The 72,089-nt window shown below is 42.3% G+C and overlaps 2 protein-coding genes and 1 pseudogene across 2 annotated transcripts; all 3 read left to right on the top strand.

Moving 5' to 3' along the window:
- The first annotated feature begins 24,707 nt into the window (after window positions 1–24,707).
- LOC127752460 (cytochrome P450 87A3-like) lies at window positions 24,708–33,521 on the top strand (annotated as a pseudogene).
- Window positions 33,522–44,960: 11,439 nt separating this feature from the next.
- Window positions 44,961–51,405, top strand: LOC127752459 (wall-associated receptor kinase 3-like). The gene is made up of 4 exons (XM_052277838.1): window positions 44,961–45,752; window positions 49,191–49,709; window positions 49,926–49,950; window positions 50,154–51,405. The coding sequence occupies exons 1-4, from the start codon at window positions 45,077–45,079 to the stop codon at window positions 51,403–51,405; spliced, it is 2,472 nt and encodes an 823-aa protein (XP_052133798.1). The 5' UTR covers window positions 44,961–45,076.
- Window positions 51,406–70,046: 18,641 nt separating this feature from the next.
- LOC127786256 (uncharacterized) lies at window positions 70,047–71,025 on the top strand. The gene has a single exon (XM_052313593.1). It carries the CDS (start codon window positions 70,179–70,181, stop codon window positions 70,584–70,586), a length of 408 nt encoding a protein of 135 aa, XP_052169553.1. The 5' UTR covers window positions 70,047–70,178; the 3' UTR covers window positions 70,587–71,025.
- Window positions 71,026–72,089: the final 1,064 nt, after the last annotated feature.

Below are 72,089 nucleotides of genomic sequence, written 5' to 3'. Positions count from 1 at the left end.
ACTCGACACTTCTCTTCATCCCGATCATGAGGAATCTGGGCATACATAGAGGCAGTCCCAAATCCTATGGCAAAGGACATCGTACGCAACTCCTGGACAAATCCCTCAACACCAAACAAGTACTCAGGCTTGTAGCGCGGCATCTAAAGACAAGTGAAAGGAGGGAGTTAAGACATTTGTCCAATTAATAGCACAAGTTTTTGGATTAATTTGAATAAAGTTAGAAAATCCAAGTAAAAGGTAAGTAAGTAAACCAAGCTTGCAAGATAAGTTGAAACAGTTGGAAACAAGATCACAAATTTTGCACTTTTGAACGACAGGTTTCAAATAAAATAAAAGAAAAGTTATAAAATCAATATGCTAAATTTATTGCAGCAAGATTAAATAAAACAATGTTCTAAAATTTTTGCTGGCCAATGAGCCATTAGTACAGTAATAGATGTACGGTACTAATAACACAGGAATAATAAATAAATTTTTAAATGAGAACAATTAAAGGAATTATAAACTGCATGTGCCATTTGTTTGGTTTAATTAAAAGAGAAAGAGAGGAGAACAGTTCTATTTTTCCAATATTTTTAGAGGGCTTCTATGGGTAACCATTGGGCATAACCTAAGGTCAAGGAGGCTCTGATACCAACTTGTCACGCCCGGAATTTCTATCCAAAATTCCAAACGCTTACATGTGTGTGAACCCTCGTCCAGGAATCAGCCGAGGCACACAATAACAAATTGATAATAGAGTACAATTATTACTCTAATTAATAAGCGAATAAAACGTCATTACAGAGGTAGATAGTTCCTCTCAATCAATAAAGATCTAAGCAGCGGAAAAAAAATAAGATAAACGGCGCAGACGACTCCACTCCACAGGCAGCTTGACCAGGGCTACACCTAATCCTCCACACCATCAGCATCACTGTAGAACTCCTCCTCTGATGAATGATTGCAAGGTGAGTATATGACATACTCAGCAAGCCACGCAGCAAATATGCAAATGCACAGGATAACAAAGGATGGCATAATACGGTTTCATTTGCATAAACAGCATTTAATAAATATTTCAGAATTTAATAAAACAGTTAAGTAATAATTAAACAATATTAATCCAACGCTATACAACATACCCTGTTGCATAGGCCTAACCATTCTGAACAACCAATCCCCGCTGCACAGTTCTATCTCCAAACCAGGAATATACCATTCCAAACCAGGAGCTAATCAAATTATTACCAGTTATAGCATCTTTCATTATGATGAGAGGTGTGAGACTAATCACGAAAGACATTGTTAGACCCGTCCATAACCGCGGGCACGGCTATTCGAATAGTTTTACTCTGACCAGAGGTGTACCACTGTTCCCACAAGACACAGCCCCATGACATGTCACCATGCGCCTTGATACCACCACGGTACCTCAGAAAGGAGCTGTGACAGTACCCCTCGCACAACACAATCCACCACAGCGCACCGTTCCTGGATCACAATCACCCCCATATAAACAAGGCATGGACTCCCCAGCGACCCCCGTGGGCTTATCTCCGCCACTTCTCAGTCTGGTGCCCCGCAACGAACCATGCTATACAAAAGGTAAAGCCGTTGCCCACGCTGGCTTGTGGTTGGCACGGTTAATGTTTCACAACCGAAACTCGTGAACCGGTCCTTAATTGTCATGAGCACGACCAACAAAACCATGTGCTCACAACCCACCATTATCAGGTTTTAGTTGGCAAATTAATTAATTAACCAATCATGATTAACCATCATGAGTTACCATTAAGCCATCATTAAATAATAGTGAGTCATAAGTTATCCCAATAGTGTGCTAATGTTTCTAAGCATGGCTAAGCAATCATATCTAATATCTAGCTAAACCAATATATAAAGCCCAACTAGTCAAGTTATAATAACCCAAGGTATCAAGGAATAAAGTAATCAAGAACAAAGGAGTTATAACAAACAATAGGTTAATTCCACCCAATGACATTCGAAAATAAATACAATAGTTGAATAGAAACAATAGCTTTAAACGGGATCAACATGCTCAAAGGGTTGTTTGGGATCTGTGTGACTTGCCTTGCTGGCCTCGGAACTCCTCAAATTCTTCTCCTGCGAAAACGGACTCTCCGGAAACGTCGGAATCTAAACAGAAAAGAGCAAAAACACCAAAACAGCACATAAACAAGCATGAACAGTACATGTGGATATTTTTAACATGTAGATCTCAATTTTAGAAAAATTTAGAGACTTGAACCAACTAAATCCGAGCTAAGATGAATTAGTTATGAATTTTTAAAGATTAAATCGGATTAAAACACTTATATGGATTTTAATTGAATTATGACGCAATAATGAATTATTTTTGAAAAGGAAAAGAGGATTTATTGCGTCAGTGGCTAGGGTTTGCGGTGGACCGGGTGCACGGCGACGGTTCACGAGATTGGACGGCCGAGATCGACCCATCCAAAACGAATGGTCGAGATCGACCGGTCCACGGCCGGACCACGGCGGACGGCATCGATGACGTCGGCGATGACGTCATCTCCGGCGGCGACCGAACCGCGCGAGCTCGCCGGCGAACGACGGCGCGGCGGCACGAACGGAGAGCACCTACGGGTAGCGGACGGCACGGCGAACTCACCGGTGACCAAAGAAGCGGCGGAAGAACAACGGACAGCGACAGCGGCGAAGAAGAAGCGGCGGCGACCTCCGGCTTGACGACGGCGACGGTGTTCCGGCGGTCGACAGCGACGGCGGAGGGGCGGACGAGGACGGCGACGCGACGGCGACCACGACGGCGGCCTTCCCGAGCGACGGCGACGACCGGAGCGACGGCGGCGCACGACTGGAGCGACGGCGGCGACGGCGGCGCTAAGCTACACGGTGCTAGAGCTCTACCGGCGACGAGAGGCGAAGGCGAGGGTGGCGACGGGTAGCGGAGACACCGGGGATCCTTTTAAAGGGGCAAGGACACGGCGGCGAAGTCCCACGGCGGCCGGCGACGAGAAGGAAAGTCTAGGGTTCGGAGGAGAGAGACCGATCCGATTCGACCTCGAATCCATGAATTTCCAAACTATTTTAGCCGATGATTCCAAAAGAGAAAAGATAGAGGAGATCGAGAAGATCATTTCCCCTCTATCGATTTCATCGGAAACGGAAAGGATCGGCCGGATTTGGAAGGAGACGGCGGCGGCGCGGCGCTAGGGTTTCGGGCGGCGGTGGCGCGAGGAAGACGAAGACCTGACAGGTGGGCCCCACCTGTCAGCGGGCGGACGCGCGCGCGAGCGGCGACTGCGGCTGCGGACTGGGCCAACTTGGGCCGAGGAGGAGAGAGAGAGGGTTTTGGGCCGACTTTCGGCCCAAAGCCAAAAGAGACTTTTTAAAACTTTTTCCAATTTAAATTATTCATGAAATGCAATTCCATTTATTAAAAATACTTCCTTAGCTCAAATAAATCCCAGAAAAATCTAGGAATTATAGAATTAAGCAAAGTATTTAATGAAATTTTATCTGGCCCCATTTTATATTGGAATTTATTATTTAAAATTAGATCTTCTCTTCAAGGCTTTTAAAAACAATTCTAATAATTCCAATTTAGACAACAATTTATATATTTGGGATTTTTAGGGTGTGACATTTTGCTCACTTTCTTGGGTGGCTCAGCTGTGGTAGGAGGGCTGGGCGTGTGCTCGACCATCTCGAGGCTCCGCTTGTTGCATTGCACTGCCAGCTTAGCATTCCCTTGAATAATGATTGTTCCTTTCGGTACCGGCATCTTGAGCACTTGATCTGCGTAGTGAGATGCGGCCATGAACTTCGCGAGTGAAGTTCTCCCAATAATGGCATTGTATGCTGTATCGAATTCAGCGACATCAAAGGTGATATGCTCCGTTCGGAAGTTATTTGCTTGGCCGAAAGTCACAGGCAACGTAATTTTGCCCAATGGTTTGGACGATGACTGAGGAGTGATTCCATGGAAGGGTTGATCGGTAGGAGTCAACTCGCTTCGTGGAATCACCATCGCGTCCAAGGTGCTGGCGAAGAGAAGGTTGATTGAGCTGCCGCCGTCGATCAGAGCTCGCGCGACCTTGATATTCCGAATAGTGGGTTCGACCATGATCGGATATCGCCTTGGGATGATAGCGGTCTTGGGGTGGTCCTCTTCAGAGAATTTTATCTTCTGCTCAGACCACTTCATCTTGGGCGCAGCTCCCTGCCACATCGAATAGACTTCACGTTCCACTTTCTTGTATTCTCGTTTTGAGGAGTATGCCGTGGAACCCCCGAAGATGTGCGAGTCATGGAGATCGGAGTCTGGGTATGCTGAGTCCGATTCCTGAGTAGCCGCCTCAGCGTCCTTCTCGACCACGAGTACTCGCTTGCCTTTTTCCAATGCCATGTGTTTTGCGAGCGACTTTTTGAAAACAAGGCAATCTTCTAGGGAGTGTCTGTCCGACTTGTGTATAGGGCACCATGTTTTCTTCGCGTCGCTACCTTGTGGGTCTGGGCGCTTCGAAGGGTCCGCGTATTCTGTTGCGAGAACTTCCGCTTGAGCTTTCCTTTTCCCACTCTTGCGATTTTTCTTCTTGCTTGACTCAGGTGCGTCCTTTGCTGGTTTCTTCTCTCCTCCGGTCTTCGGTTTGTCGTTCTTGCGTCTCAGTGTGTCGTCCGCATGAGCGCATCGATCGACAATTTCGAATAATCTCCGAGTAGTCGTGACGCACCTCGTTGCCAACTCCTAGGTAGTATAGCGATCTCTGACACCGGACTTGAAAGCGCGGATTACAGAAGCGTCGGTGATTTCGGGGATTGTTTTTCTGCACTCATTAAAGCGCCAAACATAATCCCTCAAGGACTCACCCGGGTTCTGTGTCAACGCATGTAGGTCGTCTACGATCGCGGGGCGCTTGTAGGTTCCTTGGAAGTTGGCGACGAACTGCTGCCACAGGTTTGCCCACGAAGAAATCGAGTAGGGCGGGAGATGCATCAGCCATGAACGCGCAGAGCCTTTCAATGCAGTTGGCAAATAATTCGCCAACGCGTTGTCGTCCACTTTGGCAGCGTAGAATACTGTGGAGTAAACCTGAAGGAATTCTTCTGGGTCGGTACTCCCATCGTACTTCTCTATTGCTCCTAGTCGAAATCTCTCAGGCCATCGGACATCACGCAGTGAATGACTGAAAGCTCTACACCCAGCGCTGGGGGCGGTGGGTTGTCGGCGATCGTACGTCCTTCGTGGATGTCTATCTGTGAGGAGGATGACGACGATGACGATGGGTCACTTGATTCTGGTGTACGATTACGAGGACGTCGGCCGAGTTCTCAAGAATCCTGTCGTCGTCTCCCGTTGTTGTCCCGGCGCCGATCTCCATCGTCGCCGTCATTATGGCAGCGTCCTCGACCAGTATCGCCCAGCATCCGCCGTTCGCGATCGTCGTGATCGTGGCGGTCGTGGCGGTTATCACGGTCTCGGTCTTCGCTCGAACGGCCTCCTTGTTCTTCGTCATCGTTACGTCATGAAGAGACGTGATGTCGGGAACGGTTCTCGTTGTCTCGCGTGCGTCGCGCCTCTCGGCGGCCATTCAGGTGATCGCGGAGATCGTCGGTGCCACGAGGCGGAGGGGTGGCTCGACGAGGCGATTCCTGCTGTTCAGGGTTTTCGCCATTAGCACCGCCAGTTGGTGGCTGTTCCGGGTGCGCTGCAGCAGCGGCCTCTTCGAACGCGTTGCTGAGGTTGGTCACTGATTCCCGTAGTCGTTCTGTCCACCGTGCGAGGTCGTCGTTCAGAATGGGATCGTAAGGGGTTTCCCTCAGTATTGTGTTGACGGCCCTGATGTGTTGGGCTGGTGTAGTCACTTTATTTTCGGCTTCCGCATTCGCGCGCACTGACGTGCCGATCCCGTCGATAGCCTCGCGTGGCGTACTCGTTGACGATGAGCCATAATCTTCAAGCAGGAGTAGGACTGACGGTTCGTGGGGATCGATGTCGATTACCCCAACGAATCGATCTGAGGTCAGCGTCGCTCCTTGTTCCTTGTCCTCATCCCTGATGGGGATATGTGACTGCTGGACCTTAGGAGGTGACGTCTTCATGGCGCTGAGAAAGACCTTGCAACTTGAGAGGTCATGATTCTTTGTCTTGTGAATAAGACAATAGACATCACGAGTTGAAGAAGTACGCTGAATTTCACGCTCTTCGTAGGCACGAATTTCAGTGTGGACGTTGAGAAAAACCTAGCAGGCTTGCAAGGTGTGTTTTCTAGTTTTGTGGATAGGACACCAGGACCTTGTCACCTCGGAAGTCATCCTAGTTGGCTCGTTATTCTTGTCGGAAAGACAAGGTTTGGCCACACTAGGATCCTTCTCGGGCTCGGATGTCGTCAACGTTCCGTTCTCCGCTTCGGCGGAAGGAACCTTCGACATGGAGTCGTCCTGGGCTATAGCCACTGCATTCTCGCTTCCGATCATCGATGGACCAGCCGAGATTGGCACCGTGGTGTAAACCAGGAAGACGATTTCGCCGACTTAAGTCCTGTTAACAGTGAAATTTGGTAAGCCCAAAGTTACCATTGGTTTAGAGTCAGTATCGGCTTCAAAGTTCTAGAATCAGCCGATGGGAGTCAAGTCGCCACGATGTCGTGTTCTTGGTGGAGTCGGATCAATCAAAGGAAGCTTATCTAGAAGAGTTCGAGTTCAAGAAGGATGCGACATGACAGTTATCTATTAATTAGGCATAGTTTGTTAGTTTCCTTTTATCTTTAGGAAAGTGTGTTTAGTGTCCGATAATGACTTTATCTTTTCCTTTTTAGTTTCTTTCTTGTCCGACAAGGACTAGTATCTCCCTATGGGTATAAATATGTACACCCAGGGTCATTGTAATCTATCAATCTATCGATCAATAATACTCTCGGCGCATCGCCACCCTCTTCCCTGAGGTTTTTACTTATCTTCCGGTGGAACTTGGGCACCTGACGCAGGGCTGCATCGGCTTTCGATCTCCAGCGAAGGGGTAAGTCCTACGTTCTGTCGGGCCCTGGTGAATCTGTCGGCTACGTTGGTGTTGTTCAAGGCTGCATCGATTCGATCTCTTGGATCGCTCTGGTTCGGTTGATATATTTGACTACCTGATATCTCAATTCTATCTCTAATTGCATTGTGTTTACAGACGCATCGGTTTAGTTGGGACTGTATCGATTACGTCTGATCTCCTGCCTTAGCCGATATATCTGTACAATCATAATGCTGTTCTAAATAGATTTGTTATATCCATCACATTAGACAGATCTATCGGCTCATCGAGTATTAGATTATCATATACAATCTCGTGCTGCATCGGTTAGGTTCGATCTACTAGATTGCTGTTGATAATATAAGTCTTGTTAAGCCGATAGGTTCATGCTAATGTTTTATCGGAGTGCTAGCCGATAAGTTATCTGGACGTTGCATCGGCTTGTAGGGATTGCATATACATATAAGTTGGATTTAGCCGATGGCAACAAAGGTTTCACTGTTTAATCTAATCTTGTGGATCTTATGACATCGGACCTCCAGCCGATGTGTGCTTTAACCTTCGGATCAATATTTGTTCTACTATTTCATATTGTTAGCCGATTGGTTTCTACTGGATTATATTGCTATATTATATTATCATCAGCCGATTGCCTTTATATCATTATCTACATTGGACATATAGCCGATTGCTTAAACCCTATCGCTATCGGCTGGTATCGGCATCGGCTATTATCGACTATCGGCTGGAACTACTCCATTGGCTTGTCAATCGGCTGTTTGATCTATTATTTGCAAATCTTGTCTATTGCAGGATTAAACTGACTGGCACGCCCGCATCTCATTAATCTTTGGACCTGCACAGGAGCTAAGCAGATCTCCCAGGCCGGTGTGTTCAATTTTTTCGTCAACAAGTCCACACCAGCATTGTTGAAGTAGGAACTCCTTGGTTGAGGTTGGTGTTCACGCTGTTGTCGACGAAGCTGAATGTCATAGTAGTAGAACCTTGAGCAGCAAGTCCCCCTACCTGACGCGCCACTGTCGACGGGGGATACCCGTAGTCCGGATATAGAGGGTATTGGGGTACGCTGGTACGAGGATCTACGTAATACGACATCAAGCAGGCAGAAAACAAAGATTATACTGGTTCAGGCCCCTTGATAGGTAATAGCCCTAATCCAGTTGTTATGGGATTATATGGTGGAAATCACAGATTACAAAGGGAATAGTGGATCTCGATGATACCGACGAGATCGTAGTCGAGTTGATTCGACTAGATCACCCGGCGACTTGGCTCCTGTAGGCTCCGGCTTCGTAGGCTGTAGTGGATGTGTTGGTGGTAAGATTCGATGCCTTAGGTCCTCCCGGGGGTTCCCTTTTATATCGTAGGTCAACTGGTCTCCAAGTAGGACTCGGAGACATTGGGCCTGGCACGATACAATGACGACCCAGTTCTGTCCGAGTAGGACTCCTTCCATCTCTGAACTCCATGATGAATTTCCTTAACGTATGCTGAAAACGTCCGTATACGCGCAAATATACCATATCGATATGTGACGTATATCGAAGGATAGAGGGTATACCTTATCCGTAACCCTGACAAAGTTTGTGTGTGTAGAAAAAATTTTATGTGACGGAAAATTTGAAAGTTGAAAAAAAAAAGTTGGAATCTAAACTACTTTTTCATTAAAAATATAGCATCATATTTATAGGCAGTCCCAACTAACAATCCATGTGTCGATCCACGAGATCCTATGGACGAGATATTTCACGATACTCCCATGCACGATCCGCGCGAAGCCTTTTTCGTGGAAAAATTGCCTCCCCCTTTCCTTCGCCCGTTCCTTCGGACGGCTCCTCCGTAGAGCTTATCTCGCCGAGTCGCCGACCCTCTCCTGACCGCCGCGCTCCCACCCCGGCCGCCTCCACCGCTGACAAGCTCCTGCTCCCTGCGCTTCGCATTGCCGCCGTTTGCGCGCTCCTGCTCCTCTCCGTTTTTAATACCGTCGCCTCTGCTGCTGTTGCTCAACACCATGCAATCATCATGACATATTTAAGGTCCTCATTCTTGAATCAACACCACGCAGCAAACATATGATCAAAACACCAGTATAGGTTGACTGTAGGCATGTAATGCCAGCGCTCCATCGGTCTTAATATACTTCAAAATGTGGAGAGGAAGATATTTGTCCCAAAATAAGTAACCTTCCGATTTATCGTGGTAGCATCATGAATAGAAGCATACAACCCATTCACCATTCAAATGAAGGAGTCTAGTGTGACCAGGTAAAAAAAACAATAGGATGTCAACATATACGTTGGCCCTATATTAACCCACCAATTAGTGGATTGATTAGCTCAACAATAGTATGCAAATCACCATACCCGTTTCCATATGCAGTATGGTTAATTAGATAACAGTCACACACTAGTGGAGAAACCGTTTGTAGTCCCGGTTCCTAACCCTCCTTTAGTCCCGGTTGTCCAACCGGGACTATGAATCCGGGACTAAAGATAGCTATCTTTAGTCCCGGGTGAAATAACCGGGACTAAAGATCGATCTTTAGTCCCGGTTTGTGTTACCAACCGGGACTAAAGATCGGTCAGCCACGTGGCCGGCCGAACCATCTTTAGTCCTGGTTTGTGTTACCAACCGGGACTAAAGATCGGTGTACCATTTTTTTTATTTGCATGGCCCTGTTTGCTGCATGGTTGACTATATATATATATATATATATAGTAAATTTGTTTGGTGCTCCATGGTGCCTGGGCACCATTGTTGAAATTGAGTATATACCCAATTCAAATGAGTATGAAACTGTTATATATAAATATATAGTAAATTTGTTTGGTGCTCCATGGTGCCCGAGCACCATTGTTGAAATTGCGTATATACCCAATTCAAATGAGTATGAAACTTATATATATATATATATATATATATATATATATATATATATATATATATATATATATATATATATATATACATATATATATATATATATATACACACACATATATATATATACATATACATATATATATATATATATACATATATATATATATGTGTGTGGGCGCGCGCGCATATGTGTATATGTATAAATACATATATTACACACATATGTATAATTTAAAGCACTTAACATTTTATGTGCATATATGTTACCAAAATATATATTAACACTAAAGTAAATGTGTACATATATAAATATATATACGCATGCATATATAGTACAATTCATTTGCTCGGTAGCTATAGCTACGACTTCAACGCCAGCGTTATGTCAGAAGAGGAAGGACCGACGTTATGAATTGTCGATCCGTCATAGTAGAATTCACCATCGGGATTAAGGACTTCTTCGTTGATGAATCCCATCAGTTGTTCTTGAACAGTCGTGATAAAATCCTTGTGTGGGAGATTATCCCTCATGTGAATACGCTATCATTCGAAAAATAATGACATATCAATATATGAAACTAATAAACAACTTAACAAATCGATACACAATGAAATTTTGAATGGTTTATGTATACGTACATCGAGCTCTTGTGTAGTGCATATTTGGTTTGATAGGCAGTGGGCATACTCGCATACTTAGTAGCCGCATAAGTTAGTTCCCTGGTCCTGCTTTGCACACTACATGAGAAACAATGAGAGATTTAATATACTATTTATATTAACTATAGTTAGAGATTCAATTCAATATAATTTTGGATCATGCATGTACTCACTGGAAAATGAAACCTCCGTCCAAGTTTTTCTTTCCAAGTCCCACGGACCAATTGACGGAACCGATCCCAAGCCCTACATATGCAGTTGCAAGCTATGATTAATTAATTATTACCCGAGGTCAACATAATAGCAATAGAATCCCTGCGACTTTGGAATAGATGGCATTATATTACCTGTCTATTAGTTGGAAGACCTTGTCAAAAATCTTCTCCTCTTTATTCATTGAGTCGTACATAGTGACTCTGCATACGTCCAAGTCGAAGAATAACAGGACCCAGTGGAATCTGGAATATGCGTGAGATGAGATATATATGAAAATGTACATGCTATATGTATGGGAACGAAATTTGTTCGAACGACAATAAAAAGTTACTCTGTGTTGTACGGCAGTAGTATGTACGTCTTGAAATGCTGCTGGAGATGGACGAGATTGTCCTCTCTGTCTTTCTCGTACTTGTCGATCATTTCGGTGTTGATTTTCTGAGGGTCGATGAACCCAGTATCGTAGACCCTCCGCCGTCGGGCCCTTTGAATCTCCATTCTACAACGATAAAAGGAAATTATTATTGCTTAGATATATGCCAGGAGCTAATTATTGAACGAAACAGATCGAACTCAAAGTTACTCACAAAATCCATGCGCTCAGAAGAGAGACGTCGAGGGCGTCTAGATGGTACAGATCGAAGAGATCCTTGAAATGGATCCAGAGAACATCTTGTCCTTACAAGAAGTCGGGGTTTCTGATCCTCGCTCCGAACATCTCTCTACCCTTGGCGCTCATTTCCATGTACCGTTCATGGAATTTGTACATCTGTGTCGGTAGGGACTGCAGTTGCTCAGGCGTGACAAGCGGTTTACCGAGTTCAAACTTGTATGCCACTTTCGCCTTCGGGATTGGTGCGCCTCGAATCAGCTGATCCACAGTTAGACTGGTGTCTGAAATGAATTCCGTTATGCCAAAATATTAGCCGGTCACCAACGGCTCGACCTCTTGGTTTGGTTGTTCTCCAAGCTGAGGGACTGGTTAGGACTTCTTGTGATAGGCTTTCTGAAGTGTTCGGTCATATTCCGATATCTGTAAGGCCTCCTTGTTTGTTGTGGACATTCCCTTGAAGAAGTTCTTCACGCTCGGGTCAATAGGTATCTTCTTTTCAGGACTCCGAGGCTTGAGTTGCCTCTTCACTTCTCTTGCCACATAAGCATCAAGCTCCTCTTGACTGCAATCGTACGGCGGCTCCTTGTTTTTGGTGGCGCCAACTTTCGCGTTCTTCATTGCCCTTGTGCGGGCAGGTGGTGGAGCTTGGCGAGACCTTGTCTTGGGAGGTGCAGACGGACACGGTGGAGGTGGAGGAGCCGGAGGAGCCGGAGGAGATGGTGCAGGAGGAGGTGGCGGAGGAGCCGGAGGAGATGGCGTCCATGCTCTCTGATCCTACCTGCCCCGTTGAGGCGCAGCTGCTACGATTGCCTGATGGGCCGACCATTGCAGGAGGAATGTACGGCTGGGGATCCTGGGACCGATGTGCGGCCATACGTTCATCTACCTTCCTTGCCACCTCCTCTTGCATGCTGAGCTCATAGCTCGATACCCTGTACTCAAGATCTGCAATCTTCGCCTCGGTATCTCTCTTGCTCCTCATCCGACTCCTGTACGTGTGGATGTCCTCCTTGAATCCAATCTTCCAGGGAATCACGCCTTTCCCTCGTGTTCGTCCTGGATGCTCGGGAGTCTGTAGGGCGAGTGACAGCTCGTCCTTCTCTTTGTCGGGTCAGAATGTGCCCTGGGAAGAGGCTTCCACTGCGTCCGTTAGTCGACTGGTAGCCTCGCGTATCTGATCGCTGAAGACAAGGGAGCCATCAACTGGGTTAAGCGTTCCACCGTGAGCATAGTAACAGAACTTCGATCGATCCGGCCATTTAGCGGTGGCCGGTTCGATACCCCTCTCAATAAAGCTTGCCTCCATCTCCTCCCACTTCGGCATTGCGACGCTATATCCGTCTGACCCCAAGTGGTGATGGTACTTTTTCTTGGCGGCATTTTCTTTGTTTCTGGCCATCATCGCTTGCCCTTGTTGCCCTGTCTTGTAAGCAACGAACTCGTCCCAATGATCTCTTAGCTTTGGGAATACGTCGAAGTTCGGTGTTAGTCCCTTCAGGATGTATTTCTTGTAGAGATCTCCCTTGAAGCTCTGGAACTGTTCTGCCATTTTCTTCAGAGTCCACTGTTTCACTATGTTCTTCGTACCCACGGGTAGCATGAACGTCTCGAGCATTGTAGTCCACAGCATCTCTTTCTCTAATTCTGGGACAAAGCTGTCATTATCCCCGCGTGCCCTTGTTCTGCGCCAGTACACCGTGCTGACAGGCATGTTGTCCCTCACAACCCAACCGCTATGGCGTACAAAATTCTTGGCTGCTTCTGCTAGGGCACTAGGTCGGCTGTCTTCGTCCACCTCAGTTATGATGTGCCGACCCTCTATCTTCTTCCCGGCACCTCATTGTCCGCGTGCCCTCTTCTGTCCAGCGGAGGGATGACTTCCACTAGCCTCCTCCTTCTCGTTGCCCTTCTCGTTCCCCTCCGCATCCCTCTCCACGTTCCCCTCCTCGTTCAAGTACTGGTTTGGATCCTCGTTCCCCTCTTCTTCATTCCAGTACTAGCTGCTTTCCTCTGCGATTGTATTGTACAGTATCTGTTCCTCATCGCGATCAGCCATATGTGCATACAAAAAATATTTGTTAGGTCTATAGATCTTTAGTCCCAGTTGTTCTTACGAACCGGGACTAAAGATCTTTTCTCGCTATTTCCAAATTCTTTTTAAACCCGGTTAGGGTTAAGAACCGGGACTAAAGATAATAGCACTGAATTTTGAATTTCATTACACATGTGTTTCTAAAATAGTAAATAATGCATTACAATTATTTAAAGTTCAAAAATTAATGACAAAACCTTTGAAAAATTATTGTTGTCTGTAGTAAACTAAGTGGATAATATATAATAAGCACATGAATGATTTAAACTTGTTAAAAATTCTAATAATCATATATAATTAGCATATGCATGATATTAAATTGTTAAAAAATTCTAATTAACATATGTAAATACCACATGCATGATTTAAAATTAATAAAAATTCTAATAATCATATATAATTAGCATATCATGATATTAAATTTTTGAAAATTCTAATTAACATATGTAAATACCACATGCATGATTTAAAATTAATAAAAATTCTAATAATCATATATAATTAGCATATCATGATAATAAATTGTTGAAAATTCTAATTAACATATGTAAATACCACGTGCATGATTTAAAACTTTTAAATATTCTAATAATCATATATAACTAGCGTATGGATGATTTCAATTTGATAAAAATTCTAATAATTATACATAATTAACATATGCCATAGAACAATTGATTTGTATGGATATTCAATACATCCAAAATAGTTTACATCGTGTACACAACAATTACGGCAATACATCGACAGTGACGGTTGACCGCACGTACTTTCTCCTCACTATTGTTCCTTCCTTGTTATCGCTATGTGAGTAAGGGGTGTCTTCATTTGATTGGAGGATGCTAGGGTCAATCGTCACCATGAAAGGGGGTTGCCCATCAAACTGATCGTAATCCTCGTCAGTCTTGTCCTCTACTCCGACGATTTTTCTTTTTCCTGGGAGAACCACGTGGCGCTTCGGCTCGTCAGGCCCTTTGCCCTTTTTTCCTTTGCTAGACATGTCCTTGACGTAAAAAACTTGTGTTACATCATTGGCAAGGACAAAAGGTTCGTCCGAGTATCCAACCTTGTTAAGGTCAATCGTTGTCATCCCATTGTCATCAATCGTTACGCCTCCACCAGTCAACCTAACCCATTGGCACCGGAACAGAGGGACCTTGAGAGGTCCATAGTCAAGTTCCCATATGCCCTCGATGGCACCGTAATACGTGCCAGTTGTACCATCGTGTCCCATGGCATCGATACGAACAGCCCTGTTCTGGTTCGTGGTCTTCATGTCTTGGGCTCTCGTGTAGAATGTGTACCCATTGATTTCATATCCCTGGAATATCGCGATCGAGCCAGATGGTCCCCTCGCCAGGAAGGCCAGTTGTTGCTTAATTGTCTCGTTACCCATGAGATGTTGTCGCAGCCACGCGGAGAAAGTATCAATGTGATGCCGTGTAATCCATGCATCGGACTTATCGATGTTTCTGGCGCGAACTAGAGCCAAGTGCTCCTCGATGTAGGGAGCCACCAATGAAGATTGTTGCAGAACTGTGAAATGGGCTTTACGGAATAAATTGTTGTCTACCGTCATTATTGCTTTCCTTCCGAGAGTCCCCTTTCCCCGTCGTCTCCCTTCATGGCGTGATTCAGGTACCCTGATTGGGCGAAGGTCTTCAATAAATTCTACGCAGAATTCAATGACCTCCGCTGTTCCATACCCCTTGGCGATGCTTGCCTCTGGACGAGCACGGTTACGAACATACTTCTTCAGAACGCCCATGTACCTCTCGGTAGGAAACATGTTGTGTAGGTACACAGGGCCGAGAATACCGATCTCTTTGACAAGGTGACAAGGCAGATGCGTCATTATATTGAAAAATAAAGGTGGAAATATCAACTCAAAGCTGACAAGACATTGCACCACATCATTCTGAAGGGCTTCTAATCTATCCGGATCGATGACCTTCTGCGAAATTGCGTTCATGAAAGTACATAGTTTTGTTATTGTTGCCCGGACATTGTCTGGGAGGATACCCCTTATTACAGCTGGTAGCAGTTGTGTCATCAACACGTGATAGTCATGAGACTTTAGGTTTGTGAACTTCTTCTCCTTCGTGCTTATTATTCGCTTTATATTCGTGGAGTATCCAGACAGTACCTTGATGCTCTCCAAGCACTCAAACATACTTTCCTTCTCTGTTTTGCTAAGAGTGTAGCTGGCTGGACTCAAGTAATAGCTTCCTTTCTCTTTTGGTTCCGGGTGAAGGTCGCCGCGTTGTTCCATATGCTTCAGATCATTACGTGCTTCCAATGTATCTTTCGACTTTCCATATATACCTAGGAATCCAAGAATGTTTACGCAAAGGTTCTTAGTGAGGTGCATCACGTTGATTGCGTGGCGGACGTCCAAGAATTCCCAATAGGGTAACTCCCAAAATATGGAGTTTTTTTCCACGTCGCCGCGTGACCATCTTCGCTCTCTATAGGCTGACTGCCAGGCCCCTTTCCAAACACTACTTTAAGATCTTTAACCATAGCAAACACTGTTTTACCGCTGCGATGTTTAGGCTTCGTACGGTGGTCCGCCTTATGTTCAAAGTGCTTGCCTTTCTTCCGTACCGGGTGGTTTGCTGCAAGGAATCGACGATGACCCATGTACACAACCTTCCTACAGTGCTTAAGATACGTACTTTCTGTTTCATCCATACAGTGAGTGCAAGCCTTGTTGGACTGCCCGGATACGTTGCTAAGTGCAGGCCAATCGTTCATGGTTACGAACAGCAGCGCTCGTAGGTTAAACTCCTCCTGTTTGTCCTCGTCCCACACGGGGACACCTTTCTTCTTCCACAACAGTTTAAGATCTTCGACCAGTGGTCTTAGGTACACATCGATGTCGTTACGAGGTTGCATGGGCCTTGAATAATGATCGGCATCATTATGTACTTCCTCTTCATGCATAGCCAAGGGGGGAAGTTGTAGATACACATTGTAACGAGCCAAGTGCTATGGCCGCTGCTCATCTCTCCAAAAGGATTCATGCCATCCGTACTTAAACCAAACCATATGTTTCGTGCGTCCTTTCCAAAGTCTTTAAATTTTCTGTCGATGTTTCGCCACTGCGAACCATCGGCGGGATGTCTCAGCATCCCGTCCTGTTGACGCTCTTTAGCGTGCCATCACATCATTCTAGCATTCCCCTTGTTTCTGAACAAACGCCTTAGCCATGGTATTATAGGGAAATACCACATCACCTTAGCAGGAATTCTCTTCTTCGTTAGCTGCCCGTCAACTTCACCTGGATCATCTCGTCTAATCTTGTATCGTAGTGCTTTGCAAACAGGGCATGCTTCTAGATTCTCGTACTCCTCACCGCGATATAGGATACAATCATTCGGACCTGCGTGAAACTTCTGAACTTCCAGTCCTAGAGGGCAGACTATCTTCTTAGCCTCGTACATTGTCTCGAGCAATTTGTTTCCCTCCGGATGAATGTTCTTGATGAGTTTCAATAAATCTCCAAATGCCTTGTCACTAACACCATTTTGTGTCTTCCATTACAAGAACTCCAGAGTGGTATCCAACTTTTTGTGCCCCTCCTCGCAACCTGGGTACAACGACGTTATGTGGTCCTCTAACATCTTGTAGAATTTATGGGCCCCCTTTTCACTTTCATAGTCCTCCTTGGCGTCCTACAACATCTGACCAAGATCATCCGCAACGTCGTTACCATCAGCAGCCCTTTCGTCCTCGCCCGTTTGATTTCCTTCAAATCCAGCGTACTGAGCAAAGTCTGGAATATTGTCGTCTTCCACTTCATCTTCTTCCATTTCAACCCCTTGCTCTCCGTGGGATGTCCAACAATTATAGCTTGGCATGAACCCCGACTCAAACAAGTAAAAATGAATAGTCCTAGATGCAGAATACTCCTTCTGATTCTTACACTTATTGCATGGACAACAAGTAAAACTCTTACGCCTGTTAGCTTTGGCCACTCTCAAAAAATAATGCACGCCGTCAATAAACTCTTTGGACCGCCGGTCAGCGTACATCCATTGCCGATCCATCTACATGAAATAAAAAAAATCGTACACAAATAATTATTCGTACAATAATGACAATCATACAATAATTATAAAATAATTACAAACTCTTTCAACAGTCATGCAATAATGACATATCATTATTCATACAAAAATTATAAAATATTACACCAAATAATTCTTATTTACTATTTCTAAAGTTTTAAACTAATATTAATGTGTTGTACTTCTTTTAACTTTCAATTTAGTTTGTTTTCTATTATTTAAGATTAACTTTCACTATATTTTCCTTCTCAACTATTTTATAAAACCTTCTTTACCAAATAAACTAAATTTTTATATATTCTTTCTTCCTCACACAAATTTTCTCTCTCATCAACTTACAACAAAATTTTGGAGACAAAAAAGTGTGCAAAACATAGTTCCAAATGTAATATGACAAAAAAAACATTACAGGATGAAGTTGCTAACCTTTTAAGCACCTCCGATTTGTATATAATCACCAAAATAAATTCACAAGAAATTTTGGCATGACCTCCCCTCTTTTTTGAAGAAATTTTGAAGCTTGCTCGGGCTGGAGGAGGAAGAAGACATATATATATATATATATATATATAGGGGTGGGACTTTAGTCCCGGTTGGTGTTATGAACCGGGGCTAAAGATCGCCGGGATCTTTAGACTTTAGTCCCGGTTGGTGTTACCAACCGGGACCAAAGATCCCCAGGGGGGGGGCCTGACAAGCCCTGACAGCATTTGAACCAGGCTAAAGATCAAATATGCCCGTTACCCTTTTTAACCGGGACTAAAGATCATCTTTAGTCCCGGTTTTTGTTGCATCTGGGACTATTGTGGAATTCGGCCGACCGACGAAAGATGGTTTCTCCACCGGTGACATTGACAGATGTCACGTCCTGATAAATTCGTCCCAAAATAAAAATCATTCTCTAAAAGGAATAATAGAATTAATTAAAATTCGAAAAGAAATTGGTTAACACTAAAAAACGTACAAGAAAAATTCGAATGTGGCCCGGAGAATTTTTGTTAAATTCTCCTTGGTCTAAAATGAGCCCTCAAATTTTACTTGAATTTTCAGAGCACCGGAAATATTTATTAAGCAACAACAACTATGATCAAAGTTTATTAAAAAGAAAAACCTAAAAATAATCCTCCTTCCTCCTTTGGGCCAAGTCTGGCCCAAAGTCCTCTCTCTCTCTCTCGGCCCGCGGCCAAAGTCCTCTCTTCCTCCCTCTCTTTTTCCTTCCCTCTCTTTCTCTTGGGCCTCCCCTTCCCCTCGGCCCAGCTCCCTCCTCCTCCCTCTCCCTCCCGGGCTACCTCTCCCTCCTCTCCTCCTGGGCCGCCTCCGGGCCCAAGCCGAGCGGCGCCCTCCTGCCCGTGCCACGCACATGCGTGCGTTGACTGCGCGCCTGGCCGCGTGGGTCCCACCCCGGTCGTCTCCTTTCTCCCGCACGGCCTCTTCTCTCTCCCGTGCAAACCTAGCGCCGTTCCTCCTCCAAATCCGCCCCATTCAAGCCGGCTCTTTCCAAATTAATTGGGGGGTTTTAATCCCCATTGATTCCTCTTCAATTCCCCCCCAATTTCCCCCTTGAATCGTGCCCCCAATCGCCAGGAACGGACGCGCCAACCCCGGCCACCTTCCATGGCCGCCGGCCACAAATTCCGCCGCCGTTCCCCGCCTCTCCCGTGGCCGGCTCCCTCTCCTCCCCTATAAAATGCAATCCCCATCCTCCGTTCTATCGTTTTAGCCCCCTCCCGCGTTCTCCCGTGGCCTCACCACCTCTCCTCGCCTCCTCCCTCTCTCTCCCGTGCCGCCGGCCGACCTCCAGCTGCCCCTGCCGCCGCCTCAGCACGCCGGCCGGCCGTGCCGTTGCCTTCCCCGGCGTCGCAGCCGCCTCCTCTTCCCCGGCGCCGCCTCCAATTCGTGGGGAAATCGCCGGAGACGCGTCCTCGCCGGCAAAACAGTGGCGTTGCCGCCACTGTACCGCCTTCAGTCGCCCCGGTCGCCGTGCCAGAGCGTTGGCCGACGCTGCTGTCCCCTCCCTCGACACGGTGACGTCGCCATCAACCTCGGCCACTCCCCGGTTTCGCCGGAACACCGCCGTGCCACGCCGGCCTCTCCATCCGCCTCGCCGAAATTTCCCCGGTCGGCCCTTCCTCCACCCGTGCGCCGTCAGCCGCGCCACCACCGCCTTCGGCATCGCAGCGGCGAGCCAGCGACGTCGTCCTCGGCATCGCCTCCTCTCCATCCTCGTCGTCACCGACGTCCCTTCGGTCGGCCGCTCCTCCTCGCCGGCTCCTCGTCTCGTTGTGCCGCCACCGTCGTGGGCATCGCTGCGGCGTGTCCCACGCCGGCCTCACCTCTGTGCAGCTGCTGCCGGCTGCCCACGTCGCCTCCTCGCCGGCCCCGGTCGTCGTCGTCGTCGTCCTCTCGTCGTTCCCGATCGTCGTGGCGTTCGTCCCTCCGTCAAGCCGATCGCGTTCGCCGCCCGTGGTTCGTCAAGCGAGCCGCTGCAGCCCCGTCGTCGTCTTCGTCCTCGGCTCCATGTCGTCAAGTCTCGTGTCGGCCATGTCTCGCCTTCGTCCAAAGATCGCCGCCGAAGTCGCTCCCTCGCTGTTCGCCTCCGTCGTCCCCGAGCCGTCTCCGCACGCCCGTTCGCCGTCGTCGTCCCCACGCCTCGTCGCGTGGTGGTAAGGATCCGTCCTCTCGCTGCCCCGTCCTCGTCCTTTCGGTGTCGCCCCGTGCCCGTTGTGCGGTTGTCGACCCCGGTACCCGTGTACTGGTGTCGGTAGTTGTTCGCTTGTGCGTGTGGTGACCGTGTTAGTGTGCCCGCTCGGTAGCCGCGTGGTTTCCACGTGTGTAGCCTGTGTGGTGTCTAGTGGAGTCCGTTTGTCGGCCACTCGCCTCGGTTGACACATGGGATCCGCTTCCGTCGACCCGTGGACCATCTCTGTGTACTCGGTCTACCGGGGTCCTTTAGGTTGACATGTGGGGTCTGCATGTCAACAGCGCAGCCTTCCTGTCTTTTCCAGGCTAGCGCTTACACATGTTTTATAATTGCAAAACCTAATCACAATAATCCATAAATCTCCATGTAACAGCATTAAACTTCGGATGATCATATTTTGGTCATACGAACCCCGAATCGACCCGTTCAAGTCTCCTAATGTTTGTTATAACCTAAAGAACCGTGTGCTTTCTTTTTATGTAGTGTTATTGCTTTTTTTTATAGGCTTGTAGCTTTGCTTGTGTGCCTCGCGTAGCTTCTGTCGTTCCGAAGGTTCCCGAAGCGTGGTTTGCGGTCATCGCCGAAGGTTCAGAAGGCCGTTCTCTCTGAGCAAGGCAAGTCGCATCATCCTTAAGCATATTGAATCCCAGTTTATAAAATTATTTTGATTTAAATTAATGCATTATCGCTTTATTTAAATTCCCGCGTTATCATTGTTTTATTTAGCCATGCCTATTTATCTTTGTTACGACCTTATTATTATTGCTATTGTTATTATTACCTTGTTCACCCTAGGATAAACAAAACCCCAACTAGTGGGTAATCTATTAACGGTTCCACTAGTATGAATTTAGGTAGATGCTTCGCTGACTAATTAGGCAACATTAGGTGGTTTTATAACTTTAGACTTTGGGAATTCTCATATCATTTGGACACTGTGGAATGGTTGGCTTGTGATGGAATTGAACACACACCTCCCCCCTCTATTCAAAACTCCCAAAATGGTTTTAGGCTGGGCTCGAGGTGCAGGGTTTTGCTAGTAGCACCTCGGCCACTATAAGGACCAGTCTTCGGGCCTCTGTTGCAAAGCACTACCGTACTAACCACATGTCTAATGGGTAAGGCTTAACTCGGTGCTCAGTCTAGTCCTGAACAAAAGGACACGGATAGAGATGGATGAAGTCGTTGCGGCGATGGATATCTCTGAGGCAAATGAAGGCTACACGAGCTGCGGCTCGGTAATCGAGATGTCTAGGCAAATGAAGACTACACGGGTCGGTGCCCGTTAGTCGAGATGCCATGGCACTAGACTAGTACGCGGGTGGTCTCACCCCTATGTGTGTGGCGCACCCGGTCTAGATCCTGTTGCTAGGGGCTCAATCCTGGCCTGCCTGTCCCGGGATACCGGCCGTAGGCAGGGTTGGGTCGGTACTTTTGTTCACGGCTAGGATGGGTGAAGGGTTATGTCACATATTTACGACGGGTTCCAAGGCCATGGAATGCGGAGTAAAGATGTGTCTTGTGGGTAAAGATGTACACCTCTGATCAAAGTAAATCTATTCGAATAGCCGTGCCCTCGGATATGGGCAAGCCTAGCAATGTACCCAAGTTAGTGGTTTAATTCTTAAAATTTGCTTAACAACTAAAATGTGGAAAGGTTGGCCTGGGTTGGCTTGGGACGAGCTGGGACCCAGGTCGGGTTGCCAGTTCGGTCTGAATCATCGTAGGCCTTGGGTTAAGGCAGGTTCGTGTGGGTCCACGGCCTTGATTAATAATACTGTGTAGCTCTAGGATCGTCTTTATAAAATAGCTTTGGGCAACTAAGTGACTTTTAAATGCTGTTTACTGCAAAACTTAACCCCTATATTATTACCCCTTGTACCCCCTTGCATTAATCATGCATCTACCAGTGTGACTTGCTGAGTACTGTGGTTGTACTCATTCTTGCTCTATCTCTCCCCCCTTCAGTAAGAGAAGCTTTGGAGAAGAAGTCCTAGGTAGAGTCCTGGCTTATACCCCAGTTGAGCGCCTGTGAAGATGGAGCCGTAGGCCCGCTAGTCCGCTGCTGTTTATTTTTGTCTGTTAGGCCTGAAGTGCCTTTGTAATAATGTAAATATTATCGATATAATAAAGATGTGTCTTTTGTATCATGTTTGTATGGTGTACCCCGGCTTTTCCTGGGACGGGGATTAATACACTAGCGTTCGGGAAAATGCAAATTTTCTCGGTCGCGACAACAGACGTAGAAGTTTACGTAGAAGTTTGTCCTGCAGATACCCTTTTTCCCTAGGTATCATGGATAATTCTTGGCCAAATGACTAGGCATGTCACACGCAGCAAGTTCTCTTATGCTAGTTCGTATTATTCTTCTTCTTGTTGAAGTTGATGCTTGGTTGGGCTTTGACAAATTTTCCTTTTCTTTCTTTTTGAGGCCTTGTGCACCACATTGGTACTAGTACTAGACTATACCACCTATTGCCCTTAGACGCAACATCTTTTCCCAAGCTTTCTCCTCAATATCAAGAGATGCTGTGAACTCCTCAACGAAGTACTTCTGTCTATTGCTTTTGACTACATTACCCCAACTTCTATATGAAGAAGGTAGGTTTACAAAAAAACACACATCCACAAATAATTCACTTGTAGTTCAATGAGACAAAATTTTAAATTGATGGTAAAACAACAGATGTACATACTACTTAGCTAGCTATAGCGATAAGTATTTGGAAATAGATTTGAAATAGATAGAGTAGTTCATTTTTGCCATGGAAATATTGACCGTCACTCACCTATTGACCTCTTTCTTAAATCATCAACTCCCTGCAGCAAAGAGAGGAGGATCATATCAATATTTGACGTATAATTGTATATATATAGATGGGAACATATCATATACACACAATCTTCTCGTGCATACTCTGTACACATCAATTAGCAAATGTCACATAAAATGCCGTCATCTCCTGGACCCGGGCTGTTGCCTTGCGTGAGGCCCTCAGATCCAGCTGGGTTCTTCCTGATGAAAGGGTGTTAGTGCATTACGGTCCGGATTGGTTGCTGTTAATTCTAGACAGAATGAATGACGACGAGCGGCTCCAGTTTCTCCTGCTCATTTGGCGTGCATCATGGCACCTGAGGAATGATAGTCTGTTCGGCTCAGTTAAGAGTCCAATCCAAGCTTCGGTGGTCTTTCTGCAGGGTCTGCGGGAGTCTATTGTTCAGATCAGAAGCAATGGAGCTGTGGATAGTAAAGGTAAACGGCCTGCCCTGATACACAACAGTATTCCAAGGGAAATAGATATGTGCAAGCAGTCTGAAACCAAATGGCAGGCTCCTCCGTCGGGTTGGGCCAAAATAAACGTCGATGGAGCCTTCGTTTCACAGACCAGCAAAGGTAGTGTGGGGATTGTTATTCGAGACCATGAATGCAATGTCCTTCTCTCTGCTTGGAGCGTCATGAGACATTGCACGTCGGCAGAGGAAGTGGAAGCTACAGCTTGCCGTGACGTGATGGTGTTAATTAAGCTGGCGAATGAATGGATCAAGATGCCGCTGATCCTCGAAACGGACTGTGCAAATGTTAGCAGTGTCCTGAAGGCGACAGAAGAAGATAGATCCCAGCTCTGGAATATTTTTCAGGAAGCAAGATTAGCTTTAGCTTTGTCTCACAAGTATCAGATTGTCTCCGTACCAATTCGTCCACGGTATGGCGTGCCCAGGCCCCAGGGAGTGTGTCTGAGCTGCTGGCTCTGGATTGTAATCATGTTAACTTGAATTAATAAAGCTCCCTGTTTTCCTTGCAAAAAAAAAAAAGTATTACACCTATGTGAAATCTTATCTTCAAATCAGTTATATTTTAGCCATAACAAGAAAAAGACAAAAATTCTAATAGATATTTACCTTAAAACTGTCATATTTTTTGACTTTTTTTTACGACTAAAATATAACGAATTTGAATATGAAACTTTGTAGATATGTATAATCCTATTAGGAGTAAATGTCCATTTTTTAAAGAATTTTTCGTGACATTTGGTAGTTAGTGTGCACGGAGTGTGCACGAGATGTTTGTGTACATAGGATATGTTCTCTATATTGATTGACGGGTAGTCGTGTACTTCACGCGTATGATTTCCAACTGTTAAACAGTAATGTTTTTTTTTGTTTTTTAATAAAGTTGCTTTAAAAAATAATATTCATTTATTTTTTAAAATTTTAAAGCTAATACTCAATTAATCATACATTAATTAGTAGCTTTGTTTTGTGTGCCTAGGGAAAACTTCCCATCACCAACTACCCAACACACCCTTTGTGTATACTTTAAAATAGAGAGAGAAGATCCAACAATACGATCTATAAATAGCCCCATCCAAAGAAAGCCAACCCAACCGGCCGTTTGCTGAGCACACGGTTCACCTACACATGGAGGGAGTACAGCTACTACTCCCTGTGGCACAAGGGTCGAACCCTTGCATTGCACTTGTTACTGCCGGCATGGCCGTGTTAGCAACTGCCTGCTGGTTGGTGATCCGTTTGGTCTTTGTGAAAGGGAACACCGATCGTCGCCCATGCGAAGCAGACGGGATGAGGATGGTGCCGGGGTCCAGGGGCCTCCCTATCATCGGCGAGACGCTCGAGTTCCTCGCCCTGAGCCCCTCCCTTCAGATCCCCGCCTTCTTCCAACGCCGTCTTGATAGGTAATAAATCTATATCTATCTATATCTATATCTATACCTAATTAAAATATAAGTAAGGCTTCCGGTTAATCTTTTCGTCCATCATTAAGAGTGGGCCCACACGATAATTCGTCGCTAATCCACGATCCGAAAGCGTGGCCACGATCTCTTACGCCTGCAAATAAAGGAGAAAAGAAAAATAAAAAAAGAAAACCTTGTTTATGGAGCAGCCCATCCAAAGCAGCCCAGATTGGATTAGTGACGAGGCAGCCCATCCAAAGCAACTGCAGACCGGCCCAGATAGCAGCTGCAGCCTACCAGCGAGCCCACAGAGCGGAGGAGAAGCAGCCCACCAGCCCAGCACAGTACTGTGCAACACTGTAGCAACCGAACACGAATAAAGTTTGGACTCACGCCAAGCAGGAAAAAGAAGAGATCTTATTACTTAAAACATGTAGTCACCAATAAAATGAATTATTTACCGACAAAATAAATTCTTTTTTTTAAAAAAAAATAATCACATGTGTCTTTCTTTTTTTTTAGAAAAAGTAATCACCAACAAATTGAATCATGTTTACATTTGGATTTTTTTTTGCTCATCAATTGCTCATTCGCCACAGGACACCTAATCACATCACTTTTTTTTCATTCATTGTATAATTTCTTCTATTATTTAGAGTGAAAGTTATTCTGCGATATACTATATTTTTTTCTTTCCTTCTGATTATATAAGTGAGTGGTTATGCAATTGGAGTGCAGTGAGGTTGATCCGATAGCTAGCAAAAAAATATTTCTTATATTATTGCTACTCTTTACAATATGAAAAAAAAGTGCTTATCAATATCGAGTACCAAAAAAAAATAACAAAGTACTGCAATTGACTCATAATAATACATGACAAAAAATAAATATTTTTTGTGGTTTCAAAGTTTAGTATCCATGTCAGTGGATTTAGAGCAACAAATAATTATATCATGTTAGCGTCTTATTTGCACTAGAAAGATTCGATTCGACTATAAAGACCCCAATGAACCTGGTGGGTTTTATGCTCCTACACACTAATTACTATTTTTTTCTTCCCCCAATGCAACGCATGGGCATTTTGCTAGTAATGCAGGAAAACATGTAGCACGGTATATTTATAAACGAAAAATATTTTTTGATAAATCTTTTATATATGTGTTCTTATCAATTTAAAAGTAAAGGCTGAAAAATGAACTTTGATAAAAAAAAACACCTCAATATCAACTACAAATTTAAGCTTGAAATTCAAATTTTGGGTAATAAAAATAAGCGAAAAGATGAGGCTCTAAATATGGCTAGACATGTGTACTCCATTCAAAAATCTCAGGTGTACTTTTTATCAAGATTAATGAGAAATTAACTTACCACGTATGTAATGAAAACCAATGATTTTATGGATCTACATAACCAACGCAGATATATAAGGTGTCATAAATGCTCGAGTGGATTGATGAGCCTTATACCGATTTTAATTTTGAACCAACAAATATGAGGCGTTACATATTTTGTGTTCTGTACTAGTGAGGACCTACGGCTCAATCTGTAATTTTGGTGCAAAATAATGAACCATGAGATACAATGGAGTCACCCTATCCGAAATAATCCATTTTTATCCCTTTTATGCTAGGGAAATATCGTTGTTCCATCTATTAAGGGCATCACCAATGTATATGGCAACGTGTAGTTTTTACCTATGGCAATCTTCACAATATATATGGATACAAGGTATCATTAGGAGAAGAGAGAAGAGTAGAGATATATAATATAATTTATTCCATATGGGTAGTCCATATGCATATGGATACCTTTTGTTATTTTTTCTATATAGACTAGTTGCACAATGGCAATAGGTGGCTGAATGGAATATTCTATTGCTTATGGACTACTTTTACAACACTTTGTGATACCCTTAGTACGTTTTATGTCAGTAACTGACTCGATGCATCCCAAACTATAAATTTTTAACATTTCTATAAGTGATTAAGAATAAAGTGAAAACCAATATGAGAAAATTAAATGAGGGGTGTTTATATTTTGGTAATGTTGGATTAATTTAAATGAAGGTGTGGTGGGAGATGGATGGAGTAGCTTAAATTAATGTGGGAATTTCTAAATATTTTTTGGAATTTATAGATTTTTATTTTAAAATTGGGATATGAGAGCCTACTATATATATAAATATTACTAAAGACAGGTTAATAAGGGGCATCATATATCACTCAACAATACCATATAATATACAATCCCTCAGTTTCAATTTAGTTGCCATTCGAGCATTCAATTTTGTTTTTCAAAAATAATTATTGTTCTGATCTTCCTACCCTTCATAAAAATAGTCATACTTCCTCATAACGAGTTTTAAAACATGCTTTTGGGAAAGATAATGAGTACGGAGTATATAGTTAATCAGGGTAGCAGCGTGTGTAATCCAAGATGGCAGGAATGTAATTTGCTGAACCTATCTCCTAATTAATTTAGTGATTGCTAGAACGATAATTAAATTGAAACAGAGAGAGTAATACAAAACATATGCATATTAACATCCAAATACGCTACTTTCTGGTATGGTCCACTTTTCAAAACTAACATGATTATGGAAGACCTGATTGTTTCCCTCGATCCGGAGGTGACCAACTTTGTGTTCCAACAAGAAGAAAGGCTTTTCCAGATGTGGTATCCGGACTCGTTCATAAGGATCATTGGCACCGACAGTCTGATCAGGACACACGGGTTGTTACACAGGCATATCAAGAACTTGGCCCTCCGGCTTTTCGGCCCTGAAAATCTCAGGCGAGAAATTATCCATGATGTGCAGAAAACGGTGGAGGCTAGCCTTTCCTCATGGCTTAATCAGCCAAGCATCGAGCTCAAGGAGGCAGTCTCAAGCGTATGTTTGATCTGTTAATCCTAAAATACTACTACTTCAATGTTTGAAAATATGGTGCTGCTGATTTTATTTGGTCAAAAATTTAAAAATTGAACTATCAACGCCCCTCAAAATACAAAGATTATTTCTATAGTATATTTTATTTATAAGTAATTTTAGAATATTATAATTTTGTAACATATTATCATTATATTCTAATAGAAAATTAACAGTCCCAATTACACCAAAGACTCAACAGGGTGATATATATATAGAGAGAGAGATAACTACAAAGGTAATTATTTAGCTAATACAGAACAATTCACCTCATCTATAATTACCTCAGCGGAAAAAAAATCAAAATCCTAGCTATGAAGCTAACTAGATAAGAATATTTGCAGATCCAATACCATGATTTGATTTATTTTGAGACCGAGGGTATATACAATTAATGTTTTATATCACTACTATTTATTGTAGATGATATTCAAGGTTACAGCAAAGAAGTTAATCAGCTATGATTCCTCGACCTCCGACGGAAAGATGTGGAAACAGTACGATGCTTTCACTCAGGGACTTTTTGCATTTCCATTATGCATTCCTGGCACTGCATTCTACAAATGCATGCAGGTAAATGCATATAAGTTTGATGCACTTTGACATGGATGAATAGCAGATTGATACAAAGTTCAACTAAATACTCACCGAAAAAGGAAACTTAGAATATAATCATATATGTAACTACAAAATTAGTACTAATAGATCAAGTTGCATTCATTTATATGTAATTGAATGAATTTAACCTACAATGCATAGTTATCCTCTCTAGCTCAAAGTTGACAAACGCAAATGAATTTAACCTACAATTAATGCCTAAAACATAGTATCCAAAAATATGGGTCACGTAATTCGTAATCTCAATGTGAAATTTGGTCTACTGACTGGCATTGAAATATGAAGTCATCCTTTGCCCCTTAGAAGTAGCATGTTGGATTCCTTTTTCTTCATTGGAAATGGTAGTAATCCCAAGAGAGGTCACTGGCTTAACAAAAGAGAACTCGTCACCTATGATCAGTGTAAGTAGTGTATGTATGTGTGTCGGCATCCTTCGGGGTGCTTCTTGCAATAGTCCGTAACTAGAAATTCGTCGCGCCAAATGGCGCGCCCTTTTTAGCATGTTCTATGCATATGAACGTAGAAATTTCAAAAGATTTTGGTAGGATTAGACCGACTTCATTAACTTGTTCATTTAACATGTAGATTTATTCAATTAAAAATCATCATATTTTAATCTATTTATGGCATAGCTATTAAAAAGTGTTTTTATGTAAGTCTACATTATTTAAAATGTACTTATTTTTAAAAAATATTAATTATCAAGGTTTATCTTCAGCCAAATAAGCCATGGTCTTTAAAAATAAGCTTTACAAAATGGATTGTTTTTTATGTAAGTCTACATTATTTAAAATGTACTTATTTTAAAAATATTAATTATCAAGCTTTATCTTCAGCTAAATAAGCCATGGTCTTTAAAAATAAGCTTTACAAAATGGACATTTTTAAATAACGACCGTACTCGTTTTTTACATAAAAAAGACCAAATCAAATTTATGATAAAAAAAACACCTTTTCCTCGTTCAAAATATAAGCATTCAAAGTTTATATCAGAATATAGCAATTGAGTATCCGTCCCTTATCTCAACCAATCATAATATTTCTTATTTAATTTTTCCACTTACTCACCTAGTTTATATTTGGTCTTCAGCTAAGAACTATGTAATAATGGCTATAGCTTCTATTGAAGTAAACACTGGATTTTATCCATTTTCTAAAAAACTCACCTAGTTTATTAATACTTATACCCAATTCCAAACATTTTTTTAGACCTACAATGACGGGGCATTTCTCACCAAAGTATAACTAACAAAAAAAAAATCTACTCCAACCCCGAAAACTTTATTTCTAGCAATTCTTCATTTTGCCAAAGTTATATAAATATCGTAAAATATTTTACATGTTAAATATAACTATATCTTTTGGATCCATCAAAACATGACAATTTAAAAGCTGATTCCGGCTATCGGTTGGCAAAAGTGAAGCATTTATTAACTCTCTTTATTATTTTATTTGTCGATACTTATCAACTGCATTAGTGCAAAGAGACAGGTAGAGTAATGAGTTTTCTAGAGATTCTGATGTGCAAGGGACATCAAGAGCTTATTCTGATTGACACGTGGCAAAATTTTGGTGATGTTTAGCTAATTTTTCAGTCTGCCACGTGGCCCAATAACAAGCTAGAATCATGACCCTGAAATCGGTATTAAAAGAAAGATTTATCGGGAAGACATTCACCTTGGGAGATTGCAAAGGTCAGGCTCCCTGTTTTATAGCGATATATGGGAGATTGGGAGGTCTCGGGGGCATATGTTCCAATAATGAAAGCGGGAGTGTGGATGATCCTGTCGCATGTCATTAGAAACAAGGGCATATTGATTGGTGTCGGCATGGACTGTGTCCCACACGACTTAGTCTTTTTTGGTAGTAAAGATTGACTAATTTGCATGGTTATCCCATATTAACTTGTAATCTAAACAAAACTTGCAAACTGATATGAAGAAATGAAGCTAGATAAATAACATGTCTGTGATTCAGGAGTCAGGAACATTACACTTTACTTCCTCTGTTTCTTTAACTAACTAATGTCATGTAATGTAAATAAAAATGGAGTGAGTATCTAGCTAGGTTCGATCATCATAGACCAATTTATCCCTGCAGGGGCGAAAGAATGTCATCAAGATGCTGAAAGAAATACTCGATGAGAGGAAGAACACAGAAGAGCACCATGAAAGCGTTGACTTCTTTGATGTGATAGAGGAAGTTAAGGCCGAGAATCCTGATCAAATGACCGAGAATGCCGCGTTGGACTTGCTCTTTTTGCTTCTATTTGCCAGCTTCGAAACCACATCATCCGGAGTAACTGCAATGCTCATATTTTTGACAGATAATCCCGAAGCCTTGCAAGAACTAATAGTAAGTACTAGTACAAGTCATATGAACTCCTTTAATAAATTCATACTAGAAAATCAATAAGGTCAGATGTTCAATATTTTCATCATTGATACCTTAGGATTGAGCTATCATATAGGAGTATGTGACAACCGATATGTTAAGACATATTTAATTAATAAGAACATATGTATACATAAGAATTATAGCAGGAATGTGAATTTGATATCTACGAATGCATATCTATACTCCTTATAAAAAGGAGTATTGGTGGTGGTGGTTCTGACACCACAACTCCCAATTTTTTATGAGACAAAAAAAAAATAGAGCCCCACAGGTCAACTACTTTCACCAATTCTATATTTTTTATGAGAATGGAAAAAAGACAGTCTGAGGTCAAAGGGTCCACGTGTCGATAACAAATATGTACAACAATTAAGATATGATAATAATGGGTTAATGGTAATCTTATTTAATTAAAATCCTATTGGCTATTGCAACGCATGGGCTTTACCCAAAAAAAGTTACCGTGGTAATGCTATTCATTTCCAAATAATCCAGGATACGTTTTCTTGAAAATTAATGATGTTTGGTCTTTTTAGGAGGAGCATAATAACATTCGGAAGAGAAAGGCTGATAAGAACTCCGAAATCACGTGGGAGGAATACAAGTCTATGAAATTCACATCTCATGTATATGCCTTCAATTTCTTAACTTCATTTCTACATAAATAATTAGCAATCTACACATGTTTATGGTTAAGGCCAAATCGTCGTACAATATATGCATACATTCATCTCCTTAATTATTTGTAACCTTAATTATGTGTAGGTTATACATGAAGCTTTAAGGCTGGCAAGCATCGCTCCAGTGATGTTTAGAGAAGCCATAGAGGATGTTCATATAAAAGGTAAAAATGAATTGTTTTTAACAAGAATTAGTTATACAAGTCGTAGGTAAAAGTTCTATACCTCCTTTCCGTATTATAGGTAGTTTGACAAGTTCATTGAAAAACATAGTAACGGTTACAACATCAAATTAGTTTTATTTAATCAACCATTGACAATATTTTATAATATATTTGTTTTATGTTGGAATTTTTGCTACATTTTTATAAAGTTTGTTAAATTTGATGAAATTTGACTTATAACAAACCCAAAATATCTCATAATATGGACGGAGGGAATAGTATCAAATTTGTCAAAAAAAAAACATTGCAGTATGTCTTCTTATGAAATATATTGGTATAATTTATACAGGTTTTGCTATCCCAAAAGGATCAAAAATTATGATTTGTCCTTACACTGTTCACTTAAACCCTGTGGTTTAGGACCCCAACACATTCAATCCTTGGAGATGGAAGGTTTGTGAAATTCATAAGGAGTTAATTTCTATCTGATATAATACTTAACCATGCATTAATGTATATCTATATTCCTCCTAGTGAAAACCAATATTGAGCAATTAAGGAGCCAACTTTTTTGCATGTAAACACATGCAACATTGTAATTTCAAATGTGAGCAGGCCAAATATTTAAGTATATAGGCAGGATTCTCAAGTGTAGTATAGTTCCATCAAACGGGATGTCCAACAATTAACATGACGAGCCGCTGAATTGAGTTTTATTACATTGAGATAATGTTTGACATACTTAATTTGGTGGTTTGTTCACAACTTACATGTTTAAATATGGTTTAAGTTTTGTTATTGTGCTACATAATTTATTAGTGTAATCTGAATATAGCAAGCTAAGATACCCAAACAATTGCTATTGGCTGATAAATAAGAGAGTTTACTCTACTGATCTTGCTAAGTACTACACGTTATTGCTAGAAATAATGGAGCAAAAAGCCCACTGTTTTTGTTAGGCATCAGGTCGAAGGATTAACATGATCATGTGGATATTTTATCTACAAATAGAATTCCAAACATAGCTTACTCACACTAACATAAAGGCTTGCATGTGCTTAGATATCAAAAAATAGGATTAAGGAGTGCGGCCTATACAGCATTAATTCCCTCCACAAAGTTTTGATTTGTTGCATGCATGTTGCTATATATGTACGGAATATTCCTGAACCTGCTAGTGGTGCCTCCAAGGATTTCATGGCCTTTGGAGGGGGGCTGCGCTTGTGTGTTGGTGCTCATTTTGCCAAGCTGCAGATGGCGGTTTTCCTCCACTGCCTAGTCACTAAGTCCAGGTAAATTTTTCACTCCTATTCGTTTCATTCTACATTAAGTATCAAATCCTAACTATAAATCTGAACATGTGAAAGATTTGATTCTTTTTTATGGAGGGTGTACCTTTTTCAGAATCCATCTGAGAACCTAGAGATCATTTTCATCTGTATTAAAACATGTGTATACAGCTTTTGCAAACATTTTGTTATATATGCAAGTAATGAGTGTACTTAGGATTAAGAGAACCACTTCCCTATATATCCATGGATGCTTAAGTGCACTGCAAAAAAAAAAAAATTGATCTTTCTGTCTACGATTGTCAGTTGGAAAGCAATCAAAGGAGGAAGAATGGCCCTTTCTCCTGGACTACGATTTCCTGAAGGTTTTCATATCCAACTTTTCCCAAAAGCCTGAAGTACTTGGTCCATTTACTTCTTGCTCCTACACAATAAATAATGTTCATAAGCATCTATGTTTCAGATGCAAATTGCTCAATGCTTTGATGTAATTTCTTCACTTCGCTATATATGTCGTGTGTGTGCCGCCCAAACTATAAATAAATATATAATTTATATATGTTTGAGTCCTCATAAGTAGTAACAAGCAATTTGCTAATATGTTGTCGCATACTCGCACAGTCTTCACCTATGTCCTCGTATAGTAAGTACTATGTGGAAATGCATAATGTATGTAAAATGAGTTCGATTCATAAGAAGCATATACTCCCTCTGTTCAAAAACAAAGGTATTCTAGTTTATTTAGCAAATGTTAAGGTTTGAGAACAAAATGCTATGGGCTACCTTTGCTAAATGACTACTCCATGCATGCGTCTATATAAACCATAATCAATTCAGCTTTTTAATGATATTTCAATTTCAGGTTTCTACCTAAGTTGCAACATATACTCCCACCCGTTTCACAATGTAAGACTTTCTAGCATTACCCACATTCATTTAAATGTTAATGAATCTAAACACATACATATGTCTATATTAATTAACATTTGTATGTATGTGGACAATGCTAGAAAGTCTTACATTGTGAAACGGAGGGAGTAGTGTTTATCTGAAGATTCATAATGTTATTACATATCTATAGAGAAAAAAATTCTTTGTATCTACTATCTCCATTTCTTTTTTTTAAGGAAAGCGGCAAGAGTATTGCCGAATATATTAGAAGAAGAGTAATAGGCGGTTTACAGGATTACATGATTACATAATTGATGCGACGTAACAGCTTAGAAGCATCCCAAAACCATATATTATGGTTTGATAGGGTAAAAATATACATCATGGTGGTTGAAATACAAAACTGCTTTATTGAATAACTTAGATGATCTGGTGTGCTGTCCGTTGCACGTCCGGTTCTTCTCCTCTGAAGATCTTTGCATTCCTTTGGAGCCAAATATGCCACCACGTCTTGACAAGAACACCCACCTTTCTCCTTGCTTCCGTCTTGTTTTCATTCTGCATGATACCTGCCATCCATTCTTTTATGGAATAATAAGTCTGGTTATTCTGAATACCTTGAACAGCAGAGACAAGATTCCATGTTTCTTTTAGGAAATCACATTGTCGAAACAAGTGGTCGGTATCTTCAAATTCTCCTCTACATAAGGGGCAAATCCAGTCACACTCCCAGTGCCGAATCAGCATGTTTTCAGCTGTTAGAACCTTGTGGTGTAGGATGAGCCAACCTAAGAATTTTTGTTTTGGAAGCGCCGACGCCTTCCAGTTCAACAGGAAAACCTTGTCTTGCTGAGAACCAATGAATTGGAAGAGATAAGGACTTTTTGCCGAGTATGTGGCCACATTATTCCTTGTCCATTAGATTGTGTCTTCTATTTCATTTAGCAAAGTAACACTGCTCAAGAGTCCTCCTAGATCAATGAGTTCCTGGATCTCTTCAAAATTTGAAACTACCTCCGTTTCATGTTATTATAAGACTTTCTAGTATTACCCACATTCATATAGATGTTAATGAATCTAGGCACACATATATGTCTAGATTCATTAACATATATATGAATGTAGGCAATGCTAAAAAGTCTTATAATATGAAACGGAGGAAGTAGATTTAAGGAATCTTAATAATTTCCCTTTTTTTTTATGCATATTGTTTAGGGCCTATTTTGTTTTAAAATGAAAATTGAATTGTTTAAGATCTCACATAACAAATAAATGGATAGTTGGGGTTGTGATGTTTATTGGAAAAGTTCAACTGCTGAAAGAAAATCTGAAAGCCAAATAAATAAAGTACATGTCTTGGATTTGTGCGGACCACATCTATTCCTAACATTCTTGTGCACGACCTGCAAGCCTAGCATTTGGAAGGCCCGCAGGATTGGTTATTAGCTTAGTGGTAGAACGAATCGCTGATATTGCATCATTGTGCCTGGGCAATAAGTTCTCTCACCTATATGGATAGTTGAATGTACTCATTAGCATGGCATACTCGTCCTGTTTAAATCAGGGTTTGAAACATGCATTTTTCTTTTTCCTATGGGTCCATGTGGGTGGAAGCAAATAAAAATGAGAAACATGTTATCCGCTCCCGCTTCGCGTTGCCGGTGCAATGCTAATAATTTCCCCTTTTTCTTATGCTTATTGTTAATGGCCTCTTTTGTTTGAAATCGATAATACATTTTTTTAGGATCTCACATAACAAAAACATGGATATTTGGGGTTACGATGTTTATTGGAAAAGTTCAACTGTTGAAACAAAATCTGAAATTTGTACATATTTATGATTTATAAAATTTAAACTGCTGGGCAAAGCCCTGGCTGTAATTTCAGTCAAAAAAAAATCTGAAAGCTAAATGAACAAAGTACATGTCTTTTATTTTTGTGGCCCACATCTGTTCCTAACATTCTTGTGCAAGCCCTGGAAGACTAGCATTTGGAAGGCCCCGCATAATGGGCTATTAGCTTAGTGGTAGAGTGCAGACACCACTGATATTGCAACGTTTTGCCTGGGCAATAAGGTCTCTCACCGTCAATGCACTCATCAGCGTATGACCCAAAGATATGGATCATGTAAGACGCATTAGCATGGGCATACAAGAAAATTACACAATGCAACTTCACCATCCCAAATTCACCCAAAAAAAAAAATTCATGCTCACAAATTGACAAAAAAAAAACAGCCAAGGATGTCGTCGTAGTGTTGGAGTTATCCTCCGTAGTATCATCGGCTAGCGTCTTGGGGAAGAAGCTGAAGCTGTGCACAAGCATTGGCGTCGACGAGGGAGGGCGGAGGCCAGCCGCGACGAGATCCACTTGAGGCCAGGCGGCAGCGAATCCACTCTCCCGAGGCCAGCGGTGGCGGAACCGCCATTTGTTGCTGCTCTTGCCGCCGATGCATGAGGGAGAGAGAAAGGAGGTTGCATCGACACAGTCATCATCCTCTCTGCCAGATCCACCGTTCACAGGCCAAGCCACCACAACCCTTGCTCTGTTGCCTGATCCGCCTCCTAGGCCCCGCCTCTCCTCCTCCTCGTCGCTGAGATGCCATCGATGCTCCTCCTCATCATGACTGAGACATTTTCGCCATCGCTCCTCCTCGGAGCCGCCACCTTTGCACCTCCTTGTTAGAGCCGTCGTTGCTCCTCCTCGTCAAAGTCGCCGCCACTGCAACCAAGTGGTGGGTTTAGCATGAGAGAGTGAGAGATGAGTGGCAGGGGGAGGGGAGAGAAATGAGTGGTAAAGGAGAGGATAAGGAGATGGGGCTTAGATTTTTTTTTTATGCTGGGGCATGAAATTTTCACGTACGAAGTATTTGATTTTTACAAGTGGGGCTATAACTATAGCAGCTCCTGCTATTTTTCCAATCGGTTTATAAGTGGGAATTTTATGGTCCACCTGGAGAAATGAAAGCTAATGTTGTAAACACTAGTACAGATTCGGCCATCCTTGACGAGTCATATGTGTCGAGCTTATACGACCTATTTTGGATGACGCATCTCTAAAGGTTCAAAAAGTATCCCATTTAATACATGACTATCAGGGATGATCCGTCACTGATATAAATCATCTTTGTCAGGTCATCGTTCTAACACGTCACAGGTAACCTATAACGGGTCACAACCATACCCCTTCACCGATTTAAAGTTATCTTTGTCGGGTGAAAGTTCTAGCACGTCACGGATGACCTATAATGGGTCACAACCATACCTCGTCACTGATTTAAAGTCATCTTTGTCAGGTCATAGTTCTAACACATTGTTGACGGTCGTTATCGACCAGTTTCGACTGTCAATATTACCCAATTAATGAGGACTAACTATGCTTGCAATGCATTATTCCATAAATAAAATATTCTATTCCACTATATGCTTGGAAAACTAACCATGCAGGAGAAGCTATCAAAATGGAGGAGAATCGACAGTACAATAATCGATCAATCAAACAGACGCTATCGAGAATCAGACTTATGGATGGATGGGCCAAGAACTCAGAAATGAGCCATCATTCTGACCCAAAACATTGTGTACCATAAAGTGGGGCCCACATGACAACATCCTGAAGAAGGTTGTGGGCCAGGGGAGCCAGCCAGGGTTCGGCCGAACCCCCAACTGGCCCAATCCAGCCCATTTTCGGCCAGGCAGTTACTACCGGCATCCTATGACGGTTGGAGCTAATTCTACCTGAAGAAACTGTCATGGACACATGGCAAGAGGAGATGAAATATGCTCTTTGGATGCTTGACCATGCCACTTGTCATGAGGAGAGCAAAGATGCTCCTAGGATGCTTGGAGTATCTCCACTCTCCCAAGGCACCTCATGGGCTATAAATATCCCTTCTCTCATTCATTCCCACACACACCTCAAGAAGAAGATCAAGAGCTCTCTCAAGTATTGTTTAGTATTTATAGTGTTAGTGGAGTAGGAAATAGAATAGTCTTCATAGTCCTCGAGTCTTCAGGAGAATTCGGGTATGGCTTTAATAACTTTCCTTTCTTCTTTTGTAAGACTTAATGAATTAATAGAATATTCTTCTTTATACAAGTTTGGTATTTTATTCCATTCATATTACTTGAGTACCGACTTTACTTTATACTTGAATCAATATAGTCGTGTAACTAGCTTTCCAGATAGGTGTATTGGTGTGGGTTTAGTGTCCGATTATTCGGATGCTCTATGTCGGTTGCAAGGATGTAGAGTAGTATTTAGTAATGTAAGCGCGGTGCTTAGATTATTAGATACCATTAATTGGGGTTATATACTGCGGATGAGAGGTGGGCCGCTGATGGTGACAGCTCAGTACGGGTATTCCTCCACGCCGGTATATAATCCTAAGTTAATTCCCTGGGGAGGGTACTCCTCCGTATTTAGCCCCGGTTGTATGGTCATGATGGGCTGTCGTAAGGAACTCGGCAGACAGGGGTGGCTTCTTGAAACACCGGGAGGACACTGGGTACGGGGTATTGGTTGCATGACTATATAATAGCAAGTATAGACTAAAGATGTATGTATACTAGAAGGACAAGAATGATACTTTTCTTATTCTTTCTCCACTTAGCTTAGACTATATTTTAGTGAGAGTAGTTCTTAGTTCTTTCTTCTCTGTGTCAACCTACCCTTTGAACTGAACTAACCCCTACATAGACTTTGATGGATACAAGTAATATATGTATTGTTAGCATAGTACTCTCTTATCATATCTTCCCTTGGGATAAAATAAATATGATACATTGGAATACTCCCGGGTGAAATGCTACAATGGTATACTCGTGCGCTTGCGGATCACATCTGTAACCATAATATACTAGGATTATTTCTAGTGCTACTTCTGGGAATTATATTTCCAGTAGTGTCGCTAAGAAATACCAACACACAGCATGAATGACCCATAACGGGTAACAACCATGCCCCATCACGGATAACATGTCATCCGTGCCAGGTCTAATAAGATAACCCATCAAAATGACAGCACTCATCTGTGACAAATCTTAATGAGATAATCTATTCTATACCACTGAGTTTGTGCGAGTTCAATGATTTGCCATCGACATTGTATCTTTCTATAATATACCGGCCACTTTATCAATTGTTCTATAATACGCCACTGGGTTGGACATTCTTTTCAAAAATACCCAAAATACCCTTATGAACATACAAGGTTAACAATTGATTTATCTCACTAGAAATTCCAAAAAAATGTGAAAACTTTTATGTGGTCTCTTTACACAACATGAAAATTTGTATAGGAGTTTCAAGTTTTTTACACTTATTTTTTTAAATTATAACTTTTATGTTATATTGTATATAAAAATATTTTTTATTATTATTTTTAATATAAATCATCTTTCACACACTACTAAGATATTTTTATGCTATCATCTCATTTATAAGCAATTTCTCTAATATACCACGTAAAAATATTTTTTGTAAAAAGATAAATATACCAAAAAAATTTAAAACTTGTATACAAACTTCCATGTTGTGTAAGGAGGCCACATAAAAATTTTCATATTTTTTTGAAACTTCTAATGAGATAAATCAATTATTTATCTTGTATGTCTCTAAGGGTATTTTAGGTATTTTTGAAAAGAAGGTCCAGCCCAATGGCATATCATAGAACAATTGCTAAAGTTGTCGGTATATTATAGAAAGAGATAATATCGATGGCAAATAGTTGAACTCGAACAAACTCGATGGTATAGAATAGAATCTCTCAATCTTAATTAACACCCTTCACGGATAATGTTACCCTCAAGGGTGACAGTTACGAACCTCCACGCATGAGGAAAAATTCAAATTTTTGAAATTTTCAAACAACCTCAGATTATGAAAGTTGTAGATGTCGATGAGATTTATAACTTCAAAACTGATAACATTTGAATTTGAGATAGTTTACATGGCCGAATATCTATACCTATACTAATTTGGCACTTTTTAGGAGCCCTCACGTTAATAAGAAAGATCCGACCGTTGATTAGATTGATCTTATTATCATGACCGCAAATCATACTTAAAATTATCTCAAATAAAATATGTCGTTTTGCAATATTATATTCTCTTTTAGTTATACATACAGTATGAGCTGTTTTTGTGGTCCAACTATATAAAATCAATGTGTGTTTGACTCTTATTCTGTGATAAGTAATTGGCACCTAAGATTATTGGTTTTGATATTTGGTGATTATTGGCAAAGTGGTTTTGGAGATAATTGGATTTGTAGGTGATGAATATGGACTGCTTATTGTCGGGTCGGGTTAGACCAGGCAGGTGTTGTCGGTCAGACCGGAGGTATGCGTGTGGTCAGACCGGCTTGCCCGCTGTCTAACCAGCCGACTCTGTGTCGGTTTCGGTTTCGGGTTATTTCATTGGATATCCGTGGATAGTTCATTTTTATGGCTTCTAGATGGATACTATGCGTATATAATACTGTTGTTTGCTAAGAATGAGTCAAGTTGGAGATAGCTGGGTCTCGGAATATAGTTTTTTTTGTTTGATTCATGTGTAGGTGTCTTGATGCCTCGGAAGAGTATTGCCGGTGATGGATTAAGAGTCAACTTGGAGATAAGGTGATGTCTGGACGGTCACATATCATGCAAGATACTTGGGCTAAAGATCAATGCACGTGGTTGGTGAAGATTCCATATGGCATACGATGGAGATATTGTGTGTGTATGGGATGCGGAGTCAAATTTGGAAGTAGTCCAAATTTGGTACAATTGGAGTTTGTAAAGTTGGTTTCTTATACAGGAAAGTTTCCTAGAGGGATTTGGACTTCTGGTATGAGTTTGGTTCGTGGCTTTAGGCTGCCTACCTCATGTATAAATAGAGAGGGAGGGTGAGGCCTCCCGGTATCGCTTTAGAGAGCATTGAGTTGTGAGAATAGTTCAGGTTTCGGGTTTAGTGGAGATTTTCGTGAGGAGTGCTGTTGCTGCACTTTGTAAACACAGAGAGAAGTAATAAAGTTATCATCTACTTTGGGTGTTCTTCAATTTGTGTTTGGTCGGGTTCGGCGGTCTAACCGGCGAGACACCGGCGGTTAGACCGGTGGGTACACGGCGGTCAGACCGGCGTCAGTGACAGGAAGCATAGGCGATTTCGGGATGGTTAGACCGGGTGATCTACTCCGGTCAGACCGACGACTTCCAGGCGGTCAGACCGGCGGATCAACTGCCGTCAGACCGCGTTTCATCGATTCAACGGTAACTTTTAATTCCACTTAAAGTTTTGGTTTTTGGGTACCGTACTACAACCATTCACCCTTTCTGGTTGGCTTAGTAGAAAAGTAACCAGCATAGTTTGGTTACAATTAAAAATTAATATTTTAACATGACCCGTGTAATGCATGGGTTGGTGACTACTGCATTATAAGTGGTGAGAGCTATTTTGAAATACATAATTTTGAATTTTTCAAATGATCTCAAATGGAGACATGGCCTATATCAAAGTCAAAGGGTTTGATGAGATCTACAACTTTCTAATTGAAAATATTTTCATTTAAGATTGTTTTCATCTCCGAATAAGTGTTACAAGTGATGTGATCTATTTCAAAAATATTTTAATTTAATGTGTTTTTCAAACAACCTTGGATGGAGATATACCCTACACTAAAGCTGTAGAGCTCGACGAGATATGCAACTTTGTAGTTCAAAGCATTGTCATTTGAAGTCACCTAGCATTTCAATTTTGTGTTTTATATTTGGATATAAATAGTTAAAAAATAACATCTGATTATCAATCAACATGTGGTCTGTAGGTGGGATGGTAAGATTGGTTTGCATGTGTTGAGAGGTCTTAGGTTTGAATCTCATGTATGACATGTATGCATTTACCACTTGAAAAATAAATAATTTCTAAGTAGTGATATGTGACCATTGTTAGAATATCCATGCAATATTTTTAAAAAATTAGGATCTTTTAGGTTTGAATCCCATGGATGACTCTCATTGGTGACGGATCAAAACTACCACCTGTCATGGATGAGCGTGACGGTCTTTTATTTAGGCCCGATAAAGATGATTGTCATCTGTGACGGTGGCCGATCCGACACATATGACATTTCACACCACTTACCTTTGTTTCGTGACGGTACCCCTCGCCGACATAGGTGAGCCTTCCCGCCCGTTATAGATGAGCTATCCCGTGCTATTGAAAAAAAAAAGTTTTCTAGAAGTGTGTTGTCCTCGCTGTACAACTAAACTTAAAATCTGCTTCTAAAAAGTTAAAAAAAAAATAAATTGAAAATGTTCTGGTATATGAAACACTATGAGTCATATAGTAGCACACAAAAAATAAACTCAAAATTTGATCTACACATATTGAGGAGAAAAAAAAAGATAAATCTCTTGTGAATAGTAATGTGAACTATTTGAAAATCTTCTTTCTTCTGGTTTACATAAAATTTGAGATGATTTTTAGTGTGGTACATAGATGTAATAGTGTTTCGCATCTGAGAATGTTTTTTCACCATTTTTTGTGGCTTTTTGGGGTGCGCACTTTTTAAATTTGGTAGATATACCACGGCACTGTTTGGGTTCTCTCGATCAACCTCACCCTCCCGTTGAGCACACGTACGATTTGCAGAAAGTGTTTCGAAATGGCCCTCTACATTGTTTGCCTTCACACGCAAATAACTTCCATTGCAGCTTTCGTGCTTGACTACGGGTGTGTTTAGTTCATTTTAAAATTAGAAGTTTGGTTGAAATTGGATTGATGTGATAGAAAAGTTGGAAGTTTGTGTGTGTAGAAAAGTTTTGATGTGATGGAAAAGTTGGAAGTTTGAAGAAATATTTTGCAACTAAATATTTTGAAGAAATAACTTCATTTCACAAGTTAGGGCATGTTTAGGTCATGCATGAAAATTTTGGCGTGTCACATCGGATATACAGATACATATTTGAAATATTAAACGTAGACTAATAACAAAACAAATTACAGATTCCGTCTAGAAACTGCGAGGCGAATTTATTAAGCCCAAATAATCTGTCATTAGCAAATACTGTAGCATCACGTTGTCAAATCATGGCACAATGGCTTAAAAGATTCGTCTCGCAATTTACACGCAATCTGTGTAATTAGTTTTTTTTCCATATTTAATACTCTATACATGTGTTCAAACATTCGATGTGACATGTTAAAAAATTATTGTTCAAAAACTAAACAGGGCCTTAAAATAACCATACAACTAGTAGCATTAATTATTAGTTTTAAAAGATAGGCCAGCATTCAGCTCATAGACCGGACTTTTTTTAAAAAAAAATCCTTTGAAATTGAATGCTTTTTTCCTTCAAAAGAACAATGTCACATTCCATTATTTGGATATGTGCCTTTTTCTAAGAAGCCAATTGCTTTTAGAAAGGTATGTTCTGTACGTAAAGACTTCCAAAATACCGCGTGATAGTTTTGTCACCTCCAGTGATTATGAATATATATATAATGGTCTTGCACATGTTCCTGGAATTGCAATGGAAATAAAGTAGTTTAGGCCCTGGTTTAGTTCGCAAGAGTTTTTCCAAAAATGTCGTATCAAATCTTTGACATATGCATAGAGCATTAAATATAGATTAAAAAATTAATTACATAGCTAGGAGGAAACTCACAAGATAAATCTTTTGAGCCTAATTAGGCTGTGTTCGAGAGCACTCCCTAGCAGGCAAAACGGAGCAACGTTTAACGCGTGATTAAATAAGTATTAGCTATTTCTTTTTTAAAAAATAGATCAATATGATTTTTTTAAGCAACTTTTGTATAGAAACTTTTTACAAAAAGCACACCATTTAGTAGTTTGAAAAGCGTGCGCGCGGAAAACGAAGAAAAGGGGTTGGGAACTTCCTCTACCGAGCGCAGCCTTAGTCCATAATTAGCTATAAGTGCTACAGTACCTCACATGTGCTAATGGCGGATTAAATAGGCTCAAAAGATTCGTCTCGCGGTTTTCAGGCGAGTTATGAAAATAGGTTTTTCATCCGTGTCAAAAAAACCCTTCCGATATCTGATCAAATATCCGATATGGCACCTAAAATTTTTCTTTTCGCGAACTAAACTTACCCTGATCGTGTCTGTGAGCGTGTCTTGTTTATGCCGCATGTTGCTTTCAGAAATGTATTAGTCAAAGTCAAGAGCCAAGACTTTTGCATCGTGTCCTTCATCCCTCTACACGGTGTCACCTGCTTGATGGCAACTCTCCGTGTCATTGTTTTTATATTGACATGCTTGCAAAGTCTTCTCTTTCGACACCGCGTGGCAAGATATATAGCACTGCGTGGATTGAATAAATAACAATAAATCCATTAGTCCTATATGCCATATATATAAGAAATGTTTTACTCACTCCATTTTATTTTATAAGTTTTTACTAGTCACACTTTTTAAATTGATCAAATTTACAGATAAATTTATTAGCAACGTCTATAACACTAAATTATTCTAATCATATTAACATTGAATATATTTAAATAATATATATGTTTGCTTTATGTTGAAAATATTACGAATGTACTAATTTGCCAACATCATATAAGTACAATTCAACGTTTGGTAGTTTAATAATCCAACGCACGTAGCAAGAGCTTGTGGCGCCACATACTGTATAAACACCTTCACCACTTCAATATTGAAAATTTTATAGAAAATTCGTCACTGCTCACTGAAATTGACTAGCTTTCATTCTGTTATATATAGAGGGCCAACTGTAAGAGCAGAGGCAAAGGCTGGAAGGCATAGCTCTAGACACACTTATATTTAGACTTCTGAGAGGTTAGCAGCTTGGCAAAGAGTTTAGATGGGCCACCTCAACACCATGTTACCTTTGCTTTCATTTGTGTTATTGGGGATAGCTCAAGTCAAGAGAAGTTTTGCGCTCAGTCCAGTCCTCTCCTATGGCCATCTCATCACCCCATATCCAGAGGTTATGACCAGACGGTTGGAGAAAAGGTTCCTACTGGATCATGGTACCAATCCAAGTCCTTCTAATGCATCCCTACCCTCCACTTCTACACTCGCTCGCTGTCCAAAGAGATGCGGCAAATTCAGCTTCGATTATCCCTTTGGCATAGGACAAGGTTGTTTCCGCCATGTCGATTTCAGTCTCACATGCGACATGGCCACTCAGCCTCCTAAACTCTTCCTGAACAATGGATCGACAGAGGTTCTTGGTGATATTGGGGTAGATGGTCTGAATATCTATTTTATCCACTTCAACTTAATTCCGATCACCTCCACCCATGTCATCCCTATAAATTCCGGTGGTGATGTCTACAACTTTTCATGGAAAACTCCAGGGGATTCTTTTACCATTGCACGACAGGGCATGACATTTGTTGTCACCAGCTGTGACTTGGATGTATACATGGTAGATCAAGAAAAAAGCACACCTATTTTGCTTGGCACTATCGCTTGTCCCAGCAAAGAGATTGCTGAGATGGTATACAGACAGGATTCTGAAGGCCCTGGTTGGTACACTATAGATTCACTACCAGTTCGGACAGTTCAGTTACAATTTGTTCGTCACAAGACCGGTAATACCCAAAAGTACTTTAATCTAACCATGTTGTGGGATAGAATCAACATTACTGTGAAGGCCAACCTTGCTTGGAATATTGTGGACCAAACAAGATGCTTGAATAACATGGAGGATGACAAGAAGAACCATGCTTGTATCAGCAATCACAGTTCATGTGTCTCCTCGCAGTATATTGATGTTGGCTATGCATGCCGGTGCAATGATGGCTACGTTGGAAATCCCTATATTATGGATGGCTGCAAACTCGATGACGGTAATTTCTTCATCATAGCTTTTTTTTTATTATTGTTGTATCATATAGTACCTGCAAAAGTCCAAAATCAGTGCCTTTATACTCAAAACTAAGTTATGCAAACATAGTTTTAGTATATCATTTTTATACAACCCTACGGATATAACACTTCTTCTGCATGCTAACTCACTTGACTTCTTGATACCTCAATGCTATAAACCTATATATTTAGCACTAAAAAAATTATCAAGAAAAAAATACAAATTTAGATTTAGCACAAAATTGTTTCATGCACAAAGCAACAGGTTTATTCTATAATATCACAAAGCTAAGAGGGTCAACTACTAAGAGAGGTATCTGCCCCATGATTAATTAAGGCTCTATTTGGTAGTACAACTTAAACTCCAAGAGAGAATTGGATATCATTAGCTTCAAGAAATCTAGCTTGGAGCTTGAGTTATGGCTGGATTAGAGTTTTTAGGTTGAGATGACTTGTTCACATTTGAGACTAGTTTTAGAAGATCAAACTGCTTTACTTTAGGTTACAAACAAGATTTTCTCCAACAACGTCTAGTTGTTGGAGGCATAGCAAATAAAACATGCCACTATGGTTGAAGTTGGAGAAAAAAAAATGAATATTTTGATATATATATATATATATATATATATATATATATATATATATATATATGCTTGGTACAATCTCAAGAATTATGGTATTAGTACAGTTCACAGAACCACATCTAGTTTATAGCTACTCTCTCCGTTTTATATTATAAGCCGTTTGACCTTTTCTTAGTCAAAATTATTTAGGTTTGACCATGTTTATAGAAAAAATTAGCAACATCTACTACACTAAATTAGTTTCATTAAATTGAACATTGAATATATTTTGATAATATATTTATTTTACATAAAAAATATTAGTATATCTTTCTATAAATTTGGTCAAATTTTAAGAAGTTTGACTAAGAAAAAAGTCTAACGACTTATAATATGAAAATCGGAGGGAGTAGCTGTGTCTTTCATGTGGGGTATGTGTCTGCAAATTTTTTCTTTCAAATTTTATACTACATAGCAGATTTTTATGGGGTAGAGGTATTACCCACTTGCATCCCTACTAGTGGGCTATTTCAAGTGGAATGATCGTAGCAGTTGGCTGATGGATTCCATATGTAAGGCCCGGTTTATATGGCAAAAATTTTTGTTTTGGGGTGTCACATCAGATATACGGATACACATTTGAAGTATTAAACGTTTTCTAATAACAAAACAAATTATATATTCCACCAGGAAACTACGAGACGAATTTATTAAGCCTAATTAATCCGTCATTAACAAATGTTTACTATAGCACCATATTGTCAAACATGGCACAATTAGGCTTAAAAAATCCGTCTCACAATTTACATGCAAACTGTGTAATTGTTTTTTTACATTTAATACTCCATGCATGCGTCCAAACATTTGATGTGATGGGTGAAAAGTTTTTGTTTTAGGAAGTAAACAGGGCCAAAGAATTGCTAAATTTGTCAAAAGTGTAGTCAAATGATACTCTAGTGCCACAGTTGTTACATAAATTTGTTAAATGTGGATTCCATATTTATAAGAATAGCTAAATTGGGTTTCATAAAACTTACTATTTTTCCACTATCTCCCGGATCGAAGTCTTACCATTTGATGCATTTTTCTTCAAGTTAGCTTAGCCGGTGTTTTACTTGCATAAAAATATATTTTGTGGGCAGTGATACTAGTGTCCGCACTACGAGAGAACTCATCTTTTATCCAATGCCGCAAACTACAATTACACCGGATGTAGTAAGAACTGTTACTAAAACCTCTTTATTACCAGTTCTAAAAGCCAAAGCCCAAGTCCCATAAATATCTTTAGTTTGCTAAAGATACATTTTTAGTACCGGCTAGTATTACGAACTGGGACTAAAGATATTTTTTTGTAAACATGCCTCTAAGGTTAGTTTAAAAAGAATGTATCTCTATCTAAGTCAAATTTGTATGTTAGGTGGAATGGTAATACACATGAGAGTTGAGGTTAGAGATTTTGAGTTCAAATCCCATATCTTCACATATTTTTTGATTTTACCGGTACTAAAAATTAAGAACTTTAGTCACGATTTCTTTGTCTCGGTTGCTACAATCGAAATTAATAGGGGCTGAGAAGTGGTACCAAATATCATATCTCTCCTAGTGCCAGATACAACATATGGGATTCGAACCCAAAACCTCTCTCCACGTATACATTTCTTACTTTGTTTCATACAGGGCACTTGTGTAAAAAGCATCTGATATTCTTTTGACTCTTTAATTTGGTCCAAAATTTTTAATGCATATTTGACACTATGGATGATTTCAAATGAAAAAGTTAACGAGGTCATATATTTCGTCAAGCTCTACAGCGTACTTTATTATATTATATGTGCACGTCTAGTAGATATTCTCCAAATTGACTTAAGCATGTCTAATGCATACTCAGGTATATAAACAATCTCAAATATTAAAGTTGACAAGTACGTACAAAGCTTGTTGATACAATATTGATAATAAAATGTGTTTTGATCCAGCTTCATGTCTAGTTAATAATCTTTTAAAACAAGAACCATTATTTAAGTATGCCGGTTCCTGACTTCCCATCCCTGCCGGTTCATAGGATTACAGTTGTTGGTTCTAAAAGAACCGGTAGTGATGGGACGGTTTCGAAGGCCATTTCTACAATAGCGTGTCAGGTATAATATGACATAAATTAGTAATCTTTTCATCCCAAAATATAAGCAATTTTAGAATAGTGATAAATCAAATATTTTTAACTTTGACTATCAATAGAAAAAAATCAAACATGTAAAAATAATATTACTAGTGGATTTATCATTAAATAAACTATTATAATAATATGTAACTTGTTTATTTAAAACATCATTTTTAAAAAAAAATATTGTTGGTCAAAGTATCATCTCAAAGACTGTGTCGAAGTCTAAAATTACTTATTTTTTTGAAATCGAGCGAGGATTTGTTTTCTTTCTATTTGCAACTATGAAGGCCATGTTTAGTTCCCACGCAAAAACTTTTCACCCTGTCAAATCCAATATTTAGACACATGTATGGAGTATTAAATATAGACAAAAAAAACTAATTACACAGATTGCGTATAAATTGCGAGACGAATCTTTTAAGCCTAATTGCTCCATGATTTGACAATGTGGTACTGCAGTAAACATTAGCTAATGATGGATTAATTAGGCTTAATAAATTCATCTCGTAGTTTACATGTGGACTCTGTAATTTGTTTTGTTATTAGTTTACGTTTAATACTTAAATGTGTATTCGTATATCCAATATGACACGCCAAAACTTTTCACCCTTCAAACTAAACAATGCCGAAATTATTTGCTTGTATCAACTGTTATATGGTCTCGATAATTTAAATTTTGTTCATGTAACTCGCAGGTTATAACCCAAGACCACAAAAACATAATTGCTCTCGACAATGTGGAACAATCGCTGTCCCATTTCCTTTTGGCCTTGAAGAGGGTTGTGCCGCCAGGGAAGTGTTTCAGCTCTCGTGCGTAGACAAGGCAAATTCTGTGCTGCAGTACAACGACTTCATCAGTGTTCAGTATATATATGTCAGTGAGGGGCTTGTTGGCATTAAATACAACTCATCTTTCGTGGAGATCTTATTCAATATGTTTTCGCAATTCAGATTTTCATCTCAAGGAGTAGTATCCAACATATTTGGTAAAGGGCCTAACCTGTATGTGGATCCAACGGAATCAGCCTCGGTGCAGTGGGCAGTTGCCAATCTGACCTGCCAACAGGCGCAGCAAAACACTTCGACATATGCTTGTGTAAGTACCAATAGCTCCTGCACCAGGGTCATCAGCACCATGCAAGGATATGTTGGCTACAGGTGTACTTGCTTGCCTGGTTATGATGGAAATCCATATATCCCAGATGGGTGTAAAGGTAATTATCTCTTTGACCAACTTAGAATTCAACCAGATGGGATACATATATATATACTATATCCTCTTATAGTCTTCTGCGGAATTCTGTCTTGTACAAAGATGAAGTCTCTAATGTTAATGTTTCCAATATTTTTATTGAATAAACATTACAGAGTAGTTATATGATCAGTTATTGTTACACTCTATACATTGACATGCTGAGATATGGTTGCAGATATTGACGAATGCCTACAAACACCACGGATTTGCAAGGAACTTTGCCACAATACTGAAGGAAACTACAGCTGCACCATGTGCCCTGATCATACAGAGTATGACGTTATAAGAATGCAGTGCACTCCAAGAAGAAACCAAAGTCTCTTGTTAGGTGAGTCTCATAATAATCAATTCCACACTGACAAAAGGGTGTATGAAGATATTACAAATGCGATGTTATCATTGTAGGTATTATAATTGGCCTTACCATTGGATTTGGTGTGTTGATTCTTAGCTCGATTGTAATAGCTATCATTAGAAGATGGAAAAGAGATGTCCATAAAAAAATACGGAGAAAATATTTCCAAAAGAACCAAGGCCTCCTCCTAGAACAATTGATATCATCAGATGAAAGTGCCAGTGAGAAGACAAAGATTTTCTCCATAGAAGAGCTAAAAAGGGCAACAAATAACTTTGATTCCACACGTATCCTAGGGCATGGAGGACATGGCACTATCTACAAAGGTATCTTATCAAACCAACATGTGGTAGCCATAAAAAAAGCCAAAGTCATAAAGGAAGGTGAGATCAACGATTTCATCAACGAGGTTGCCATACTTTCTCAAATAAATCACAGAAATATTGTTAAACTCTTTGGATGTTGTCTTGAAACTGAGGTCCCCTTATTAGTCTATGACTTTATCCCAAACGGTTCATTATTTGAACTTCTTCATCATGATTCAAGTAGCACATTCCCATTGTCATGGGGTGACCGCTTAAGGATTGCAGCAGAGGCCGCAGGAGCTCTATGCTATCTACATTCTGCAGCATCTATATCGATCTTCCACCGTGATGTGAAGTCCTCTAATATACTGTTGGATGCAAATTATACCGCTAAAGTTTCGGATTTCGGCGCTTCAAGATCTGTTCCAGTTGACCAAAGCCATGTTGTTACAAATGTACAGGGCACGTTCGGTTACTTGGATCCGGAATATTACCAAACCGGCCAGCTAAATGAGAAGAGTGATGTCTACAGCTTTGGTGTGGTACTCTTGGAGCTTCTTCTAAGAATGCAACCTATTTTTACAGCAATGTCAGGGATGAAACAAAATTTGTGTACTTACTTCCTTTCGGAGATTAAGACCAGACCAATTATAGATTTGGTAGATCCTCCGGTTCTTGAAGAAGCAAATGAAGAAGATATTAGACAAGTTGCCTCCCTTGCTGAGATGTCCATAAAGCTAAAAGGTGAAGAAAGACCTACAATGAGGCAAGTAGAGATAACACTGCAGCTTTTACGAACTGAAAAGATGACCCCATCACATGTTAGTCCAGACAGAAACCAAGAGATAGAATCACTGCTGACTCAAGGAGCCATTGACCAAGTGATGCATGCTTTAGTAAATGTTGACAGAGCTAATGTAGCATCTCAACGCTCTGAAACCTCATGCTATAGCTTGGAGAAAGAATTCTTGTCATCTGCTAACCTACCACGGTAGAAGTGTTTATCCTTTGTCCCTTGTGTTTGGCGTTCTTTGTACTTAAAACATTTCCTGTGTTCATAGCACAAATTTACATACATGTGTACCGTTTATATTGTAATGTTTGTATATGGTAGTTGTACTCGGTTCAGTATAAACCACATCTTAATGTATGGACTCAAGAATGTTTATTGCATAATATTAATTTAGAGGATTAAGTCAGTTATATTTTTAGACGGTGAAGTGGCGGTGCTTCAGCTCTGTGGAAAACCTGCTGGTGCTAGTCTTGTTATATTATTTTTTACAAAACCAATCTACTGATATTGCTCCAGCTGCTTCCAGATCACATGGCCCAGCCGGTTCTAGTGAGAAGGAGATGAAAATACTGTAAAACACCAAATATTTAAAATGCCAATATAACTATTTCCTCCAAGCTTCTTCTTTCCCTTCAAGCACCTGTTTGGACGAGATTCTAGCAGCTACAACTTCTCCTAGAATCAGAATCTTTCCAAATAGTCTAGTTTTTGTCCAGATTCTAAAAAGTTGTAGTCGTAAAATCTAAAAAATGAACTAGAAGCCGGAAATTTGAAAACCTAGCTTCTCCAGATTCTCAGAAGATAGCTACAACCAGCTGCTTCTTGGAATCATAAGGTCCTTCAAATAGGCTCTCAATCTCTCAAATTTTTACCTGATTCCTAATGCATCTTAGTGAAAGCCTCCTTCTGCTATAGTGCTATAAGCCTAGCACTTGCTCTGCATAGGACTCGTTTTGGGTGTCAGGGCATAACATTTTACAGTCTATAAGAGAACAGTGCAGCTTCAGTAGAAATGTCACCACCTCAAAAGCCAAAAGCATAGGAAAGATGATAAATCTAACATTTTGGGTTTTGGTAGCACAATTATTGTAGCTACCATTGAATACTTTGTGACACTGAAGAATTTCTTTGTGGCTAACTGGTTTACTTTACTTACAAAAGTGAACCAGCTTTTCTGTCTCATACAATGAAACCAAACAGATGTTAGGAAACAAAAGCAACTCACGCGAATACAGGCTACACTTCCTGAAAGAGGCAACAGGGAAGAAACACGAACACAGGCAAACACACATGAGCTTTGTGGCACGGAAACAACTTGTTCCCTTTTCTCTTTTTCTTCTCATAAACACAAGCTAGTTTTATATATATATATATATATATAGAGAGAGAGAGAGAGAAACACATGTAGTCAAGAGCTGATTAGCACGTGTTCCACTAACTACATTCTCATGAGCCAGTATACCAGGTAACTAACCACTAACTAAAGCTCTAAGCTGATGCATATTCACACAACTCAGTCTCCGATCAGTGCATGCATGCAAACTGACCATTTCCCTAAACTTGTGCAAGACTTGGCTAATCACTTAACTAACTAAGATGCATACATATGCTCTTACCTCCTGGCTGTTTATTGGCCCACTACGCACTAAGCCACGCAGCACCAACGTACACAGCTAGCTCTCCACGCCATGCAACACACACGTATGCATCTAGATAAACATGCGGATATTAAAAAAACAATAGATTCGTGTGCAGCATTACAGAGGTAATCAAGATTAATTTATAACAACATATTCGTGTGCAGACTACTGGAGAAACCATCTTTCGTTGGTCATCCAAAAACCAAAGGAACCGGGACTAAAAAATATTTTTAGTCCTGGTTAAAAAATTTTTGATCTACACCAACCGGGACTAAAGATCATTTTTAGTCCCGGTTCGAATAAGTTACCCGATCTAGTTAGGCCCCAATTAACTTTAGTCCTGGTTGGTATAAACAACTAGGACTAAAAATATATCTTTAGTCTCGTTTGTTTATCCCAACAGGTATCAAAAATCCTCCCAAACCGCGCGCGCGCCAAGTCCAAGACTTATCGATCCCCTTCCCTTCCTCTCTCCCTCTTTAATACCGGCCTCATCTCGATCCAAATCCAACAGCGCATACACTTCCCCTCTCCTCTCCCCTTCCTCCCCTTCACCTCTCCGGATCCCCCTCTCCTCCCCCTCCCCACCAAGTCCTCTCCTCTTGCTCTCTGGGTCAGCGGCGGCCGCTGGGCGGGCGCGGTGGCGGCTGGGCGGGAACGGTGGTGACCGGGCGGGCGCGGCAGCAGCGGCGGCTGGGAGGGTGCAGCGGCCTCGCGCTCCCCTCCGCCAAATCCGGCAGCGGCAGTGGAGCGGAGGGGATGGCGGCGGCGGCGGCCGGCGGCCGGAAGCGCCCTCTCTAGCTGTGCGCGCATGCATGGAGGCCGGCCGGGCATCCCTCTGCCAGAGATTTGTCTTCTTTTTTTTTTAATTTGTGATTCATTGTATTGATTGAGATGAAGAATTTGTGATTCGTTGGATGGATTGAGATGCCTAATTTCTTTTTTGTTGAGAATATGTAATTCATTGCATGGATGTGAGATGTATAATCTGTGATGTATTTGATTTGTGGTATTTGGGATGTTAGTTTGATTTGGGGATTTGGGGTTTGATTTGGGGATATACATCTCACTGGATTCGGGAGAAAATCACTAGAAAAAAAAAAGAAACTAACGGGGACTGCCGCTGTACTCTTTAGTCCCGGTTGGTGTTACCAACCGGGACTAAAGATCCAACTTTAGTCCCGATTATTCCACCCAGGACTAAAGATGTAGTCCCAGATTCATAGTCCCAGTTGGAAAATCGAGACTAAAGGGATTCTCAACCGGGACTATAAAAGGTTTCTCCGGTAGTGAGTAGTGGCAGCATTTCAGAGGAAATCAAGATTAATTTCTGACAACAGATTCGTGTGCAGCATTACAGAGGTAATACAATCAGAATTTGGGCCATATTCAGGTTCATGTAATTGTTTTTTTTTTTTTTGCCTGCTGTCTTCATTTCATCAAGGACTAAGTCTATGTGTCTCCCTCATCAAATAGCATCCCTCAACCACAAAACTAGGTATAATGCCTCCCTCAACGTAAAAAAATGGATCAAAGATAATCCCAAGGTAGTACTAAACCCGGTTTTGGCCACATGGCGTCTACAGGACACTTCTCAATGTGAAAATCGATTATTGCATGCGGCCAATAACTCGCTGGCTGTTTGGGAAGATAGTGTCCCCTATGTAATATAATACTTCCCGCTATTTCGAATCTAAATCTGAAATACTATGCATAGAACCTAACTGAGTCGTTGTTCTTAGCATATAATAATTAGAATCTTTGCATTGACAAATAAACAAACTTTCCATATATAAAACAAAAAACATTTATATACATATATCTGTTAGTGATATACCCTAGAGGCAATCATAGAGATGATTGTGTCACATACAATATTTACATATTTATCCGACATTGTTCCTTGAAATAGATAACTCATTATTGGTTAATGCATATGTGATTTTTTCATGAGACGATTTATGTTGTTTGTTACTATTTCTAAAGGATCTTTGATCAAATATCATATGTGGAACAAATATGATTAGATGATCAGCACATGTATTAATTGATGATCATGTCTCATGGATCATGGTATAGAGATACCAAATTAATAATGTGGACACATGTTAGTGAACATGTTGTTGGATAGACCCAACATGAGACACTGCAAGAGCCATATGTGTTGTATCATCAGTGATCTCATTTAATGTTGGTGTTGAATCCTTAAACCTGAGATTATCATGGTTCCCAACATGTGTAGTAGCTTACTTAGGGATTGCTAAACGCTACTCCGTAATTGGGTAGTTATAAAAGTAGTTTTCGGGTATCCTATAAAACCTGTAGTGAGATATGAATAATCAAGATAGGATTTGCCCCTCCTATGGAGAGATATCTCTAGGCCCCTCGATGTTGTAGATTATGGAAGTGCATGGCCATGCCAAAGGTGATTGAGGAGTCAATCACAAGTTATATAATCTATCAATAGGTTCGAGTGAATGATTGAGCTATTAGAGGATGGCACATATCTAGCCTTGAGCTTAATCGATATCGTGAGGCAAAGGGGTTCATACAAGTATACACTAGAGGTTCAGCCGATATGATCTTTATGTATGCCCGGTGGGTCAATACGTTCTGCTAGGGGCCGTTGTTGACACGTGGTCCGAAAAGGAGTTTTCGGGTTACAGCCAAGTGTACATGAACCTACAGGGTCACACGCTTAATGGGCCGGAATAAGGGGATTGGATGGAAACCAATATGAGTTTAATTCGGATAGTGATCCGAATAGGAGTCCTACGAGCCTTGGAGGCCCGAGTGATGGATCCTATATATTCGTAAGGGGTGTGACCAGCGAAGGCATTGCATCACGTGAGAAACCCTAGCCATCACTTCCCTCCCCGAGCAAAACCCTAGCCGCGCGCGGGTGCTAGCACATCTGCGCGTGGCGTTCCATCCCTGTACGTGTGGATACCGGTAGAGGCGCCGCTGGTTTGCGGTGCTGATCGGCGTGGGAGTACGGCGTGGAGAACGCACGAGAAGGAGAAGGTCGAGCCGGTGCGATCGACTACTTCCTCTACATCGACGCGCGCTACTTCGCGAAAATTCCTTCGACTTCTTAGCGCCTTTTTCCGCTGCGCAGCGCGTCGAGTGGTAACGATCTATGATCTAATACTTGCATGGTTCCTGGTTTATGCGATAGAAAATTTTGATTTATGCTATCGTAGCCTATGCGTATCCCAACAATATCTATACATTTAAACATGTCTGTCCCAAACATTACAAATTAGCGATTGTTTCAGCACAAACGAAATAGTAAATTTTTACTGCATATGTTCTTTCTCCCACTCTCTTAGGGGCTTGAATTTATCTTCTAATGCCAGCTGACTCTCATTGTCGTAAGATTGCCCTAGTGCGTTGCAGCAATCACGGCGGATGAAGTGGCAGATGTCAGCGCATACCTTCATAATTGTTGTGTTGTCGAACTGGTCTGCTACATAAGAGATTTCAGGGGTCTGAGGAAAAAAAGACAATAAATATTACAAATTGAATTGCGATGAAATGCTCTGTATAGAGAACAATGTTAGGACTTACGTGATTGATGTTTGTTGTGTACCTCCTGTTGACCCTAAGCATCTCCAACATGTAATACCCACAGAGGTTAGTGCTCGAGGGTTGCTTGAAGCACTGCGAACATAATAATTACACCGGTCATTATAAACAAGTAATAATTCAAAGAATTTGTGTTCATGGAATATGTCAGTACCACCGACCTATCTTGACGTGTAGCTTTGTCCTTTCCGGATCCTTTACTGCCCCGTGATGTTTGCGGTAAAACCTATGTGTGCTATGCCAATAAAATATTTGTTTGAGTTACTTAAAAATTCTAGAATAGCAATTAGGTACGGATGGGGTAAATTTAGAATTGTGAGGAACTCCATGAAGGTTTCCTTGTTTTAGTGTGTCGGGTCGAGCGCTACAACCAATTAGTCCCTCGTATATACTACGAATAAGATATAGTGGTCGCCACAAACAAGAAAGATGTATTACTACATAAATAATGATGAATTAAGACATTTATGTCTTTGTGCGAGAGCGTCCCAAGTATGTCGCTACCTCGGTCATCTTATCCTTGTGCAATTTCTTAATATATGCTTCCTTTTCCTCCAATGTCTTATCCTTGTGCAATCTCCATCTCTCCCCTCTCTTCCAAGTGATCTCTAGGCCAACAGCTGGTGAGGAGAGGACCAGCGGCCGGCGAGAGAAGACCAAGGAGGTAGCATCTCCTGTCTCCCGGGTGTGGAATAAGGAGGGCCAAGACACACAGATCATGCACGCAGCGTGTGTGGATTACAGCTGCATGCTCCACCACCGCGCCCCACCATAGCACCAACGCCTCCTCTAGCCCTCCTGTGGCCACCTGTTGGTATTTTCTACAATCATTGATAAATACGTAAGCACATGAATACTTCTGTAGCACTTCACCTTAGAGTATTTCACGGGTATCGAATCACAGGGAACGTGTGTCTATATCTAACAACAAAATCCTCTCCGAGCACAACAACAAATGGTAGGCTTAGGCTAGAGGGAATCATATGGTTTAATTAAGGAAAAAGTACGAATTATTCCCCCGCCCCCCGAACTATCATGGTCAACCGAATTACCCTAATAAACCCGAAAATCAGACAACGTTCACCCTCAACTTTCAATACCAGACAAATTATCCGCCTCGAACCAATCTAGAGCGGTTTTGTCTTATGTGGCATACGCGTGGCAATCTAGTTAGCATTTTATTTATTAAAAAAATATGGGACCCACCTGTTGTACTCCTCTTCCCCCTCTTCCTCTCTCTCTTCTCTCTCCCCTCTTCCTCTCTCTCTCTCTGAAGTTGCCAGGAGCAACCGGCGATAGGCGCGACAGGTGACGGGCGTGCGGGGGCATGGCGTGCGGCGAGCGGCGAGCATGGCGGATCTCCCCGCCACCGTTTCCTCTTCTCCCGCTGCCCGCCACCGGATCTCCCTGCCACCAACTCCTCCTCTCCTGCTGCCCCCCGCCGAATCTCCCTGCCACCGACGCCTCCTGGAAGCCGTCGCCGAGACCGCTTCTCCATCGCCGATGGGGTTTGCCTCCACCTCAGCCGGGCCATCATCGTCGACCGCCCTACCCAAGCCATCACCACCTGCTGCCGGCGTCATCCACATCGGTGCACCGCACCCTCCTCCGATTCCTGATCCACCGCCGGCCTCCCTTGGCCGAGTCATCACCTTCCGCCGCCGGCGCCATCCTCCGCATCCCCAGGTAGAGGGCGGGCCCGATCCAACCGGCTGCGCCCCCGCCACGCTAGCCGCCGGCCACTGGGTCGTGCTCACGACAGGCGTCCGAGAGAGAGATTGTGAGGAAGAGGGGAAAGTGATAGGTGTGAGTGCATGACAGGCGGGCCCCACTATTTTTAAAAAAGAAAAATGCTGACTGGATTGCCACGCGTACGCCACATAGGACAAAACCACTATGGATTGGGTCGAGGGGAGTTATTCATCTAGTATAGATAGTTCAAGGTTTAAAATGTCCGGTTTTATGGTTCAGGGGGGATAATTCATACTGTTGTCATAGTTCAGGGGGTAATTTGTACTTGTTCCTTTAATTAACAATACTTAAGTTAAAGGTAAAACACTATAACTCTATGACATACCGAACGTGGAGGGATACAAAGGATGGACATGACTATCACCACCTGCTGCCTCCCTCACTTCCTTGAAGCACACAACAAACGAAGGTAACCACTAACCTAGACACCACGTGTAAGTTATTGATTACTACTCCAGCCTCACACAAGAACATTCTTCTTCATCCAGAGTCCTAGTGCTGGAGCACTTAATATAAATACTAGGCGACAAACCTGTAATGATGGAAATATATCTCACTAAGATAGTAAATTAAATACCAAAAGGAAACCTCAAAAATCGGGCTGGCTCGCTCTCATTGTCCTCTGTCGGTTGTCTCTCATCTCTTTCCTTTTTACGGAGTGTCCTTCCATGGCTCTCTTTCATCTCTCTTGATCCTTCCTACGTATCCCTCTCTCTCCCTCCCTGCTACACCAGGCCGCCTGTAACCTCCACCCATATTGGTATTTGATACGATCATAGATAAATCCGCAGGCACGTGGATATCACTGTAGCATTTTATTTGAGAGTATTCCATGGGTGTCTTTATTTGTTTTTCTACATGGAAGACGACAGTGTAGAATATAGACCAATATATTCTAATTATGCTATAATTAATATGCCATAGTCTAACAGAGAAAAGTGATAAAAATAATGATAGTTGGGTAGTGTGGCACCTAGAAAAATCAAATCTATAAATAAACTAGCAAGTGGAGAAAGACAAAGGAAAGCTATGATTTCATATATACTTATATATTTATCATGCTTAATCATTACAATAATCATATACATATACATCGCTAGAACATAATTGTAGACACCCAAGTACTACCGAGATACTACTTCCTGTTAGTTTGCCAATGTGGTTAAGGTATTTTATGAACTCTTACATCATATCTGAACATGGTGGAATACAAAAGATATGGACATGGCAATCACCACCTGTCGTCAAATTCACAATCCGTGGGGCAGACCGGTATCCAATGGCATTTAATGAATCTAAGCACCATGTTTATATTGCTTAATAATATCACTAATTCCCCCCATGACTCCTACACTTCGGATGGATAAGGTAGAACTAGTATAATCCGTTAAGTTTGTTGGACCGATGCCATGGCGTAGATCGACTAGCCTAAACATTTATAGTTCATGAAAGAACTATAAACTAATGATAGGTCATACAATTGACATAGTATGAACAACGAACACAATTAAATAAACAAGATAATTTCATTACTAAGCTCATAGTCTTACAAAGAGAGCAAATTAATAAAGACATACCCGCATCTCCGAGAAGAATAGGAAACAAAGAACTATTCAAAGCCTAAACTCAACTAATCTAGAGAGTATATAAGTATAAAATAGAGAGATTGCTTCTTGAGTGTGTGTTGTAAAGGGAGAATGCACCCTCCTTTTTTAAAGCATCCAATGGCGGTTGCGGAGGTCGGTTCATCTATAACCATCGGCAGGGAGGGCTGATGACTCAGTTTCGTTTGGCCAAACCTTGTTTCGGCCGAACCAGGGGCACCGCCCTTCTCGACTAACTTTCCCCTATAGGCTGACATGTGGGTCCTATTGGTTTGGTCTGGCTTTTGGGCCCTCCAATCCATGTGCTTTCACGTGATTCACCGGAGGTGTTGCATGCTGGCACATATTCTCCTACACTTTATTGTATAATCCCTGCATTAAATGTATTCTCCAAGGACAAGTGGAACTACATTATTTGTAACTAATATGCGCATAAGAAATGCTAGTTCTCTTTTATTTATTAAGGTAATTGACGTTCGAATTTAGTACTTAACAACCGTCAACAACCAGTCATCCCCCTCCTGCCACTATGGCACCGCCGGTCATCATCCTCACCATCCCCCACATCCTCATCGCGAGATCAACTTCGGTGGCAACTCCTATCCACTCCCATGTTGTGGAAGCAATCTATAGCTTAGGGACTGCTAGATCTAGCCACCAAGAGGTCGTGGGTAGTCAGATCTGGTTGCAATGAGCTTGGGGGTGACCGGATCTAGCCAGTGTACCCTGTTTGATCGTGGCGGTTCTCTCCCCCAACCCTAGCATGGCCACGTTTTGTTTCCCCATTCAACAACGTGGCTTTTTCCCCTTCACTGATATAGTGTTGGCTCCCTCCCCCTTCAGCGGTGCAGGGGTGGCTCACTTGCATCACCCACATCTACATCCCCTCTCGTGGTCTTTTCTTCTACATCCGTTTTGCGAGGAAATAATGTCATTGCCTTGAGTTTGACGATAACTATAGTTGATCCAATGCATTACTTCTTAATCTATTCAATGTGGTTATATGTATCAATGTTCTTGCGTTTACCGCATGAGAAACAAGAAAGATCATTAGCACATGATTAATTAAATATTAGTTATTATAAAGTTGAAAAATAAATTTATTTTATTTTTTAAACAACTTTTATATAGAAACTATTTGCAAGAAACATACCATTTAATAGTTTCAAAAGTGTGCTAACGGAAAATGAGGAAGTTGAAGTTTTGAGTCGAAAAAAAAATGACTAGGCCTTAGCACTAACGTAGTACTGGTTCTAAATTAGGCAATATCCAGGTTGGAATGTAATGCCCTAGAAAAAATAGAATACCGTAGAGGATATATTGGAAGTCCCTAAGGTTTTGGTGTTTGAAAGTAGAAGAAAAACAATAGTTATACACTAGCTGGGCTAGCTTTCGGCCAGCCCAAGGCCCAGCTGCCCCCTCCACACCCCCCAAAACCCTAGGAGATCCCCCCCCCACCTCCCTCTAGCCGTCATTTGGTACCCTGGGGCGCCCACCTCCCCCTCTGGTCGACCTCTGTTGACGGTCGTTATCGATCAATTTCGACCGTCAATATTACCAAAACAGAGGAGAACTAGGGATGCTTGCAATGCATATATCTGTTAGAATAATATTCCACTAGTATTAGATATACTAACCTTTTGCAGAGAATGACAATAAAGTGGAGGAGAATCGACATCAACTTAGATGATAAATCAATCGGACGATGTCGAGAACCAGACTTATGAATAGATGGGCCAAGAACTCAGAACTAACACGATGAATTGGTTTATCAAATACATTATCTTTTCCCCCTGTTTTGGTTTTCTTCTAGGGTTTAGATCAAGTGTGGGAAGTGAATAAGTTTGGGGTCAACCGATTTATTCCTCAGCCATGTTTTTTTGCTGATCTGCCCCCTGCGCAGTTCTGTTTTGGATGCCTTTTCGGCCAACATAATGCGATTTCCTGCGAAAAGTCTCTATACAAAAGTTGTAGATAACGTGTAGATCTATCTTCTGACCAAATGGCATGATTTTATATTAAGTGGTTTAGGAGGCATCAATTTTTGAATTTGGCTGTCTGAATGTCGATGCATTTATCTGTAGTCGAGGTTCAGAGGGATTCTAGAGAATCTTAATGATGGAATCCGAGAATCTTGTATTAACAGAAGTTGTAGCATAAGTTGTTATCTACCTCCTACATCAAAGTAGGGGCAAGAATGAAATTTCCCCAATAATATTCTATTGAGTCATAAATAACTAATGCTTTGAAACTCTTGTTGTCAATGTGTTTAAAATTTGACCATTAATTTCTCTTTAAATATTTTGATTCAGCTTTTTATAGAGATGTGGTTAGATTTATCTTCAAAACGTTTTAAAGTCATTATAACTTGCGATTTTTTATTTTTTTATTTATAAATTGGTTGTTCGATTATGTGAAAGTGAATCAATTCAGATAGTTCCAATGCAAGGAACTTCTTGGCGTGACGCTTACATATATGATCTCTATATGTTGGTGCTGAAATGATTTTCGATGCCAACAATAATCTTTATACTAGTAACTAATAATCAAAATAGTATATTGGTGACCATTTTGCTATCCAAAATGTCAATTATTTTTGTAACGCAGATGGTATCAAGTTAGGAGTACGTCGTGCCTAACACATTTAATTGTTGCCGTCCTCAGGATTCAGAGAAACTTGATTACTGTCACAGAAGAAACAATCATTTCAGAGAAACTTATTCTTGAAATTAATCGTGATTACTGATTAAGGTCCCTGAAGAAGTGCACATCAGGAAGCTGACAAACAAGGAGAGCATATGTGCGGGCAAAACATGCTCACAGGAAGTCTGTGACGCATACGCTCTACAGTTTATGATCGACTTCACACTGTTTCTCCAGTCACGAGGCAAGGAGATCATCCCGGGAGGATGGCTGGTGATCTCCATAAAAGAAGGGAGGAAATGCAGAGAATACCTCAGAAGCGAAGACGCGCGTATGTGGGATCACATCTCCATCATCCTCAATAAAATGGCAGCTCAGGTAAAACAATATGTGATCATTCGTTTTATTTTTTAAAAAAAATATATTAAAAATATTTGATTTGGTTTATCACTAAAAGTATTTTAGACGTAACTTATATATATTTTCATATGATTATGAACAATGTTCAAAAATAGAGGTACCTCCATGATCTCCATATTTCATTTCGATGTAATGGTACGATACATAATTAATTAGGGAAAGATTGACAAGGAGAAGCTCGAGATGTTCAATCTGCCCATTTACGAGCCCTGCTCAGAGGAGGTGGTGGAGGCAGTCAGCGCCGAGGGCTCCTTCGAGATTGTGCATCTGGAGCTCTTCATGACCATGCCGGGCAGCTCTTCCCAGTCAAAGAACAAGGCGGCGTTCGCGGCGAGAGCACTGTGCGCGCCGCATGAGGATGTAATGGCTAGGCACTTTGGAGGCGGCGTGGTGAGCGATTTTGTGAAGACGGCGGAGGAGCACATCGACAGCTTAGCTGATCATGACAACTTCAAGGTGGCCTTGGTTGAGGTGGGCTGCCACACAATTAAAGGGAGATACTCCCTCCGTTTCACAATGTAAGTTATTTTAGCATTTCCCATCATATTGATGCTAATGAATCTAGACATATATCTCTATCTAGATTCATTATATTAGCATTAATATGAACGTGAAAAATGCTAAAATGACTTACATTGTGAAACGGAGGAAGTACTGATTAAGATTGTGTGTGCGCGCGACACTGAAGTTATGGAAGATGCATGGCGTTCCGTAGGATACATGGATGTGTGGACAACGATTGCAGAGGGTTGTATATGGGATTGTATATACATCTGTTAACAGAAAATCCCACCTCCCATCTTTCAAATTTTGGACTATTAGATATGCTTTAGGATTCGTGCACAGCTCTAACCCTAACTTTTTCCTCCCATTGCCCACCTCTCCGCGCATTCCGCCGCCGCTGCTACCCTCGCGCGTCACCACCGCCCAATCCCCCGCCGCCACCGCCCCACCGCGCCGACACCCGCCTCGTTGGCTGGTTGGAGGGCGTCAATGGCGTCGGCGAGGCCCCCCCGGCTAGCCTCCTCCCCCTCCCCCTCCCCCCTCCCCCCCCCCCCCCCCCCCCCCCCGCCTTCCTCCTCGCGCCACCAACGCCGGCCCACCGCGGCCTCCAGCCCCGTGGCTCCGGCGCCTCGTCGCCCGCCCGATCCGCCGCCCACCGCCGGGTTGCCGCCTCCCCGGCCATCCCTCTAAGCCCGGAGAACTCCCCCTTCTTCCCCCTCCCCCTCTCACCTGTCCCACCCCACCCCACCCCACCCTGGGACCCTAATTCATCGGCCCTTCACCGGAGTTTGGGTCGTCGCCGGCGCTGGAGAAGAAGAGGAGTTCGCCGGCGCCGGAGAAGAAGCAGCTGGAGCACGAATCGCGAAGCATATCCAATAAAACAAAATTTGCAAGATTTGGAGGCAGGTTTTCTGTCGACTGAAGCTTCACAATTCCGACAATATTGTGCTACGTTGTCTTGTTCGAAAACTAATTGAGACTCTCCCATGCAGTAAATCTTTCTCCACAAATTCACAACCACCACAAACCAAAGTAAATTGGTGTAGTCGACCATGCAGAAGTGGATAGAACTGCTCCCTCAGCCAGCAACCTCCTCCGTAACCTTCTCCTTGAGGGAAGCAGAGGCCTGGTGATCGACAAGGGGACCAATGACATACGTCAATGGCAGAACCTGCAGGAGTTGAGCTTACCATGATCTTCCATTAAACAGGGACATACAAATTGCACGCTCTCACACACGTTGATGGCGGCCGCCTTCTCAGCTACCGGCTTGTCGTAGAGCGGGGTCGGAAGCTCGTCAGCGGTAGAAGCGGGGCTGATCAAGACGTCCTTGACCCGCTGCGTCACGACATCCGTGAGGAGAATTGGAGCGCGAGGAAGAAAGTGAAACCTAGTCAGATCTCGAGTCGAAAAGTATTGTCAAAAAGCAACAAAGAAGTAGCAACGCGAGAACGAGTACCCCGCGGCGATATCCGCGTCATATCATGAGCTCCCTCGTAATGTAATGCAGGGTGGGCACGGGCTTGCAGTGGTTGGATACATCGGGTGATGAAGTCTTGAACAACCTCATAACCGGTTAGCCCCTACTCTCGCAACTCTGCGATAACGTTCACAAAGGCTTCAAGGGAAGGAGTCAGAGGAGGTTTGGAAGTCCAGCAGTCTTGTCGAGCAGGTTGGTCCTCGGGCACGACAAGAACTGGATCGAGTTCTTCTAGCTCGAGGTAGAACCACTTTGACCGCCACTTGGTCTGGGATGTGTGGCACTTGAGAGATATGTATCTCGCCTTCATGCCATCGCGTAGGCAAAACCCGCAGCATCTCAATACCGTGCTGGCCTCCATCTACCAGAATTCATAGAAAAAACAAAAAAGATGTAAGAAGGGCACTACCCTAATGTAGGCCTCACAGAGATGGGTGAAAATGCTCAAGAAAGCGATCGAGTTGGGGTTCAGGACATCGAATTCCATCGCCAACACACCCACCAAAGTTTATGAAGCCGGAGTACGTGGAGCCAAGTCGTCGGGAGATCTCGTCGAAACCCTCGACTACGATCTCGTTGGTATCATCTGTTTCGACTACTCTCTTTGTAATCTATTCTCGTCATCATCAATCTTATATAAACTGGACTAGGGCTATTACCTGATAAGGGGTCTGAACCAGTATAACCCTTGTCTTTTGCCTACTTGATGTCGTACTACGTAGACCCTCGTTCCAACGTACCCCAATACTCTACTCATCCGGTCCACGAGTATCACTCGTCGATAGGATGCATATCCCAAATCAAACCCCAAATCCGCAAATCAAATTAACATCCCAAATCATTCACATCACAAAGCCTAAGTTACTTATACAAACAATTCAAATATATCACAAATCCATAAAAAAATTACACACAAATCAGATACACCACATATTATACATCTCTGATCCATGCAATGAATCACAAATTCTAAAAGAAAGAAACTATACGTCTCAGTGAATCACAAATTATCAAAAAAAAAGAGATGCCGCCCGGCTGCCTCCATGCATGCGCGCCGGCCGCCGCTCGCCATGGCCGTCCACCACCGCGTGCGGCGCTGCCGGCCGCCGCCGCCGGATGGGAGGGGAGGAGGGGGAGGAGAGAGGAAAGGAGGAGGAGGAAGGGGAGGAGGGGGGAGGAGAGGGGATTGGAGGAGGAAGGGGATCGGATCTGAGGTGAGGAGGAGAGGGGATGATCCAATCTTATCTAAATATCTCATGACTTAACTAATCAGAGATGGGAGAAAATATTTACTCCCGGTTGGAGTTACCAACCGGGACTAAAGATAGTTGCAACCGGGACTAAAGATCTATATGATCTTTACTCTTGGTTGGTACTACCAACCGGGACTAAAGATTACGGGAATAAAGATCCTCGGCTCCCAGACATGCCTCTGACATGGGATGAACCGGGACTAAAAATGATCTTTAGTCCCGGTTGGAAACACCAACCGGGACTAAAGATCAAAAATTTTTTAGCCGGGACTAAAAACAATCTTTAGTCCCGGTTCTTGTGGAAATCAGCCGACCCACCAAAGATCACTTCTCCAGTACTGACAGCATAAATCGACAAAAATAGACGAACTAGGCGAAAAGTAGATGCAATATTGAAAAACGATTTAATTGGCTAAATTGGATTGTGAGTAAATTGTTCTTCCAATTGAACCGGCCTTATCCCTCGTATATGGGTTGGTCTTACCTTCCACAGGTCCTTCTTCATGTCCAACTCGGGAGTCGGGATACAAACCAATAAAAACCTGAAACAAACATCCCGAGCAAGGAAACCAGAGATCCGACGAAACTAGGGTCAGGGTCTCTGTCGGTCTGACCGGCCATACACCGCTGGTTAGACTGGCCCAACTTATCGGTCTGACCGGCCAATAAGTGGGGGTCTGACCGGTTCCGTGAAGGAAACCGACACTCTCCAAATTTTAGCAATGTTTTCTATTTCGAACCAATGTGACAAATTTGGAAGTAAACACATGCCTCATGCCATTTTGGTAAACTTGAGAATCAAAAAGCATACAACATATAATCTTAGGGCGATAACTTCATTATTGGCCATTTCACCTCTTAGGCATCTTTTAGACCAACTGAAAGTTGTGCAATTCCGGCCTTATCCATGGCATGAAATCCTATAGGCAATGTAAACACGATGTTGATACCCATGTTCTCCTTTGATGGCGAATCATTACTAATAACATATGATTCCTCATCTTCATCGTCATCTTTATCAACTTCATCGTTGCTCAACCTCCATTGGCTTAAGCATCCACTCTTGTCTGGGCGGTGTCCACAACTCATTGAACCTTTTATCGATCAACTCTTCGGTTTTATTTTCTTTTAACTCCTGAGCACAAAGACGTTGCAACCTTCTCTTTTGAGTAGCGGTCAAATTCGCGGGCATTCACCTTGGCTTTGGTTCTGTTCCAGGAGCTATGTAATGACCCTTAATGCCCTCGAACTACTCTCTAGACGACCTCGTTCAGACTGGCCTCAGGACCCGGTCAAACAGGTCTAAGGGCCGCCGGCCAGACCAGCCATCTGGCCTGGTTACACCGGTCCTTTGCAATGGTCCAACTCCTAGATGACCTCGGTCAGACTGGCCCTGAGGCGTGGTCACACCAGTCTGGGGTCGTTGGTCAAACCGACCAGAAGGCCCGGTCAAACCGACGTCCTGCGCTGATACCGACTTCGGTTTTCTCACTTTGGACCACATTGACTTCATCTCTAGTAGGTATTGGCACATCATGAGATCTCACTTTGATAGTAATCACTTCTGAAGCACTTGTCTCCACCTTTCCTCCTACTCTTTCCTCCTCAAACCAATTTTTGATAGAATTCGGTCTTTGCTTGACGACAACCGTTCATCACAAACCTCCGTGGCTTCACCCAACCTCGATGAAATTGCGTTGGCGGCATATAATTGTACATTGGTGGTGGTACCCCCATGGTATGAAGTAAGCGACCTTCTTGCTATCGTCGTCCTCCTCGCTGATGGCGTCACCGTGGTCGTTCTTGCTGCTGCTGGTGATGTGCTTGTGTTCTAGGCTGCCCCCCCCCCCCCCCCAAAAAAAAATGATGGCATGAGTCCTATGGTTGATGGCGCTACGAGGAGCTTCCGGTTGCGGAGGACGTCGAACATTAGCAGTCACGTCTTCATGGCGCTCTTGTTTTGGCCCTTACCACCGTCAACTTCGCCTTCACCACCGCCACGATAGTCGACACCATCTGCTTCAACAACATAGACGCTTTGCTTTTCATCTTCTGCCTCTCAACTCACACTATATGTAACACCAAAAGGAAAGAGAGGGCGGTAACAAAGGCAATCCATATCTAGCTGTCAGAAAGAGAGCTAAAGTAACTCACCAAAGATAATTATTTGATGGGCATGCATGCAAAGTTGTAGAGAGAGGATATATTTTCCATCGCGGCAGGCGGGTTTGTTTAAGTTCGGTGTGATTGGAATTGGGACTGCGAGGTGAAAAACCGGGAACACCCCGCCTCGTGCTAGCTCTTGCGGGAAACAGTATGACAGCGAGGCAACGCGCGTACAACGGGACGTCTTCAAACGGCAGCCCAAAGCTGCATCGCCTGATTCGCAGATTCGCACGACGGTCGGCAAGGCCAGACGACCATTGCCATCGCATTCATCGATCATTTCATCCTCGGGGCAGCATGGCTGCGGCATCGTCAGTGTAGCACGGCTGTCACGTGGACCGAGCAGAGGTAGTTCGCACGCCCCAAGGGGAACCACCACCTTGCGGCATCACGTCCTGATGGATCCCACACTGTGTGCTGCTAGAAGGTGAGAGCGGATGAAGAGGAGAGAAAGGAGAGAAAGGGGGAAGAGGTGAGAAAGAAGATAAGATATGGAGAAAGTCGCTGACGAGCGGAGCCCACAAGCTGACTTATCCAAGCAACGGGGTCAAAGCTGCCACATCAGATGAAACTGACTCCCAAACCACCGAAGGAGGCTATTTGCATTAGTTTTCGAATACGATGATGCGATTTAACTAGGAGCAAGAGTTGAGGGAGGCAAAATAGACTTATTCCAATCAGTCATGGTTCAATTTGCCATCACTTTCTATTTCTCCGGGGTCACTCCAAGCCGAGCAATTGTTTTCTGGTACGAAGAAAAGAGAAATTTTAAACTCTCATAGGAATACTTATAGCACTTAAAATTTGTTACAAAATATAACAACTTCCTCACTAACATTCTCTTCTCAACCAGTCACAATCCTCCACCATTCATTTTTCCCACCTACCTCCACTTCTAAACCAATTACAACCTCTCCCCCATTTAATTCTATCTATTTTCTTGATAACCGTGTCCAACTCTAAAACTTCTTATATTCTATAACGGAGGGAGTAAATAGTAATGACGTTTTTTAAAAAATAATAAAATGGATTAATGTGTGGTATATCATTACACAATCAGGCAAGTTTGTGTAGTGAGTTGCATAAACAAAACCAATTAAACCATAGCTAATTAACATATATTCGTAGTCAATTTTTTTTTTCCTTCCAACATGCAAAAGTGAAATTTAACCTTACGTATTTGTGAAGTGATATATCACATATTAATCTATATTATTGACTTTAAAAAATTATAACCATTTAAATAATATACAAACAATAAGGATATTCAATTATGAGTATAAAATAGTTTCTAACGAAGAAATCACATACTCTTTCTTGTATAAAGTTATTGATCTTTTATAATGCGTTCGACCATTTCTCGTATTATCTAAATTATATGATTATAATCTAATTTGTTTTAATTCATCTTGTGTCTCGGCAGGTCAACCGCGACGGCACATAGCGAGTACGGCACTGTTTGTTCCGGCCGGCTGCCGAACAGGTCCTTTAACATGACTCACGTTTTCCGGGTTATATATTTTTAATAGATCATCAGCATCCTGCTTTTAATGCAGAGAGTAATTTTTGGTGACGTAGCACTAGAAAGTCCAATTCCAAATCAAAGAAAAAGATCTAGGAAAATCCTTAAAGGGATCAGCATGGCAGACAGCAACCGATGGCAGACTGCCGAGTAGCATTCCACAGCGATCCTGAAAGCGCCGGCCACTCCAACGCCATCACTCGTTCATTCCTAACTCACGACACGTGTACGTCGCGCCGTGTCACCTTCCACAAGCATCTACCACCTTCCACTCATCCGCAACCACAAGACCAAATCTCACATCGCTTCCAATTCCACATCCCTCGCTTGCATGATTGCCTCCAAAATATATACCACCAGCGATCGATGAAGAAGACACGTACACACGTACTAGCTCGCTCACATGGATGAATCGAGTGACCTCCAGTGGCGGCAGGGATGGCTCGCCGTCGGCTTGCCGCCGGCGCCGGTGGTGGCGGTCTCCGCCATCGTCGGGTTCTTCCTCTACCTGACGTGGCAGATGGACGAGTACGAGGAGCAGCTACGGCGGCGCACGCAGGCCGGGCTGTGGGTGCTGCTGGTGCTCGGGGCGGTGGCGCTGGTCCTGCTCGGGAGCCACGCGCTGGTGGACGCCGGAGGGAGGGTCGCCGTGCCGGTGTCGTGGCGGTGGGGCGGCGGCTACGGTGGTAGCGCAGAGGACGGCGGCGGCGCGTCGCCGTGGGCCGTCGCGGCGGTGGTGGCGGTGCTGCTGGTGTTGGCGTCGCACAAGCCGTCGTTCCAGATGTTCCGGCCGCCATGGCACTATAAGTAGTTGCTTCGTTTCACTTCCTCACCCTGCCCGCGGGCTAGCTTACCGTTGTCGCTCCTTTTCAACTCTGTACAAAATAGGATTTTGTTTTTTTGTTTTTTTTTTTGTTGAGAAGGCTACCATATAAGAGAATACACGTGTAATATAAGAGTTCATCTTATTTTGCGTATGTATTTGTAGCATCTAGAATGTATAATATTCTTATTACCTATAAGAGAATGCATATGTTTATCGCTTTTTTGCATGTATTTGTCCATTTATTTATGGTGTTATGAAATAAACTGATGATCTCAGATTGGTAACCGAAGGTTTGGCATGGCGATTGTACCGTGCCCCGCGCCTTCTCATCTTCTCGACACTCGTCGGCAACAGGCGCGATGGTTGGGAACTCCTCGGCAACCATTGCGCCTATGGTTGCTCTAATCGCATTGATCAATAAAGCACAAAACGATTATATTCTCTCGCTCTCACATTCTCAATTGCCTTTTCAACACGTTATCAGTACTTCGATCTTCACGAGAAAAAGAAAGAAGAAAAGAAGGTATGCCTACCTTCAGTTTGATGATCGACATCATTCCTGTCCTCCTTTGTCGCCTTCGCCATCTCCTCCGTTGCTCGACGAGTTGCTACCATCAGCATGACTGGCGTCGGTACAACCACCCTCAATACTGCATTGTTGACACCGCAATTCCGGCGCTCCTCCTCCTCCGCCAGCCCCTGCCTCGCCGGTAATCGGGGCGTCCCACCGCATCCAAGTAGGGGTACAGCTTTGTACCTACCATGGATGAACCGCGATGGAGCCGCCCACCGATGAGTAGTGATCCCTCCAGCAAGAGATGGAATAGCCGCCAGCTCCGCTCGTCGTTGCCCTGCCACCACCGACTGCACCTCCACCACCTCCACCGACCACACAGCTGCCAATCCAATGCTGTTCCCCAACTCCTGTGCCACCGGGTTTCGGCCGGACCGGAATCATAGCCACACGCACAGGGGAGCCGACACTCTTCAGTCCGTCCTCGTCCGCTGTCAATGCCAGAGCCACTGCAGCACACCGCCCCGCCCTTCACGTTGTTCCTCATGGTTCTGCGAGCCGGACGCTCCGGACGGAGTGAGGAACGGCGTATAGGCCTGACCAGACACTGACTCCGATGAGGAGTGGGGGCTATCTGCCTAACTTCGGCCAGCACGCCGCTTTTGGACAAGGGGGATGTTGCGGCGGAGGATGGTGGAGCGACGGTGGATGCAGACAGCGGCGGCGGTGCACTTGAAGAGGAAGCGGTGGTGGGTGCGGGTGGTGACGGTGGTAGACTCAGCGGCGGTGGCGAAATGGACTTGACGGCGCCAGCAAAAATGGGTGGTGACGGCGGCGGTGGCGGAGAAACCGTGGGATGGTTACGGTTTCTAACCCTAACCGGCCTGGTGGGCCGCATCATGTTGATTTCGGCCCACCACCCATTTACATGTTTTCTTCCTTTCTATTTAATCTTAGTTTTTATTAAATTAGCA

This window comes from Oryza glaberrima, chromosome 10, assembly GCF_000147395.1.
Source record: "Oryza glaberrima chromosome 10, OglaRS2, whole genome shotgun sequence".
Taxonomy (NCBI): Eukaryota; Viridiplantae; Streptophyta; class Magnoliopsida; order Poales; family Poaceae; genus Oryza; species Oryza glaberrima.
The sequence above is the reverse complement of the archived record's forward strand: the minus strand, read 5'-3'. Positions and strand labels throughout refer to the sequence as shown.

Bases quoted from the DNA above. Each gene is read 5' to 3' on its own strand.
- LOC127752459 (XM_052277838.1), top strand. From the start codon at position 45,077: ATGGCCACTCAGCCTCCTAAACTCTTCCTGAACAATGGATCGACAGAG. The intron at 45,753-49,190 runs GTAATTTCTTCA...TGTAACTCGCAG, and splicing joins TGGCTGCAAACTCGATGACG to GTTATAACCCAAGACCACAA. The intron at 49,951-50,153 runs ACGGATTTGCAA...TGTTATCATTGT, and splicing joins GACGAATGCCTACAAACACC to AGGTATTATAATTGGCCTTA.
- LOC127786256 (XM_052313593.1), top strand. From the start codon at position 70,179: ATGGATGAATCGAGTGACCTCCAGTGGCGGCAGGGATGGCTCGCCGTC.